Here is a 72,089-nt window from a genome sequence, read left to right on the forward strand (position 1 = left end):
CGCTTGAGCTTAGCCTTCTACTTTGTTAATGTTTACAGCTGTGGTGCAGTTGTAGTAGTGAGGAGCAGTAGGGAGCATTCGAAAATCATGTTCCGCATTCTGTCTTTGCAGCACCCAGTTCTAAACATATAAAAAATCAATAATAAAGGATAAGAATTTTTGAAATTCAATTTAGGCCGTTGCAAATATTTTTCAAAGTTATTTCGCTCCCCCCCCCCCCTTCGAAATTGGTCCGAAAAATCAGAAGCAAAATTTTTCGAAATCTTCGAAATTTTAATGAAAATAGAAGTCAAATCAACTTGAAGCAATCAAAAACGCATTTTACTGCATTTATAATCATATATAGCATGTTTGGGCTGGATTAAAAGTATTTTGATTTTTTAATGAAATACCAATCTAAGCACCGCCCTCCCCCCCTTCGACTTTGGTCAGAGTCGAGGGACATAAACTTCAAAAAATATTTGCAACGGCCTTATGTGAAAAAAGTTAATTTAAAAATCGGCTGATTTTTTTTCCGTGTACCTATTTTTTCTGACTACTACAACTTTGCCGAAGACACCAAATCGATCAGAACATTCCATCAAAAGGTACAAATTTTCAAATATTTACGCACCATTTTTTTTGTATGGACAGCTGACAAAATGGTAAAGCGTTACCACGTCAAACCAGCAGGATCAAGATCAAAAGTGCTCCGATTTGGATCAAATTTGTCATGGAAGTACTTTGGCCAATCCAAATTTTTGTGAGAGCGCTTTTTCTCCAAGACCTTTAAAACAGCAAAAAAAGTTTTCATTTGATCTGTATACTCAGCTTTGTTTTTAAAATGTCTTAGTAATTGTCATTATAAGCCCAACTAGTCTAATCTCTTTTGAAACGTGGCGAGTTAAAGTTGGTCCGATTGTTCCGAAGACATGATTTTCATTCATTGGAAGTGCGGGTTTTGCGAAAAAAAACTGGATTAGCTTACAGGATTTGTATCTTATGTGTGAAAGTTTCTGTTCGTTTCAATTAAAAAATAATGTCGCAATTTTGAATTAAATCTAGCCATGAGTATCGTGCAAGCAGTGGTGATGGGAAGGTGGATTTTTGTGGTGTTCTCTTTGTGCTATGTTCGTGTTCATGTTCAAGTCATGCATGCAGTGGGGGGTCATTGTGGTAATTAATATTATTGCGCGTCAGTATCGCGTGGGCAGCAGGGCCAGGAAGATGGTTTTATTGTTGTGTTCGTTTTGTAATGTATTTGTATTAAAATCTAGCATGGCTTTTTGTGGTGATGGTATGGTTTTGGTGGTGGTGGTGGTGGTGTTAAAAAAACAAACGTTCAATTTACTAACATTGAGTCCAAAACCTCCCTACAAACATCTATACCACTAGGTGACGTAGAGATCTCTGCACATTCTAGATAGATGTTTACTAACATACCTTCCAATCCCCGAGGTTAGCAAGGTACCGGCCAGGAGCCCCTTATCTTACTGGATAGTATTACACGCTCATCTAAAGAGGAAAACATGGTATCTCCCGTGTTGGAATATTGTAACCGGATGAGAGTCTAGTGCTATCATACGTTTAATTACAGTTAAACAGCAAGATAAGCGTTGTGCAGCCATCCGGAATTGAGCGACCTTTATTGCTAATGCTAATGCTAAAAATTTTGAATTAAATCTAGCCATTTTTGGGCATGGGAAGTAAGCTTTGGCCTTGAAATTAACATAAATTTGTATTGCCCAATCTCACCTCCAGACACAACGTTATCACAATTTGTGTATCTTCGATTTTTTTAAAATCCTTAAATTCTAAAAAAAATACCTGAGCACCTCTACTGCCGATGATCGAACGATCATCAACACTGATGATCGTCATTGTCGTTCAAACTACTCACCGAACACACCGTCATCGCGATCGTTCGATCCTCAACACACAAAACATCGGCCATCATCGGTCGACAAAACATGCATGCAAACATAAGCCCATAAATACATAAAAAGAAAACCAATTCAACATGGTTGGGTATTGTAGATGATGCCAACCCAAGTCGCGCTGGAGGATCCCGCTCCCGGAACCGGCGATCGCGCGAGGACAAAATCTGAGAAGTCGCAAAAAGAAGAGCGGGAGAGCGATCAAAACTTGGAGAGAGCAATGTTAAAGAAAGAGAGAATCAAACATAAGTTAACAGAAAAAACGTCGATAACGGAAAAGAAGAGAAGAGAAGTGAACAACGAAAGAAAAACAACATTGACTAAGTAAAGAGTTCGAAACCGGTTCTGCCCTCGTGTGCCGTTCGTCGTTTGAGCCGGCTTCTTGCTGGTGGAGTTGGAGTTACTTCTCTTCTCACCATGGAGAGCCTCCACCCGAGTGTGTAGGTTTGGCGCAAAACTCCGCACGATTTAAAGAGCCCTCTCCAAGCTGGTGGAGATTCGCGAGAATGTATCGACAGTGTATTGGCAACTGCGAACGAGAAGAAGAAACTTGACAGAAAAAAAAATTTGGAGACCGCGTGTAGGAAGACTTGAATGTCTCAACTTCAACTTCTTAAAAGAATTGAGCGAAGAGTGGGCTGCAAGCTACATTTAGAAGTAAATGAGACAAAACAAGTCTTAACTCGAAGGTAAAGTTGTCTTGGGAGTGTTTAGGGGATAATGTTTTTTTTCACTGTGCTGGGACTGGGAATGGACTTGGTGTAGGAAACGACGAACGCATGGAGGCAGTTCCAGCAGCTGTCCTAAAGGTCGAAAAGCGAAGAGTGAAGGTCGGTCAGCGGGACTGCGAATGGCGCAATTACCGGAAGGAGGGAAAAAATCAATCATATGTTGCCGGAATTTAATGGTTATTGCGATTTATGAACGATCTATAAATTAAATAATTCCTTACATAATATAGAATTTAAAAATCTAGAAAAAGTACCCTAGACTAACAAGGTACTCGACAAACCGTCTTCGATTATCCGGAGTCCTCGTCAAAATTTCACATCGGGTAATAGAAGCACGAAATATTTCAAATTTATTAGTTTCAGTTAGTATTAGTCTCTGATCCTAATTTCGACTCCAAAATGCTCTAAAGTGTCCTGATTGTGTGTAATTTATGAGAGAGGATTTTTTATATTGTGGATTTAGCTCTTAGCTGGATTTTCTGGCATCTTCTCACGGCCATTGGAAACGGTCATGGAAGACCTAAGGGTTCCCAGTTGGAGTGAAAAAAATCAATTTGTAGAAAAATTATGGATTAAAATTTTGATTTTTTCATCACTTCTCCGACATCAGGAATAATTGTTTGAACATGCTCGAATTTTTTTTAATCGGTCGGAAAAATATTATTTTTTTTTGAAAAAAACTTTCATTTTTAATCACATGATCACCCCTAATTCTGGCTCGAATAATTAGATTTTTGATTTTTTGAAATATGGCAATAAACGTGTGTTCTGATTGAATGTGATTGACCGCCATCTTGGTTGAAAAAATAAAGATCTGAGAAATTTGATTTAAATTTGACGAAAACACAAATTTATGCTGAATTTCAGATATAAATAATTTGAACATTTTTTTTTCAGAGAATCGGAATAACATATTTGTTAACATCAAAAACTATGGTTAAAAATAATGATTTTTTATGAAGCGAGTCGATTTTTCGGCTTATCTTCCCTACATTTAACAATTTCAACCGCAGCTGAATTTGAGCCACCAATTGCGAGAAATAAGCTTTCAAATTATTTTGAATACCTCCAATATCTATTACTAATCATCGCCACTTTCGCAAACCATCTCCATTTATAGAGTATGGCAAGACAAAGACTTATTTTTTGCCAAAATAAAACCTATTGAGCATAAGACGTTTGAAGACGTCTGAAATGTCATTTTTCCTTAACTCCTGACTAGGTTTTAACAAAGTTTTTATCAAGGCTTTAAGGATGTTGTTAGGATTCAGTTGCAAAGCCTTGAACTCCTATGTAGGTTTTATAAATAGGCCGTGACAACCTTTCGCGGAAGTCCCTTTGGGTTTTAACAGAGGTTTATCGGGGTTCTGGGGAGGCTGTTACGACTAAGTGGTTTCAATATTGGTTTTGGCTGATAGGTTTTAAAGCGGTTATGACAGCTTTGGTTAAGCCTTAAATGTTACTTGGGTATTTCTATTATCTTCCTATCAGCACTTTAATAATGAATTACAGCTTTTATAAAGTATTTTTGACTGTTCCAAAGCAATAAATAGCTCACTTAAAAATGAGAAAGCATCTCTCCATTGTTGATACATTTAAAAATATTGATTTAATAGCGGAAAAAAGGAAAAGTGATGAGAATTGGTCAAACGGCTTAGAGTTAGTAAAATGGGTATATTTCCCCTAGTTAAAAAAAAAAAACAGTTTCTGGCTATATCAAGTTAGCACACCAAGATTGAAACTTGTTTCATATGAAGAGCGATTACAATACACGGGTTTTTTCGGTTTTTGTTCAATATCTCAGGATTGAAATAGAATTTTGAGGATCTATGAAGGGTGCAACAAATGGCGTTGATAACTCAATTTGGCCCAAAATGCACGTGCGACGAGTTAGCACGACAGCGACGAAATGCTCTTGTCTTTCTTTCTTTCAATCTTGTGTTATTTATCCATACTATTTGATGACTTTCATCAATCAAAGTAGCCTATTTCATCGTAAAATTCCAGGAAAAGGGCACGCGAGAAATTGTTTATTTATTCTAAGTTTCAGTCTGTTGTCTTCCACGCCATACATAGCCACAGACATAATAATTGATGTGCTTAGTAGTGTCTTAGGCCTACACAGGATGAAGAAACCAAATTATATTTCACTTCTTGAGCCTGTAAACACTTCTTTTAACACTAATATTTCAACCGAAATCACTTTTTTATCAGCATTTCGATGCATTAATTAGGCTTCCGTCTTTCAAAGTGACCAAAATCGAGTGCAAGCCACGACCCAAGTCCGCCTTAGTCACGTTCCGTTGGGTCGTCCAATAGTGTCCACTCTAATAGCCATCAGAAGGTGTCGAGAGGCGCATTAGACTGGAAGAAACACCTTTATCCATTATCTCGTGGCGTCGTCTTTGGACTCTAGTCGTCTGGCAGTTGGATTGGAATGCACTTTTTTTTCGTAGAGCTAGAGGTAGCGCTTCTATTTTGGGAGTACTTCAGCTGAGGCTTGAGTGATTAATTGATGATTTGGAATTGTGAAGAAAAACTAAAAAAGTCTCATCAAATTGAAACAGATTAGAAATAGATCAAGCATATTTTTATAAACCCATAATAGTAACAATTACCACCCCAAAAAAATCCAAGATAAAACCTGCACAAAAAACATCAACCTGGCGACTTTTCAAAGACCTTCGGAGACCGTCACGGATCTTCACAGCTCTCCTCACAGCACAGCACTGGCTGCAGTTCCTGGGCTCGACCTGTCTGTTGGGTGGTATTAAGTTGTCGTACACGATTTGTCTGTTATCGTTTGTTTGTGGTCTCTTTTGTTGATTCAGCGAGATTTTCCTGGTGGTGTTGTTTTATATTTTACTGTTGTTGTTGTTTCTTTCTTTGATGCAAAGCATTGAATGCACTTGCTGCAGTATGTTCGAACCCGGTTGTGGCTGGTGGATGTTGTTGATGGTTCAGGCGTCGACTGGTGTGGTGTCACAGTCAATTATGGAAAACAAAAACTGTCTGGCGGGAACGGGTTTTTTGTTCGCTTTCGATGCTTTTCGATGTTGATTTTTTATTTGTTGAGTGTCAGATTGAACGAAACTTTTTTTGTGTGTTTTACTGATATTTGAACCAATGAATTAACATTTTTAGTGGAAGCCCAGTTGTTAACAAGTTGTTTGATTTTGAATACGAGAAATTCTCCGCCAACTCACAGCAGTTGCCCTGACTCCTCTTCAATTTGTGTGAAACTTTGTACAAAGGAGTAATTTTTGCCCGTTATCATAAATCAAACAATTAACAATAAACAATTAACAATTAACAATTAACAATTAACAATTAACAATTAACAATTAACAATTAACAATTAACAATTAACAATTAACAATTAACAATTAACAATTAACAATTAACAATTAACAATTAACAATTAACAATTAACAATTAACAATTAACAATTAACAATTAACAATTAACAATTAACAATTAACAATTAACAATTAACAATTAACAATTAACAATTAACAATTAACAATTAACAATTAACAATTAACAATTAACAATTAACAATTAACAATTAACAATTAACAATTAACAATTAACAATTAACAATTAACAATTAACAATTAACAATTAACAATTAACAATTAACAATTAACAATTAACAATTAACAATTAACAATTAACAATTAACAATTAACAATTAACAATTAACAATTAACAATTAACAATTAACAATTAACAATTAACAATTAACAATTAACAATTAACAATTAACAATTAACAATTAACAATTAACAATTAACAATTAACAATTAACAATTAACAATTAACAATTAACAATTAACAATTAACAATTAACAATTAACAATTAACAATTAACAATTAACAATTAACAATTAACAATTAACAATTAACAATTAACAATTAACAATTAACAATTAACAATTTTGGTTTTTTTATCGCATTTCACTCAACCTTGTCTCCATTAGTAAGTACCCTCAACTCAGTCATCGATCTTCCTTTGTTCGAAGTGGAGATATGGTCGCCTGAACAGAGGGTAATTCCCTGGTGCTAAACGTCCATCCGCCAATAACCAAAGCGTCATGTGCCAAGCGGACCGCGACTAAGCTGAAGGTTGAATGCAAGCAAAAAATCGCTAATTCACGCTTCATAATAAGAACGAGAGCAATTTAAAGGGTTCTTGCACAGTGGCAAAATTTTGTGAAAAAACGGTTCTACTTTTCTGTTTCATTCAATTATAATTTTTGCAATTTTTTTGTGAGTTCTCGCACTTACAAGTAGATCTACCCTCAATTGCAGCTGATCTTCTCCTCGTACAAACTGATGCAGCAGCTGCTGATGCTACTCTCCATCATGCAATTTCTGAAGAGATGGAACAAATCTGGCCCAGCATTCAAGACCGTGTCCGCGTGTCCAAGTAGGTGTCCGCCCTAGCCAGCGCAGCCCTCTTCACCCTTAAGAACAGTTCATTGCCGGCTTCCTGTCAATAATGCGTTCAAGTTTTTTTTTTTTTTCGAGTGGTCAGTCTCGTCTTCTTCTTCCCGAGATTCACCGCACCGTACGTACTCATATCTGTCAATGTCATCTCACGTTGCAGTTTTTTTTTTTGCTTCTTCGCCCCAACAACAACCCCAGTCTGCTTAATACTCGCTTTTTTCCTGCAATTCACGCCTCGAGCTTCGTCCTTCCGTCCACCGTTTCAGGTGCCCGAGCCCGAGTTCCAGCGTTGTATGAGCACAGCCGATTAAGATTACTGATAACGATAATGACGGGCTGCAGCCAAGCAACTACCAGCCGTTTTGACGACGACGACGCTGGACTGGAATTCGATCAGGGCAGGATCAAAAAATTCCTTTTTAATCCGCAATAAAATGTAATCGGAAACTGTTACAAGTCAATACGCGTGGTGACCTTAGCGGTTATCAGCATTAAGTAGCTACACGTTTTGTAATCGGTGAAGTTTTTCAAATTAGGGACATAGCTTGTGTTTCTAACTGTCAACAAAAAATAAGCTCATCATTGTTTTGTCTTTTTTGTCTTTTTTGTCTTTTTTGTCTTTTTTGTCTTTTTTTGTCTTTTTTGTCTTTTTTGTCTTTTTTGTCTTTTTTGTCTTTTTTGTCTTTTTTGTCTTTTTTGTCTTTTTTGTCTTTTTTGTCTTTTTTGTCTTTTTTGTCTTTTTTGTCTTTTTTGTCTTTTTTGTCTTTTTTGTCTTTTTTGTCTTTTTTGTCTTTTTTGTCTTTTTTGTCTTTTTTGTCTTTTTTGTCTTTTTTGTCTTTTTTGTCTTTTTTGTCTTTTTTGTCTTTTTTGTCTTTTTTGTCTTTTTTGTCTTTTTTGTTTTTTTTTTTGTCTTTTTTGTCTTTTTTGTCTTTTTTGTATTTTTTGTCTTTTTTGTTTTTTTTTTTGTCTTTTTTGTCTTTTTTGTATTTTTTGTCTTTTTTGTCTTTTTTGTCTTTTTTGTCTTTTTTGTCTTTTTTGTCTTTTTTGTCTTTTTTGTCTTTTTTGTCTTTTTTGTCTTTTTTGTCTTTTTTGTCTTTTTTGTCTTTTTTGTCTTTTTTGTCTTTTTTGTCTTTTTTGTCTTTTTTGTCTTTTTTGTCTTTTTTGTCTTTTTTGTCTTTTTTGTCTTTTTTGTCTTTTTTGTCTTTTTTGTCTTTTTTGTCTTTTTTGTCTTTTTTGTCTTTTTTGTCTTTTTTGTCTTTTTGTCTTTTTTGTTTTTTTTTGTCTTTTTTGTCTTTTTTGTCTTTTTTGTCTTTTTTGTCTTTTTTGTCTTTTTTGTCTTTTTTGTCTTTTTTGTCTTTTTTGTCTTTTTTGTCTTTTTTGTCTTTTTTGTCTTTTTTGTCTTTTTTGTCTTTTTGTCTTTTTTGTTTTTTTTGTCTTTTTTGTCTTTTTTGTCTTTTTTGTCTTTTTTGTCTTTTTTGTCTTTTTTGTCTTTTTTGTCTTTTTTATCTTTTTTGTCTTTTTTGTCTTTTTTGTCTTTTTTGTCTTTTTTGTCTTTTTTGTCTTTTTTGTCTTTTTTGTCTTTTTTGTCTTTTTTGTCTTTTTTGTCTTTTTTGTCTTTTTTGTCTTTTTTGTCTTTTTTGTCTTTTTTGTCTTTTTTGTCTTTTTTGTCTTTTTTGTCTTTTTTGTCTTTTTTGTCTTTTTTGTCTTTTTTGTCTTTTTTGTCTTTTTTTGTCTTTTTTGTCTTTTTTGTCTTTTTTGTCTTTTTTGTCTTTTTTGTCTTTTTTGTCTTTTTTGTCTTTTTTGTCTTTTTTGTCTTTTTTGTCTTTTTTGTCTTTTTTGTCTTTTTTGTCTTTTTTGTCTTTTTTGTCTTTTTTGTCTTTTTTGTCTTTTTTGTCTTTTTTGTCTTTTTTGTCTTTTTTGTCTTTTTTGTCTTTTTTGTCTTTTTTGTCTTTTTTGTCTTTTTTGTCTTTTTTGTCTTTTTTGTCTTTTTTGTCTTTTTTGTCTTTTTTGTTTTTTTTTTGTCTTTTTTGTCTTTTTTGTCTTTTTTGTATTTTTTGTCTTTTTTGTTTTTTTTTTTGTCTTTTTTGTCTTTTTTGTATTTTTTGTCTTTTTTGTCTTTTTTGTCTTTTTTGTCTTTTTTGTCTTTTTTGTCTTTTTTGTCTTTTTTGTCTTTTTTGTCTTTTTTGTCTTTTTTGTCTTTTTTGTCTTTTTTGTCTTTTTTGTCTTTTTTGTCTTTTTTGTCTTTTTTGTCTTTTTTGTCTTTTTTGTCTTTTTTGTCTTTTTTGTCTTTTTTGTCTTTTTTGTCTTTTTTGTCTTTTTTGTCTTTTTTGTCTTTTTTGTCTTTTTTGTCTTTTTTGTCTTTTTTGTCTTTTTTGTCTTTTTTGTCTTTTTGTCTTTTTTGTTTTTTTTTTGTCTTTTTTGTCTTTTTTGTCTTTTTTGTCTTTTTTGTCTTTTTTGTCTTTTTTGTCTTTTTTGTCTTTTTTGTCTTTTTTGTCTTTTTTGTCTTTTTTGTCTTTTTTGTCTTTTTTGTCTTTTTTGTCTTTTTTGTCTTTTTTGTCTTTTTTGTCTTTTTTGTCTTTTTTGTCTTTTTTGTCTTTTTTGTCTTTTTTGTCTTTTTTGTCTTTTTTGTCTTTTTTGTCTTTTTTGTCTTTTTTGTCTTTTTTGTCTTTTTTGTCTTTTTTGTCTTTTTTGTCTTTTTTGTCTTTTTTGTCTTTTTTGTCTTTTTTGTCTTTTTTTGTCTTTTTTGTCTTTTTTGTCTTTTTTGTCTTTTTTTGTCTTTTTTGTCTTTTTGTCTTTTTTGTTTTTTTTGTCTTTTTTGTCTTTTTTGTCTTTTTTGTCTTTTTTGTCTTTTTTGTCTTTTTTGTCTTTTTTGTCTTTTTTATCTTTTTTGTCTTTTTTGTCTTTTTTGTCTTTTTTGTCTTTTTTGTCTTTTTTGTCTTTTTTGTCTTTTTTGTCTTTTTTGTCTTTTTTGTCTTTTTTGTCTTTTTTGTCTTTTTTGTCTTTTTTGTCTTTTTTGTCTTTTTTGTCTTTTTTGTCTTTTTTGTCTTTTTTGTCTTTTTTGTCTTTTTTGTCTTTTTTGTCTTTTTTATCTTTTTTGTCTTTTTTGTCTTTTTTGTCTTTTTTGTCTTTTTTGTCTTTTTTGTCTTTTTTGTCTTTTTTGTCTTTTTTGTCTTTTTTGTCTTTTTTGTCTTTTTTGTCTTTTTTGTCTTTTTTGTCTTTTTTGTCTTTTTTGTCTTTTTTGTCTTTTTTGTCTTTTTTGTCTTTTTTGTCTTTTTTGTCTTTTTTGTCTTTTTTGTCTTTTTTGTCTTTTTTGTCTTTTTTGTCTTTTTTGTCTTTTTTGTCTTTTTTGTCTTTTTTGTCTTTTTTGTCTTTTTTGTCTTTTTTGTCTTTTTTGTCTTTTTTGTCTTTTTTGTCTTTTTTGTCTTTTTTGTCTTTTTTGTCTTTTTTGTCTTTTTTGTTTTGTTTTCTGTTGTCTGCTGTAAAATTTTGGGGATTTTTGCGAATGATATCTAAATTTTTTAATTAAAATCATTATTTAATGCTATTTTAAACAGACTTCGATCAGACTGTACAATTTACACACAATTGTATCGCCAATTTCCTTTACGCGCCTTCAAGTTAACGCAAATAAAGCCAATTTTCGATATCCTTGAAGCGGGTCGTTAAAAATTCTTTCAGCAAACAAACCTTACATCACCTCACAGACCTGTAGCGGTATCAGTAAGTGAAAGCAAAACCCCCAATCACCAACAACTGCACAGAAAATAAAAGAAAAACCCACTTTAAAACACTTAGCCCGAGCTCGGTATCTGAAATGATGGCATAATTGTCAAAGTTTCGTATAATTTATGGTGGCATTAAACGTATATTTTTTATTAATTTAAGCACATTTCCACGCCATCTGGGCGCTCACAGCTGACAATTCTGGCACTAACTTTCTCTGGACCTTCAGTCTCGGCACACAGGAATGCGTCTCAAGTTACTTCGAAAGCACGCAAGGTCGATACGTTTGGTACTCAAAAAGCTAATAAAAGTTCAATTTACTCCACGTTGCGTGACACTTTGATAAAAAGAAGTAGACATTTTTAAAATAACATTTTCTTGCGTTGACTTATTTTGAATCAAAAGACTTGATTTCATCAAAATTTAACCAGTTCCATACCATCCCCGTAACTCGCATCTTCTTCCTGAGGTCTCAATAACTCATCAATATTGCAGCTGAAAATTTACGACCTTGCCTGGAGGGCCTTCCGTTTTTTACCGTACAACGAAAAAAGCGAACAATTTCCGCGTAAATCCAATTCCGCACTGCAAAATCTCAATTATCGAACTTCTTCACGATGCGCGGTCAAACTGGTTAGAAGGTTGCCAATATGAATGTCCAATGGCCTCCAGAAAGAATGAATAATTCAGCGGACTGTACGAAAACTGATCCGGGAGGAAAAAAGAGATACAAAAAAGCGAAAGCCACATAAATTGTCCAACTTGCCAAAAGTAATGTATGTGGATGCGTTGCGAGGGAAAAGCATGACCGAAAAATTGTGCAGCGACGGCCTGATGAGCATGCATTGTCGCAGTTGCAATGGAGATGTAGCATAATGCGAGTGGAACGAGTTCGAACGAATATTGGCTCATTTTGGGCTACAAAGAAAATAAATGGATTTTTGATGAAGTTGTGATAAAGTTTAAAAACCGTTATGCTTCATATGAGAAACTTCTGCGCATTCTCAACTTGAAGCGATGCAATTTTCTGTTTCTTTTTATTTTATACGCTGTATCTCAGCAACCATAGGTCCAATCTTCAAAGTTTCTTAGACAATTATAATAGGAAAATTTCTGGACCCTTGAAGAAATAATTAAAAGTGAAAAATCAAAATATTTTTGATCGATCCCAGACATGCTAAATAGAATTTTAAAAGCAGGAAAACGCATTCAAAATTGTTTTCAGTTGATTAGACTTCTATTCTCATAAAAAGTATTTTGTAATACTTTACGATTCGAAATTTCTAAAACTAATTTAAATTTTTAATTTACAAATTTAAAATTCACTTTATTTTTATTCTTCCTTCTCCTCAACAACAACCAGAGCCAACAAAAACTTTAAATTAAATTTGTACCAGCCTTTTCCAAAAAAAAAAAAAAAAAACAAAACAATTCACAAAAGCTTCATTTTTCAACATTGAAATTTAAACTAAGGCGTCATCGATAAAGTATGTCACGCAAAAATCGGCCAAAATGAACCCCCCCCCCCTCCCCTTTATGTCATACTTTGTCACACAAGGTTGAACCCCCCCTCAAAAAGTACGTCACATTTTGCCAGACTCCCCCCTTGTTTTAGATGGGATTTTTATAGTTTTTTTTATCTTGAATATGAAAAAAAAAAACAAATTGTCCAATTATTCATTTTTTTAAGAATAAACATTACGAAACAAAAAACAGTTTTGTATCTTTTAAAAATAAGAAGACCTGGTATAACATTCAAGTATTAAAAAATCTTGAAAACTGTTTTTCACAGCTTTGTATCTAATAAGTTTAAACCATTTATAGCAGTTTTCTTATGAACACCCTGCTTTCAAAGCATTTATTTTTATCAAGCAAGAATTTGCAAAATATTGAAGTTCCAGCTGAAAAAAATTTGACTATATAATAAATTATAATGTGATACCAGCATCAGGGGTGACATTGGGTCTGGGGGTGAGTTTGGGTCATACAAAAATGCAGAAATTTGTATAACCCAATCTCACCCCCAGACCCAATGTCACCCCTGATGAAGGTACTTCTAAATAACAGTAAGCAAACAATTTTACAAACGAGGATTTAATTTAATTTTGTACATTTCGAATTAATATTATGCGATCATTAAAAAAACAACCCAACGTGACGTCACAGTCTTGCAAACCCCCCCCCCTCCCCCCTTAGTCACATCTTGTCACACCTACGGTAACCTCCCCTCCCCCCCCCCCCCTAGGAGCGTACGTACTTTATGGATGACGCCTAATAGTTCTCGAGTTATCGCGAACTTGAAAAATGTGGGCTTTTAGATGACATTGAGAAAAACTCATTTTTCACAAAATTTGAACATTAACATTCCAACGCCCAAGGCTCCAAAAAAGTTGGAACGGTAACTTCAACTCAATTGTTCTCGGGCATAACTCAACCAATCAAGATGATTCTTCTTTCCAGTGATTTGTTAGGATGTCTAGATGATTCTAGAACTTTGCAGAACTTAATTTGATAAAATCTGTAATTTTTGAGACCAAAAACATCGTTCCAACTTTTTTTTTCGCGTGTAAAAAAAAATTCGCCAAAAATTCCGCGAAGGCAGTCGTTTTAAAAAAGGTGGAACGATGTTTTCGGTCGCAGAAATTACAGATTTTATCAAATTAAGTTCTGCAAAGTTCTAGAATCATCTAGACATCCTAACAAATCACTGGAAAGAATAATCATCTTGATTGGTTGAGTAATGCCCGAGAACCAGCGAGTTGAAGTTACCGTTCCACCTTTTTTGGAGGCTTGGGCGTCCGTGTAAGTTGGACATGCGTTGGGCGTTCCAGTGTTAAGAGGCTGTATCTTTGCAACCAGCATTCAAAACAGTACAGTAGAAATACCAACATTGTAGGAAAGCTTTTCAAAAATATTTGTTGCAGCGGTTCTTCTACTGCGAAGAACTCAACATTTGTCGAAAAATTTAAATGACTTCAACAACAGTGCACTTTATCAGAAAATCAAGTAATTTGCGATTGTAAATTCGATTTTCCATTAAATTTTTGTTTTATTTCTGTTTGACAATATTTTAGATGATTTTTTTCCATTTAAAATTTTATTTTTCGCTTCAAAAGTTTATTCCCAAAAAATTAAGAGGGCACAAAATTTTTAAAAGGGATTTTTTTATTAAACTTGTTGCAATTGGTTGTAAACCGAAAAAGTTATACAATGTATTTTGTTTATTTTTCAATTTTTTCACTCAAATTGGGCACTTTTGGACTTTTTGTAAATTTGGAAATCTGGGACTACATATTGGAAAAAAGACAAACATTTTCTAATTTCGTTTGAATTTATTAGGTTGGTACAAATATTTTTAAATTATTTGTCTCCCCCTTCAAAATCAGCCCTAAAAATCAGGGGGCCTAAGTAAAAGCTTCAAAATTTCAATTGAAATTTAAGTGCCATCATTCGATTTTTTCGAGTGTACAGTATCGCAAAAAGCTTTTTTAAGATAAAAATGTTGTTTTCGTAAAATCTTATGTTATTTGAAAAATAATGTTTGCAAAATAACGGAACTAGTGTCAAATGCATTTAAAAATGTTTTTCATTCGAATAATGAAAATATGGCTTGTTATTCCAATTTTTATATTTTTAAAATCACTTTCTGCAAGATAATTTCAGCTCAATTTTGTGTAAGGTAACTTTCTGCAAGATAATTCAGCTGGTTTTATAGAATCAGGATGCCAGATAATTTTGGTTGTAGATAAAATGATTGTTCGAAAGTATTCGTGAATCAATCGACCAAAATACATTCCGTTCTAAAAATCATTACTTGCAAGATTACTTCAGTCATTTTCTTAGAACTTGGCTGCATTATAATTTATATTCTATTTAAAAAATAAATGAAGCAAAATAAATTCCGTTCTAAAATTTTAAATCGCGAGAAAACTTCAGTTGGTTTCATAGAACCAGACTGCAAGATAACTTCGATTCTGGGAAAAAATAATTGACACAACTGAAGTTAACTTCTGTAACTTCTGTACTGAAAAGTTATCTTACAGTGACATTTTTTTTTATTTTTAGTACTTGATAGTTTGCTGAAAGTGTCCTCTTTCGTATCGTATAAAATCACATTTGTTCAATTTCACCCCAAGGACGAAAGTCATTCCTGTTGGAGCGGCCATGGCTGACTGGTTACGGTGTTCGCTTTGTAAACGAATGGTCCTGGGTTCGATTCTCATCTGCTCCCAACGAGAAAGTATAGGAAATATAAACCTTGAAACTCTGAACATGAACGAAAAATCAAAGTCGCTCGAGTCGGGGTTCGATCCCCCGTCCTTTGGATTGGTAGGCCAAAATGCTAACCACTAGGCCATCGCGACGTGATGAGCTATAACTGGAATTAGGAATACTGTTGTTACCTACTATATACGCGCTGGGTCCTTGTCCATTTGAAGAGGGTTTGGAAGTTCTAAATAACGTTTGAACCCGATTGGTGCAAACGTTCTTCAGGGCGGGGATTGTCGATAAAGCTGAAGTACTTCGCGCTCGGCTAGCCAGCGTAGAAATGGGTCACCGAAGCTCGGCAGAGCTAACACCTTCCAAATGCCTATGCGAGTTATTTGCATGTATAGCATGTAGATCTAAAAATACATGGAAACAACTCAATTTGTAAGAAGCGGCCGCGTGGTCCCGTTTGGTTGGTTGCACACACACACCCAAGGACGAAAGTCATTCCTGTTGTACGGAATGATACTGCAAATGATATTAAATGGCATTGAATTTCTTTAAGGTGAAAAAGATCCTACTTGTTTAAACATTTGTCCCACATAAATTTTGATCAAGTTTGCAAAAAGCGATCCCAGTTCTTTCTTTTCTAAATCTAACAATATAGGGGGAGAGGGGGTAATATGCACCCCCTGCTTTTCTCGGTATTTGGAAGAATTTTCCGGGGAAAAAATCATAGAAATTGGAAGCTTAACATTGCTAAACCATGCTGGAAAAATTTGAGCATCGCAGTATAGAAACAGCTCAAGTTATTTGCAAAACTTTAAAATGTTGTGTTTTCATCTAGTTTTCAGTGAACCTTCATTATTATTTTTGGACAATATAAAAAGCATTTATTGCTATTGTAAGTGTTGAGGTATATAGTTTTGGCCATAATCTTCATTATTCTGTAGATATATGAGTCCAAAAACATCAAAAAATGCATTTTTAATTAAATTTTCTGCAAAAAAAAGCGTGGTCGGGGCAAAATGCACCGCTGTGAAGCTCCTTAGTAAAAACAGCGGTGTCATCTAGTGGTGACTAGTGAAAACTGATTTTACCCGGTGCATTTTGCCCCATGTTGTGGTGCATTTTGCCCCGTTGTTGTAGTGCATTTTGCCCCAATGTTGCGGTGCATATTGCCCCGCATGGTTGTTTGAAATGAATCAAACATGTTTTTAGAAATTTGATATTTTCGAACAAATTTTGAGGATTTTTAACACTTTTTTCACATGGATGACGAAGAATAATAGTTGTTTTAGTACATCGAACAAAATTCTTCCAAAGTAATGCTGTAATGGTTGAGAAATCACAGTTTTCCCTTAGGGGGTGCATATTACCCCCTCTCCCCCTAATGAATTATAAGAGGAAGAGCTAAGAAAATACTACTCGAAAAACTAGGTGGGAAAGATATGCTTTTCTCTGCATTACATTTAACATCGGATATTCGTCAGTGCGTGCAATAGCTCATGTTTGAAACAAATTGCATTATCATGTACTGCAAAGCTATGAACAACCTACCCCCTTTTTCTTTCATCCACGCAAAACAACAATTTTACAAACCATATTAACCCGATCCCACGGAACAAAAAAAAACAGTTTGCACGCAAATGGTTAATTTTCCTCACAATTTCCTCCTATCACTGGAGCTGTCTTTGCAAAAACGCATTGTACCGAAGGGGGTGTGAAACGCGCTTAACAGCCAGCTGAACGTAGGGATGTTTGTTTTGGTTGGGAAAATCCCGCCAGCGAAAGACACGCATTCACCATGGAATATTCATGTCAGGTGACGATGACACAAATGCAATTTTCCAATCAGCTGTCGTCGGGTGCTGGCTGGTTGGCAGGTAGTTAGTGCCAAGTGCATGCACGAAATGAAGATGTTTTGATTGAGACCTTGCTGACAGAAAGATTGGTTTGGCCTCTGCGAAGGGAAATTTTAGCTAGAGGGTTATTAAGCTGATGGTGATGTAAACTATTTTAATATTTTCTTGTTTTTGATTTTTGAAACTTTTTTAACTATTGCCTAAATTATCAAAAAATTAAACGTTTTCATCTTGATAAAGGAAATATTTCCACATTAAATACAGCCAAATGACATCTGCATCTAATTGACGCTCAGCGTTTAACCTTTGCAATGCTTTGGTCACGACCCCGTGCACAAGGGTTTCCAGCAAGGCCACAGACTGGCAAGTAATTAATAATTACTTTGATTTTTAGCTGGTAATTAGGTAATTCTTTAATTACTTAGTAATTCACGGTAATTAGCGTAATTTAAAGTAATTAATTGGTAATTAAAGTAATTTTTGAGTAATTACAGTAATTGATTTTTTTAAATTGTACTTTTTCAACAAAACTATTTACTTTTTACATATAATCTATTATAACAGAATCTTATTGATTTCAAATAAGAGTGAAACACAAAGATTACAAAAAACTGATTCTGTATGAGAAGGCCTTATTCACCACACAGAAAAAAAGTGTGAATTTACTCGACACGGAAAAGATGAATCACATTTAAACACAGTTGATGTAAACTTGAGATTTGATGTAAACAGTTGAATCACACGTGAAATCATGTTTTTACGTATAATTTGTTGCAAATTTACATCAAATTCCATTTAAATTTAAATGTTTAATGACGTGCAAAAGTGTTACATCATAAATGATGTAACATTCGGAAATATTTTTTTTGTGTGCATAGTTCTCTCCTAAAACTTTCCTAAAATTTATTTTTATCATGTTGTTTATCAAACTGATTAACAACGAAAGGCCATGATATATTACCCAGTGAAAAATGTTTTGTGAATCTAAAATCTATTTATTTTTATTAAGTTATTATAAAAATATGTTTTTTTTTTTTGCAAGAACTACATTAGAATCGATTATTTTTTTATGCTTTTTCTTCTAATAGGCAGTCAAAATAATTTGAAGTTTTTGTGGATCAAATATTTAAAACCAAAATGTACTTAATTATCATTGAAACAAACAAAGTTTTCAAGTGATGGCCATTTAAAAATCAATAATAATAAAAATATGTTTTTTTTATATTTTTTCATCATCTGCAGAAATTGACAGTCCTGTAATATCTCTCTATTAAGAGATCAGTAATTTTCCCTAAAAATTTCCAAATATTTCTGAGACAAATGTTTCAATGGTAAAAATCAAACTCAGTGAAATTAAAATCAACTAATATTCAGATGCAATTGAATCCAATGTTAATGTCACGTTCCACATAATCTGTATTTTCAGTAACAGATTTTTTAAATTTGCTTGAGAAAAAAAATGCAAAGTAATGTCAAACCAATGTTTGAAAAGCGTTTTGAAACTTAACGTTATTTTGATAAATTTCACAATTCTCAAGAAAAGCCGCTGCAAATATTTGTCAAAGTTTTTGTTTAGCTCAAATAATCAGGGGGCCTTTTTTACATCAAATTCTATATATTAATGGCATTCGACTTTGGAAGCTGAAAATATTATTAATTTCATATATTGAAGTAAAATAGTACAATTTTTTTTTGCTTTTATGACAAACATGACTTCAAAAAACGTAAGTCAACTTAAATAATCTTCATTTGCAATTGATTGATAAGGGTTCGGTTGATTGAAACGTGAAACATAATGAAATTTCGAATCAGATAATGAACAGGTTAAATTGGCCATGAAACAATTATTATTGGTCATTTCCAGATATTTTTTTTAAAGGTCCTTTAAGCTATTGTGTTTTATATGTTTATAAGACTTTTAAAAAAATTCTAGATATCAATTGAGCTACTTATTTTTTACCGAAAAGTTGTGTAATTAAATACGAATGTCAATTTTATAATAAAATAAAAAATTCCAAATTTCAAACCAACTCGCTGTAGGATATCATGTAAACATCACTCAAAGTTTCAGCGCCCTCTAGTTGGGGGCATTTTTGACGTTTAATCGCCTATATCTATTATCAATAAAAATTATACGTGAAAAAACAAAGTAAACAGAATAATTTTTGAAAGAGTTATCGAATGATCTATTTATCTATAATTTAGTTAAGAACCGTAGAAATGAATACTTAAATATAAATAAAATGTTTTTATCGTAGTGAAAAGTAATTAAGTAATTTGTGTAATTAATCATTTTGGACCAGTAATTCGAGTAATTAATTGGCAGACTGGCATGTAATGAACGCTTCTGGAAACCCTTGCCCGTGCAAGTGTTTAATAGTCATCAACCAGCCACCAAGAGAGTTCCATTTGGTGAACAACCCATCAACCACCGAAGGACAGGGGGACAATTTACACGCCAGTTTTTTATTCCAGCCATCGTTCCAAAACTTGAGGGGACAAACCTTATCCCTTAACCGTGTCAATAATATGATTTGAGGTTAGGATTTTGGAAACTTAATCTTTTTATTTATATTGTTTGAAGTTTATTAAAAGAAATTCGGATTTTAGTAGATCTAGTCTGCACGTTTTTCTAATTGAAAAAGTCAGCTTAAAAAATTCTTAATTAAAAAAAACATTCAAGGCATTTGAGGGTTAAGTTTTTCTTGCATAAATTATGAATCAATCATCGAATTAACGACACATGTTTAGGTAATACGTACCTGCACTAATGTGAAGATAAAAGTAAAGAAAAATTGAGAAAAGAAAAAAAAAACAAACGAACATCAAATCCACCTCATCCGTCACGGTTCGAAAAGTAGGGGAGAGTGGGGAGACTTGATCCCCGGGGAGACTTGATCCCAAGCCTGTATCTCGTCAGCATGTGGGTAAAACAATTAGCTTTGTTCTAGAAAGTTGTGCGAAATTGACTAAAACTCATTGTAGAAAACAAAGAAAAAAATTAAAAAATGTTTGGATTGAGTTACACACATTTTTCTAAGAAGTGCTGCAAAAAACTTCCAAGAGATCTTTTTTCTTTGTTTTGATAAGTATAGAAAACACTCAAAAATTATTCAAAAAAATATTTTTTATACATGAATTGTTTGATAAACATATCAACTCCAAAACCCTTACGCATTTGACGTTAAATTTATCGTCATACTATTTTTACAATCAATTGTTTAAAAAAGTGCGTTAAGGGAGACTTGATCCCTGCATTTTTACAGTCACTGGAATCAGCCCCAAGATTAAAAAAATTGGCTGGGTTTTCGTACATAGTTTCCTTTAGTATAGTTATACATAACTTAGTGCAGTTTGAACCATTTTTCAAAAGTTTTGTAAACAAAAACTACCAGCTTTTGTAAACATGCTCAATTTAGGTCTAAAAAAGAAAATTTTAAGTTTTTAAATATTTTACATGCTAAACTTGTTATATTTTGAACACAAACGTACAGGTTTAATGTGAAATTGCTGTATCTTATAGAAAATTAAAAGTTTGGATGAATAAAAAACATTTTGCTTAAGATTTCTTCAAAATGTTGAAAGGGGGATCAAATTACCCCCAACATTTAGAAAATGCCGGTTTAAAATATTTTTAAAAAAAGCTTGGCATTATTCGAATAGTTTATCTGATGAAATACCCTTATCAGCCAAACATAGTTGAATGTTTAAGCTTTCAATTCATGCAAAAAGATCATAGTTTTGTGAGAAATTGACAGAGTTATGTGCGATACAAAAAAAGGGGATCAAGTCTCCCCACTCTCCCCTACTGTTCGTTAAAGGCAGCCCCGAGTCGAGCCAGATCTTAAGCGAGGAGTGTTGTACAACATCGAGATGTCAACCTTGCATGCGAGGCTTGAACCATAAGCCTACGACAAGTCACGTGCGCGCGGTAGCCTAAACAAACCTCCTCCTACCCTTCCCTTTTGGAGATTGAATGTTTGAGCAAAGGGAATCAACCTTAAGTTGGTTGTCATCATACTTAAAGGTGAAATTACTATCAAAATTCTTTAAAAATAAGAAAAATCCTAGATTTTAACTAAATTCAAATTTAGAAAAAAATTATAAAATTTATATTACTAAAAAGTTAACCCAAAATTTTACCCCTTTACCCTAGCATAACCCAACATAACCAAAATGTAGGGTGCATCGAACGGGGTCCATCGCGCGTCAGGCCTGGTTTAGGATTAGGCTTTGCGGTCGGTGAAATCTCAACCATATTTGACTACTCTATTGGAGTTTGTGCGCGAACGGCTACTGGTTTTTAGCCTAAGATTTCCAAATAATAGCAACAGCTGATTATAAGCCAACACAAATTTGCGTCGAGAGTTGTTTGGTAAATCATTCAAAACTGTTTATTCTGAGTCGGATTTGTTTGCGCTTGACATGGTGTGCAGGGGTTAAGATTTAAAGTTATGGCTTTCGGATATTTTAAAAAAACAACAACATAAATCATTAAGTACACATTAACCACCTGTATTCTGATGTTTAGGGTCATATTAGGAAACATTTAGCGATATTTTTTCTAATAATGGCGTTTGTAGTATCACATCGTAGCTAAGCTCTAGTTGTTCCTGGGAAACGGAACGATTTTGCAACGTAAAAAAGTGTAACACTGGTGCTGTTTGTGACAACGAAGATGTTTTATACAACTTGCATAACACCCTCGTTGCTACGCTTGTACTACTGCAGATATCTTATTGGTGATTTAAAGTGTGTTGAACATGACGACAGTTTATTTATCAAATCATGTTTTGGTTATGGTTGAGATTGAATAACGATTTGTAATGTATGTCTGGGTTCTTCAATCATGATTAATGATTATAATTCGATCACAAAAAAAAATTAAATATAAATTTCTCAAACTCTGTTGGTTCCAATTTTATGAATCATTTTTTAAAAACACAAATGATCGCTTGTAACGAAGAAAAAAAATCCCTCAAATTATTTTGGAATGATTTGTAAATAGCAATGAATAAGAAATGCCCTTAAAAAAGTTTTTGCCATCTGTGCTTCATCTCTCCATTATGTAATTATTACAGATTTTACCTGTGGGTAATGCAATTACTCAAGTTATAATTAAACAAAATTGTACGATCAAAAATGTTAAAGAACGTTGCAAAACATTTAAAAAGTTGGTTGGTACTTGTATTGCTGCAAAAAGTTACATGATATTTTACATTTTGTTGCTAAACACTTCCAATACGTTATAATATTTTAAATGGTTTGATTTCAAGTGCTCCACCAATATAAAAAATAATAGTAATAAGCAAAAATATAATTCTACATCTGCGATGCTTATAAAAAAAATGTTATTGTGAGCATAAAGGTAGCCCGACTTTGAAGGTTACATTATTTTACATCGTCATACGCAAAAATCGGCCAAAATTCGGGTTCGGAATCTGATACAACAAAGTTTTATGAAATTATGAATTGAAAAATTCATAGATTTTTTTAGATTTATCAGTTCACACGGTGATGAAATTTGAATTCAAGATGGTGATAAATTCTTTTAAAATCATAAAATTCTTCAAGATTTTTATTTATTTTTTACAAGTCGTGCAAGTCGTGAGCACTCTGTAAAATTTGTAAACTTTTGTAAAATACGACACAGTTTTGTAATTGATCGAAACAATTCCTTAACAATTTATGCTATTCCATGGGTCATATCAGCAAAGTGTACTGATTTTTGCTCACCAAGATTTGGTAGCCTTAGCTTAGAAAAAAAATGCAACACGGAAAAATAATTTCATGTTTTTTTTCTATTTCACTTCTTATTGCTACAAGTTAAATTTCCAACGTAAAAAAATATGTTTAAAGGGAGAACAATCTCATGCGCCAGAGTTTAGGATGGTGCAACATTTGGTACTAAAATATGATTCTTATAAGTAAAAAAATAATGTAAATTACAATTTTAAGTTAAAAGATTTTTTAGCTTTATTTTTCGAATATATTTGCAATTAAAAAAAATTCATCATGGAAAAGAACCCCTCCAAATAATACGATCATAGAGCTGAGAAAATTTCATACAATTTTCTTTTATTAACTTATTTTTTCTACTTGTTTCGATATTTGTCTTTAAGCCTTGTATTTCAGAACAGTCAAAACAATATATACACCATTTTTAAATGTTAGGGTGATCATAAAATAAAATTTCATAATATTTTCAATTCATTTCTCGGATTTGTTTTCAAAAGGACGTAAGAGCCATTGGTAAACGAAGCCCTTTTTGCATAGGTGTTCGACCTTCTAACGATAAACCAATTTCAAAAATATTTGAGATTGTTCATCTACACGTCCTTCAAGTGCCCTTAATTAAAAATAAATGAAATTTTGTTTCAATTTTGCGAAAAACGAAAATCAGTGTTGGAGGTCACGGTGGCTCTTACAGCTTTTTGAAAACTCACCCAAGATTTGAAACATAACCAATAGTGGAAGAGCATTTATTTTCATCGAGGACCTAATGTTGGCATATCAGCACTTTTGCGTTCAATTATTCTGCAATTGTCTTCTACAATCGTTTTGATTTGAAATCAAATCATGTGTTATGTAATGATAAGTTAGCAAGAAGGATTATCTCTCAAGTTTTGCCGAACAAGTTTTTCCAACAGTGGAAATCCGTGAATTGGATTGAATAAACCTTTCCGAGATATCGTCGTCGAAAAAATGAAGGCTAATTACGTGACTCTGAGAAAAGCTCATTTATCACAAATTCAAACTTTAAGAGGCTGTATTTCAGCAAACAATATGTTTAATAATAGAAAATTGCAGAAAAAATAGGGAGCGGCTATAGCTGACTGGTTACGGTGTTCGCTTTGTAAGCGAATGGTTCTGGGTTCGATGCCCATCTACTCCCAACGAGAAAGTTAAGAACACAGAAATTTGAAATGATGAATATGAACGAAAAATCAAAGTCGCTCGAGGCGGGGTTCGATCCTCCGTCCTTTGGATTGGTAAGCAAAAATGCTAACCACTAGGCCATGGCGACTTGATGAGCGTGGACTGGAATTAGGAATACTGTTACAGAGAGCGAGTTGTGGCGCTATAACCACGGCAAATAGTGTCCAGGGCATTCGTGGAAATACAATGTCCCATCCCAGAGGGTCCGGGAGTACCAAACCTTCTTAGCATGGTGCTCCCAACGAATACAACCAAATCTTGGAGTGTATGGTGGTGTGTCCCCACGCTTCTTCCTCCCCTGTCGATTCAGAATTGTGTTGTTGTTCGAACACTCAGTGCTCAAACTCAACCCAATTACGAATCATCTCTGCGATACGGCTTTACGCAGTAGGCCTGGCCGCTTTAACGCTTGTGATGTTTCAATGCATTCTAATGCAATGGCGCACTACAAATGTTAATAAATGACAAGAAGAGTGCTAGGCGTCATCTAACCTAAGGCACTCTCCAGGATCCCTTCGAAAGATTGGCTGCGCTAGGGTCTGATTAGATTAAATTAGATTAGAAAATTGCAAAAAAAAATCACAGCTCTTTGAATATTTTTATTACAGAGGTTCTCTTCGTTCATGACTCATTTTCTGATTGCAAAAACTGAAAATGACGTAAAAAAATAAATAAATCAGGGATGCCTTTAGATTCACAACGGTAAAACTTATCAAAAGGGATATTAAGTAATTTAAGATTCGAACTTTTATTTTACATATAAATTAGTATGAGCATATGCACGATATTTTTCAAAAATCCTATTTTTAATAGAAGATCATAACTTTCGTATCAGATTTCACATCAACCATAATTGAAAGACAAAAGATGCCTTATTAAGTTCCCTAACCTTCAACTTTGCCGAAGACACCAAAGTGATCAGAAAATTCGTTCTAAAGATTCAGATTTTCAAATATTCTCATGCCAATTTTCTATGACCATCCCACAAAAGTGTATAGAAAACTTAAGGCTCATAGAGATATCCACACGCGAGAGTGTGTTAGTTTGTAACAAAATTTACACGCAGACATAGGCAAATCGAGTAGAATGATTCGTCTGTCAAAATCAGCTGTGTCCTTTGTTATACCACGAGCACGTGGTAAACAACTGGTTTTTACAGACGATTGATCTACTCGATTTGCTATGTCTGCGTAAAAAATTGTAAACAAAATCAGCTGCTTGGAATTCAGCCAATCACAATCGTTCAAAACCAAAACAATACTTCAAATACAAATACTAACACAGAATGATGGAGTGCGTGAGAGAAACCTTGGAGATCTCTATTCTGGCAAAGGGAATTCATAGAAAAGAAAAGCTGAATTACGAAAAATATACTTGTGTAATTAAAGATTGCATATTGATTTTGAGAATCCCTCAAACCAAACACTGATTTGATGTGACGCGTGTTGGATTGAAGCGTTTGCAATGCTTGAATTCAATAGTATTTATATATTTTACCGAAACTGATTACCAAAAAAAAAAAACGTTTTTGTACTGGATCTGGATCTGGACACACGCTCGATCAAATTTTTGTACGGCGAGTGGCATGCTATCCCAAACATGAGAGTAAAGTTGTTCTTTTGACCAAACTTCAAATTTGAAACAAATATAACTATAACCAATCCAATCACCCTTCTCATTCTAATGAAAACCTAAATTGAGTGTGATCAGGGTGACCTTCTTGTTCACATCTTAAGTTTAAACATATTAAACTGGTAAAACTAATTCGGTCATCCTCCAACCTTTCCGATCAGATCTATCGTTTCAATTGACTAAACATCTTTCGGAACTGCTCAGCTCCCTCATCCCTTAAAAGTTCAACGACGCCGGCAGCGGCCCGTGATAAGTCAACTTAGCCTCCATCCACTTGGTATGAATCAACCGCTCCAGCGGAGTCGACACCATGTCACTCTGCTTACGCTCTCCGTCCCCATCCCCATCATCAGCCCCGTCCTCCTGCTGGCGGTTATCGACGGTCATCGAGATGTAACATCCGGCACAGGTGTAGTAGTGCAGCTCGAAGCGCTTCTCGGCATGGTAGTTCCGCAGCAACTCCCGGTTGGAATTAAACAGCACTCCGTAGTGGCCGCAGCAACAGCTCACCCAAACGGGCGTGGCTGGAGTTTTGAGCCGACTTCCGGGCTGTCGCGAGGCCGATCGCATCGCTTCGTTTTCCCCTTCCCAAACCAGAAGGCCGATCGATCCGCGGCCAAGAATTCCAAACTGGGGCAAGGCCTACAGAACACACGAGAGCAAAGTTACGGCACAGAACAGTGTAATCGAGTTGTACTAGGTTGAACGCAAGTTTGCGCTTTGCATGCAAGTTACTGCTTTGCATGCGATGTTGAATGCAAATAATTTGAACGGAATCCCCAGCGAATCATCAACCGAACAGATGCAATGCGGCTCCATGGAATTCTATACCCTGACTTACGGCCAGCGGCACTTCGTTGGAGGTTCACAAATCGTAGTTATTCCGAAAGAAGCCGTATCGCTCGTGTTTACGGTCGTAGATTCTGCAATACTCACGTAGTGGTCCTCGTCGCCGACGTAAACGACGCCGTTGTGCAGGTACGGCGTGGCACGGCCAGTTAGCATCAAAGTGACTATATTCAATGAGCCTTCCTCGTACGGACCCATCAAATGTGCTCCCTTTGGTGCGTCCAGATCGTTTCGCAGATTCTCCATGCCACGCGTGACCACGGCGCTGTACAGCAACAGCAGTGCACCCGGACCGGGGTTCTCCGTGAACTAGGAAAGATGAAGCAGGGTTAGAACAGATCTCTTCAGCAAATCGAACGAATCACTCACGTAGGGCAGGTACCGCTTCATGAAGATCTGCATCTCGTCCAGCTTGGTAAACTCGAAGAAGAACAGCTTCTCGGTGACGTTGTCCTGGAAATAGGCGTGGCTGTGCGGAATCAGCGAATTCTCCCCGGGCAGAACAATCAGTGCCTTGGTCTTCTCACCAATGTTCCACAGAATGTCCGAGATTGCCAGATACAGAGCCTGTGCCTGTTCCGCCTCGGTGGGCTTTAGCAACTCCTCCATCACGACAGACTTATCTCTAGGCTTACAATCGAATATAAAATACTTGATGATGAAGGCCTGCAGCACCGATTGCATGCCGCGGGTCGCGTTTCGAGGTGTCCGCAGCCCGTACGGGTACTCCTGAAAGAAAACGGCGTTACATTGGGGAATGGGGGTAAATGGGGAAACCGATTCAGCTCAGAAGTGCGCCGATTACGGTTGCGTACTCCACTAGCGGCACCATAGTTTATCCCGGTGCGGGTCCATTCGCCCCGGGGTGGACTGGCTGCCGAGCCGAATACTGTTTGGCGAAGTTCCTGTTGGGTGGAAAAGGGATTTAACATTATTTAGAAATGTCAACTTTCATTACCAGCATCAAAAACCGTGATACCCATATTGGATCGGCATGAAAATTTACATTTAATATATATTGGCATCACCCTGAAGTGGCCGGTGTCCTCAGGGATGTTATGGGAGCCTTCTTTTATTACGTAACGCTGATGAGAGGGAAGGGGGCGGAGGCCGTGTTACGCTCCATACATTTTTTTTTTTGCATGGACATTTTGTTACGAAGGGGGCGGAGGGGGTCCAAAAATCCATATTTTTGCGTTACGTAATAAAAACACGCATCCTATGGGAGCGTTCTTTTATTACGTAACGCAGTAGGGGGGGGAGGGGTGGTCGGAGGCCGTGTTACGCTCCATACAAAAATTTTAAAATTTGTATGGAAATTTTGTTACGAGGGGGGGGGTCTAAAAGTCCGATTTTTCGCGTTACGTAATAAAAGAACGCTTCCTATGTCGGGAGACAATTATCGATTCAATATGGGATTCAATATGGGTTTTTATACTGGTCATGACAATTGACATTTCAACATATTGCCTCTGGCATAACCTGGTATCTCTGGAACCAGTTTCCGTTGGTTGGTCACTTTTTCGTTTGACACTTTTTTATTTGGTTGGTCTAAGTCAAACTAAAAAGTGACGAACTGTCACTTTTTACACGGCGCTTACGCACACTATAAAAACAAACGTTTGGTAGTGTGTGTGTGTGTGTGTGTGTGTGTGTGTGTGTGTGTGTGTGTGTGTGTGTGTGTGTGTGTGTGTGTGTGTGTGTGTGTGTGTGTGTGTGTGTGTGTGTGTGTGTGTGTGTGTGTGTGTGTGTGTGTGTGTGTGTGTGTGTGTGTGTGTGTGTGTGTGTGTTTTTTTTTTTTTTTTTGGTTTTTTTTTTTTTTTTTTTTTTTTTTATTTTTTTTTTTTTTTTTTTTTTTTTTTTTTTTACAAGGTCGGAATCTGCTACCAGACACCTGAGAATTCATTCCTCAGGTAGTGTGGGGTTGGGAAAACAAAAAAAGAGTTTTCCCGACCCACTAAACCAGTCCTTGAACGCCGTGCCCTTGTCCCCCCGGGACCACCTTTCGGTATAACTTCGGGGGGAGGCGTTGCATTTTCTGCACTAGTCTACTTACAGGATCCATGCCGGGTGCTAGAACCATTTCCTGTCCTACATACATATGAGTCCATGCGAGGGTTTAACCGCGCCCAAGAATCGCGTTGCTTTTGATCGGCTAGTCATATGCAGCCCTCTCCTTGGACCATCGAGACGTGTACCGATTTGGTAGAGCCAACCGTCATAACGTGCTCTCCTTCACAGCCACACTCGTGGGTTCTCGACTCCTGTGACCATCGAGACGTGTACCGATTTGGTAGAGCCGACCATCATAACGTGCTCTCCTTCACAGCCACACTCGTGGGTTTTCGACTAGGCTCCTAGTCGTTCCTCCTCTGATCGTCTCTCCATTTCCGCTGGAGAGCCGAAGTGATCTGCGTCACCGCTCCGACGACCGCATTCCACTTGGCGATGTCGCTGCACATTCTTCGCACCACATTATCCGGGCTGGTGTCCGCTCCGATAATGGCCAGCATTTCGCTTCGCGCTGCCTCGAAGCGAGGGCAGGCGAACACCACGTGCTCCGGTGTTTCCTCGCAATCGACGCAGTCCGGACAGAGAGGAGACTCTGCATGTCCAAACCTGTGCAGGTACTTCCTGAAGCAGCCATGGCCCGACAGGAACTGTGTGAGGTGGAAGGTGACCTCTCCATGCCTTCTGCTCACCCACGTGGATACGGACGGGATAAGCCGATGCGTCCATCTGCCTTTCTCCGTGGTGTCCCACTCACGTTGCCACCTTGCCAGCGATTCGGCTCTCGCAGCTTCCCGGATACCTCTCGTGCCTCTCCGGGTGTAGCGCACGGTGTCCTCCTCCAGTGTGATGCCGATGGGGATCATTCCGGCTATGACGCCAACTGCTTCCGACGAAATGGTCCTGTACGCGCTTGCAACCCGCATGGCCATCAGTCTCTGCGTTCTGTCGAGCAGCGCTCGATTTCGCTTCGTCCCCAGCGCCGTCCACCATACCGGTCCGCCGTACCTAAGTATGGACGTCGCGACACTTGCCAAGAGGCGGCGCCTACTGCTCCTGGGTCCAGCGTTGTTCGGCATCATCCTCGACAGTGCCATGATCGCCTTAGCCGCCTTCTCGCAGGCGTAATCGACGTGGCTGTTGAAGTTCAGCCGGTCATCCACCATCACCCCGAGGTACTTGAGCGCTCTCTTCGAGTGCACGACGTGTTCTCCAACGTGAATTTGGGCCTGCTGCACCTTCTTGTGGTTACTAACCAGCACCATCTCCGTCTTGTGGTGAGCGATCCGCAGCTTCACCTCGAGCATCCAGTTCTCGATCATTGCGATTGCCTCCATAGCCAGCACTTCGACCTCCTCGACATTTTCGCCGGTTACCGTCAGCACTATGTCGTCTGCAAAGCCCACAATCTCTACGCCGTTGGGTAGTCCCAGTGTCAACACTCCGTCATACATTCCATTCCACAGTGCTGAACCCAGAATGGATCCCTGTGGAACTCCCGCGGTAACAACAACGGTTTTTTGTCCATCGGCAGTGTCGTAGACCAGCACGCGGTTCTCGAAGTAGCTCTTCAAGATCATGCACAAATAGTCAGGCACCTTCATTTTGTGCAGCGCTGCTGCTATGGCCGCCCAGCTCGCACTGTTGAACGCGTTCTTGACGTCAATCGTGACTATTGCGCAGCAACGGTTCCCCCTGCGTTTTTTCCTCCGCGCTTCGTCGGCTTTCTCGACCACTTTCCGGATGGCGTCCACCGTGGATCTCCCTTTACGGAAGCCGAACTGCCTCGCTGCTAAGCCATGCTCGCTCTCCGTGTACTTGGTCAGCCGGTTAAGGATGATCCGTTCCAGAAGCTTTCCGAGGGTGTCCAGCAAACATATAGGCCTATACGATGATGGGTCCCCCGGTGGTTTGCCTGGCTTCGGCAGCAACACGAGCTTTTGAATCTTCCACGGGTCGGGGAAGTGTCCTTCGTCCAGGCATTCCTGCAGGACTGTTCGAAACCTGTCCGGGAATGCTAGAACCGCCGATTTCAGGGCGAAATTCGGGATTCCATCCGGACCGGGAGCTTTCTTCACCTTCAATCTCTTCGCTACTGCCACAAGTTCCTCGTTGGTGATCAGATGACCTTCGGCGTTGCTACCCCCTTCGTCGTTGTACGGTGTAGGAGGCCATGTCGTTGGGTCATGTCTTGGGAAGAGCCCTTCCACAATGACCTTCAGCTTGTCGGGACACGTTTCAGCCACCATCGATGGGCCTCTGATCTTCGCCATCGCTACACGATATGCGCTCCCCCAAGGGTTTGCATCAGCGTCTTGGCATAACTCCTTGAAGCAGTTTGTCTTGCTGCATTTGATCGCTTTCTTGAGCGCGGCCTTTGCAGACCGGTACTCCTCTCTGCACTCCTCTCTAGTTGCTTCGGATCTTGCTCTCTGGACTCGTCTTCTGGCGCTGAGGCAACTTGCCCGAAGGGTACCGAGTTCTTCATTCCACCAGTAGGCTGGACGACGACAGTTCCTTGGCTCCAGTCTCCGCGGCATGGTTGTGTCGCATGCTGTCACCAGTTGTGCTGTTAGCACGTCGGCACTCAAGTCTTGGGGACCATCACACCAATGGAGCGCTTCCACGAAGAGACCCTCGTCGAAGTACTGCAGCTTCCATTTCCTTCCGTAGGACCGGCTGCTCCTATCTGGTACAGGGGCTCGTCTCCCGATGCTGTACCGGATCGCTTGGTGATCGCTATGGGTATAGTCCTCACTCACCCTCCAGTTCATGTCGGCCGCCAGTCGCGGGCTACAGAACGTAACGTCGATAATGGACTCACGACCGTCTTTGCGGAAGGTACTGCTGGTTCCGCGATTCGCCAGCCTAACGTCTAGCTTTGCCAGAGCTTCCATTAGGCTATGCCCCCTAGCATTGGTGCATCTGCTACCCCACTCGACCGCCCACGCGTTGAAGTCACCTCCGATAACGATCGGGCTTCGTCCGATCAGTTCATCGGTCAGACTATCCAGCATCTGCTGAAACTGCTCCAAGGTCCATCTTGGGGGAGCATAGCAGCTACAGAAGAAGGTTCCGTTTACTTTGGCGATCACGAATCCTTCAAACGCCCTCGAGACCACTTCCTGTATGGGGTACCGCCCCATCACGTGTATCGCCGCCATTCTTGCTGTATCCGCGGCCCAGTTTCCGTTGTCGTGTGGAACTCGGTACGGTTCTGCAATAATTGCCACGTCACACCCCGTCTCCGCGGTCGACTGCCACAGCAGTTGCTGTGCAGTGTCGCAGTGATTGAGGTTCACCTGGGACACCTCCATTACTTTTTGCCCGAGGCCAGCTTCTTGTACACCGGGCAATTAAAGCCACCCGTCGCATGGCTATTGCCGTCGCCTTCTTTACAGAGCACGCACTTCGGCTGATTTTTGCAGTCTCTTGCCATGTGGCCTTCTCTACCACACCTTCTGCAACTGTTGGTTCGATCGGGACCGTCGCAATTTCTCGCCTGGTGGCCGAAGCCCATACAGCGGAAACACCTCGTCATCTGCTGGGTCACTCGAGGAACAGGCCTCAGTGGGCACACCGACCACCCTACTTTGACCTTGCCGGTTTCCAGCAGCTTAGACGCCGAAGGCGTCGATAGTCGGATCGACGCAATTTGCGTGCCGCCGTAGGCTTTCCTCAACCGGATTGCCATCGGTGTCGTACGGTCATCCAGAAGAACGATCAGCGCATCTTCTAGCTCTTCCTCCGTCGTGATCTCGTCCAAGTTCCTGCACTCGATCGTTGTCTCCGGTGATAGCGCTCTTACCTTCGACTCGTAGCCTACGGCTTTCTCGACGAGGGACTTAAAAGCTGAGCTCTTGACCGCGGGATCCTTCTTCAGCTCAAAAAGCATCGCTCCGGTTTGGGTGCGCCTGGTTTTAACCACGTTCTCGCCAAGCTCCTTGAGTTCCGGATCGGTTCGTACTTTCCGGAGGAGGTCTGCGTACGAAACACCTTCCTTCACCTCGACCACCAAAGCCTCGCCTTTGTTACGCTCCCTGCGAAACTTGGGTTTTTGGGTGTCCTCGTTCTGCTTCCCTTTTTTCTTCCGCTTCTTCTTCTTGACCTTCTCCCATTCCTTCTCCTTCCCTGGGGTTGGTTCTGGTTCCTTCGCCGGGTCCGGACTGTCTCCATTCCCCTGCTTCTGCTTCTTTGCGTCCTCCTCCTCTCCAGGCGTTTCCCTGTCCCTTTTAGAGCTTGGGCCGGGCGGCGTTTTCGGTTCTTTCTCCCGTAGCGCTTCCTCCTCCAGTTTTGCATTCAGCGTTTCTTCGGCTCTTTCAGCTCTGAGCTTCAGTGAATTCCGCGTCACCACCAGCGAGTTGTTTTCGCGCTCTGCGGCATTCATGGCTGCCTTGACTCCATTCACCATCTGCTTGATTCTGGTGTGGACGTTGTTTTTGTCCTTGATGAAATCAAAGAGTTCGTTGACCCTCCTCCTGACCTCCTGTAACGCGGTCCTTCCAAGCAGGACTCCGTCCTGAGGGGTACTGCCGGCGAAGTTCAACAAGGATGACTTGGGAGTCTCCTCTCCAATTACTCCTATCTGCTGACTCGAAGCAGCCGCCTGGTTCAACACTGGGGATCTCAACACCTTCCCGCTTCCACGGAACGCGCTCGCCACTCCGCCTGCTGTGTCGCCGCCGTTTGACTCGCCTCCTGCCATTTCGACGTTTGCGTCCTCTTCTACCTCCGTGTTTTCCGATGCTTGGGGCGCATCGGGACCCTTTTGTTGGTTTGTTTCACTTGTCTTCATTTTGAATCCCACGAGTCGCTAGGGAAATACGGTCCGCTGCGCCAGTGCCCTGCCGTGACGCAGTAAGGGCAAATTACGTGTGGGGTTCGCCCCTGTGCCCCACAGGCTCCGTTATCGACTGGGAATTTGTTGAACCCCCCCAGCCATGCATCCCTCGACACGGGTCGCATCACATCTTGGATTCGGGGTTTGGTGAGGTTTTGGGCTAAAACACTTATAGCGGCGTTCGATCGCTTGACAGAGGTGTTTACGGACCCATGTGGTTTTTTCGAAGAAATTAAACAGTGCCCTTGTTCAATTCCGCCACGTCCTAGACATCCTCCCGCTGCTGGTCCGGGGGCGATGCAATGAATGTATGCAATCGCCGACAGCTATCCGCCTACTGCAACCCGCCCGGTAGCTGGCAGCTAAGCTCCGCAGGGACCCTCACCTGTCCCCACGGTTCACGGGTGTGTGTGTGTGTGTGTGTGTGTGTGTGTGTGTGTGTGTGTGTGTGTATGTGTGTGTGTGTGTGTGTGAACTCCGTGTAAAAGGGGTGTCAAAATAAAACGTGACCCCGTTCGTTTGACAAAATTAATGTCAAACCATCGGGGTTTGAGTGTATACATTGAACCCTTTCGTGCACCATATCAAACATCATGTTATGACTATCCAAGATCATACCAACTTTATCTGACCTTTAAAAGCCATAATTCAGAGCAATTCCAGCCCAAAACAGTAATTTTTTTAATCACTTTTTCCCCGACCCTCTCCGAATCCAATGAAACTTTATAGACATGCTATCCTACGCTTATATAAGCCATTTTTGTGTATATAGAGCAAGTTATACTCGATAATGACATTTGAGAAAGCCGTAAGTGTTTTAAATATTTTTGTATTTCCTAATTTAAATATTGCTGTACCTCGAAGCCGTTGCATAGTATCAAAAAGTGGTCATAGGCAAACTTGTAGGAAATTTGACGAGCTTTCCGAAAAAAATACACTTAAAAAAATCTCTCCACTTTTATGAGATTTTGTGATTTTTAAGTTTAAAGGTCATCAAGGTGAGCCCACAATTTTTCCTCTTTCAATTTTTTTGTGAAAATATCCTAAGATATTACAAAAAGACTTACGAAAAATGCAGGATGGAGCAACTCACCTAAAAAAATAAAAATCATATACTGAAACCGTTTTTTTTTTTCAAAAACCGAACACGAGAGTCGATTTTCCAGACAATTTTACATAAAAGTCTCCATATTGACCATTGTCCTAAGTTCAATCCTTGGTAAGTTACAGCGGTTTTAAAAATTAAAAATGTTTAAAAAACTGTTTTTTTAATGGTTTTTGGCAATTTCTATATGACAGACTTGATTTTTGAGTCTCGAAAATATTTTTTTTAACGTCAATTTTCCACACTTTTCGTGAGTCTTTTTGTAACATCTAAGGCTATTTTCACAAAAATTTTGAGCGAAAAAAAAACCGTGGGCTCCCCTTCAAATTTGACTTTCGCATTCGCATTCGCATTCGCATGGAGATGGTGATCTTAGCGGGTTGCAGACTGGATTTCTTCATGTACATGTGATGATTGTCCAGCCCAGGTTGCTTAGAAAATGATTAAAGGGAATTAAAACCAATTCTACCCGAACAGGACAGGCAGCACCATGAAAGCCATCCATTGCCGGCCGCTCCCATCTCCACCATTCACCGGGAGAGGAAAAAGAATTCGGAGAACGGGAAATGTTGATGCTTGACTTACTTAGAAAAAGGTAGCGAAACCGCAGGCTCTTTTTCCCAACCCTATTGTGGAACTTGACCAAATTGACCGTTGGACCAATTTTGATGCTCCCCTTCAAATTTGACTTTCATGCTTAAAAATAAAAAAATCTCATAAAAGTCTCATTATCGAGTGAATCTGGCGCCATATACACAAAAATGGCTTATATAAGCGTAGGATAACAGTAGTTGTTTCATTGAAATCGTAGAGGGTCCGGTACAACCGATTCCCTATTTGACATGGAATTTCTCTCTCATTACTTTTCAAACGATATATAAAAGTACTAATACAATATTTCAAATAGCTTAGCTAAGTTAAAACTAAACAATGCGCTTTGAAAATTTGGATTTTCTTAGTTAGAATGTTAACTTTCGAGAAAAAAATATCCAAAAATATTAGGAGATGGTCACTTATTTGAAACTTGGCCACCCAATGTATCATAGTGCGTTGTAGAGAAGTGCTCGAAGTACTACACCCAAAATTCAGAGTCGAGATAATCGTTCTCTCAAAATTTATTGAGGGCTCAGTGCCAAAATCGATAGAATAATGGTACCAACTCACATCATCATAACAAATGAGTTCATTCGTTAGTTAAATCAATAAATCTCCAACAAGTGTCATACATCGACTTCTGACTTCTCCTTGGTCACCAAGCTGTGGTGGCCGAGGCAGCTAAGTCATTGGATTGGTTTGTCAAAGGTCTCTGGTTCGATTCCCGTTGTCGACACTTTTGGTTTTTTGTTTGACGGATGAACTTTTTTTGCAAATGAACCTCGAGAGAATAGTTCTATCGCCCATCTCGAGCTGTGTTCTCTGCGTCCGTGAATGGTACCACTATTCTCTCGACTCGAGACCATCATTCTCTCGGACTAGCGCTGCCAGTTTTGGGTGTACTAGAAAAAGTTTTGTTTTTTTTTTTAAATAAAATTTTGACATGTTTAAAAAGAAAAAAAACTGTTATTAAGGAAATTTTGATGAACAGTATTATTCTAATGTTCTCAAAGTGTTATTAATAAATCAATTAATATGAATCGAAAAACGGAATCCGTTCAACGATTCTTTGGACCATTTTCCATCAGGAGATGGTTAAAAAAGTTGGTAAATAATAAAAATTATGTATCTGTGAATAATAATTAAAAAAAAAGAATCTCCAAATTTCCATTTTCAGTAGTACAAATATCATATAAAATCTAAGAACAGTTTAATTAAGTTTCAAATGTCAAATTTATCGATAATTTTTATAAACAAAACAAATTTCAGGCAAATTTCGAACCTCTTCGAGGATTTTAAAATAAGCCGGAAGTTTTGTACGGAATTTTTCGCATAATACGGACTTGTACGAAATTTTACAAAATTTTAAAAAAAATTGAATTGCTTTTTTGATTTGGCCAAAGTTTTTACTAATTATTCATTTTTATTTAAGGAGTTACATACATGTAAATTGGCACAAATGGCAGAGATTTGTTTGAGTCAAAAAAACACAAAATTTTGTTTGAATCTGTTTTCAGGGCATAAACATATACATTTTCATCTATTAACAGAACAAATTTGAAGACATTTGGTTGTATCATTGCCGAGATATAGGTACCGTCACCAGGGGTGACACTACTTGTGTTTCATGTTTTTCATATCAAAAAACCGTCAGTTTTTTATTTCTGTAATTAAAAAAAAAAACAAAATTTCAAAATCGGGCTTTGTCATGGACAAGAAATATGTCTCGCGAAACTTCATCTAAAATTTTTATCCATCCCATCTAGAGATATCGAGACACCCATAAATCAACTTGATGTTCAAAGAAAAAAATGCTCACACAGTTTGACAGTTCGGCATGGCAAATTTTTAAATTTCAACCGGCTCTTTACTCAGTTTAACCATAAAATATTTTCATGAAACTTCCAGGAGTGATTGAATATCATCATTAAAGCGAATTAAAGCGAAACTGCAAGTTTTATATTAAGTGCGTGCGAGTCCACGAGCGAAGCATACCCATCCCGCATCGACCTCACCAATCTGCCTGAAATTTTAATGGGTTGTTTGTACATAAAACTAGCATCTGACCAAAACATTAGCACTCTAGGTAAACTGAAAGTGGGGCAAATCAGGATACAACGTTTTAAGGTTGAAAAACATCAAACATCCTAAAAAGGCTGTAACTCAGGCAAAATTCAATTGAACTTCATAATTCAAATTGAAAGGGCTTAAAAATGCAATTGGTTAAATTTAAAGGGAATTATTGGCGTTTTAGTGAAAAATAGACACTTTTTTAGATGCATTTTGAATTTTGAAATTTAATTGAATTTTGCCTAAGTTACAGTCTTTTTAAGATTTTAGTAGTTTTATATGTACAAAAATCCCCTGAAAATTTCAGGCAGATTGGTGAGGTCCTAACGACGTCCAATACTAAGGGGTATGCCCAGTTCGTGGACTCGCTCTTAAAGGGATAACTTAGTTATAGCCAATACAGAGAACATTGTCCGAACTCTGGTATGAATTCAAGGGTGGGATTGTAACATTTTTCTTTGTAACGAAAATAGTTTTCCGGGTTTTCCTCAGTTCAAAGTTGAATATCATAAATTGTTGTTTTCAAATTTCTTACAAAGCATATTTACCCAATAAAAGCTCTCAAACTCGAAACTCGAGGTGAACCTGTAAACATTTGAATTTACGAATCGCAGAAGAGCATTTCTCTACGAAATCGGTCATTTTATTTAGAATTTAATTTTTGTACATAAGAAAACATCAATTTTCCTGTTTTTAAACTTTTGCACGGCCAAATCTCAGCAACTAAGGGTCGTATAAACAAAGTTCAAAAAAGGCAAAATATAGAGAATTTTCTCAGCTTTTCAAAAATATATTTTTTCAAAAGTGGACAAACATGTGCACTAATTTTAAAGAATGAAAAACTGCGGCTATTTTCAAAAAAGTTACCTAAAATTGGTTATAACTTGAAAACGGTGCTTTTCATCAAAATTTCACTATAGTACTTTTTGATTGCAAATTCATCGAAAAATGAAATTGAAAATTTTTTAGACCAATATTTTGAATTTTAGAAAAATTCAGTATTGGAACAATTTTCTACGAAATAAGTCATTTTTTTTAGAATTTTATTTTTTGTATTTTTTTAATCCGACTGAAACTTTTTTGGTACCTCCGGTTTGCCCAAAGAAGCCATTTTGCATCATTGGTTTGTCCATATAATTTTCCATACAAATTTGGCAGCTGTTCATACAAAAACGATGTATGAAAATTCAAAAATCTGTATCTTTTGAAGGAAATTTTTGATCGATTTGGTGTCTTCGGCAAAGTTGTAGGTATGGATATGGACTACACTGAAAAAATGATACACGGTAAAATTTTTTTGGTGATTTTTAATTCAACTTTTTGACACTAAATCTTGATTTGCAAAAAAACACTGTTTTATTATTTTTATTTTTTGATATGGTTTAGAGGACATAAAATGCCAACTTTTCAGAAATTTCCAGGTTGTGCAAAAAAATTTTGACACGGTTATGAATTTTTTAATCAATACTGATTTAAAAAAAAAATCAAAATATTGGTCGCAAAATTTTTTCAACTTCATTTTTCAATGTAAAATCAAATTTGCAATCAAAAAGTACTTAAGTGAAATTTTCATAAAGTGCACCGTTTTCAAGTTAAATCCATTTTTAGGTGACATTTTCGAAAATAGTCGAAGTTTTTCATTTTTTTAAATTAGTGCACAGTTTGCCCAAAGTCTGTGGTTTGCCCACCTCTGAAAAGCTGAAAAAATTCTCTATATTTGAGTGCATAATTGACAAAGGGAGCGCGTGGTCGTAAAAAATATTCGGAGTGAAAAGTGATTTTTTTTGCGTGTGAGCAATTCTCTACGAAATCGGTCTTTTTTCTTCAATTTTAATTTTTGTATTTTTTAATCCGGCTGAAACTTTTTTGGTGCCTTCGGTATGCCCAAAGAAGCCATTTTGCATCATTAGTTTGTCCATATAATTTTCCATACAAATTCGGCAGCTGTCCATACAAAAATGATGTATGAAAATTCAAAAATCTGTATCTTTTGAAGGAATTTTTTGATCGATTTGGTGTCTTCGGCAAAGTTGTAGGTATGGATACGGACTACACTGGAAAAAATAATACACGGTAAAAAAAAATTTGGTGATTTTTTTATTTAACTTTTTATCACTAAAACTTGATTTACAAAAAAACACTATTTTTAATTTTTTTTATTTTTTTATATGTTTTAGAAGACATAAAATGCCAACTTTTCAGAAATTTCCAGGTTGTGCAAAAAATCACTGACCGAGTTATGAATTTTTTAATCAATACTGATTTTTTCAAAAAATCGAAATTTTGGTCGTAAAAATTTTTCAACTTCATTTTTCGATGTAAAATCAAATTTGCAATCAAAAAGTACTTTACTAAAATTTTGATAAAGTGCACCGTTTTCAAGTTATAGCCATATTTAAGTGACTTTTTTGAAAATAGTCGCAGTTTTTCATTTTTTTAAATTAGTGCACATGTTTGCCCAGTTTTGAAAAAAATATTTTTGAAAAGCTGAGAAAATTCTCTATATTTTGCTTATTCGGACTATGTTGATACGACCTTTAGTTGCTGAGATATTGCAATGCAAAGGTTTAAAAACAGGAAAATTGATGTTTTCTAAGTTTCACCCAAACAACCCACCATTTTCTATCGTCAATATCTCAGCAACTAATGGTCCGATTTTCAATGTTAATATATGAAACAATTGTGAAATTTTCCGATCTTTTCGAAAAAAATATTTTTGGAATTTTCAAATCAAGACAAACATTTTAAAAGGGCGTAATATTGAATGTTTGGCCTTTGTGAAATGTTAGTCTTGATTTGAAAATTCCAAAAATATTTTTTTCGAAGAGATCGGAAAATTTCACAAATGTTTCATATATTAAAATTGAAAATCGGACCATTAGTTGCTGAGATATTGACGATAGAAAATGGTGGGTTGTTTGGGTGAAACTTAGAAAACATCAATTTTCCTGTTTTTAAACCTTTGCATTGCAATATCTCAGCAACTAAAGGTCGTATCAACAAAGTCCAAATAAGCAAAATATAGAGAATTTTCTCAGCTTTTCAAAAATATTTTTTTCAAAACTGGGCAAACATGTGCACTAATTTAAAAAAATGAAAAACTGCGACTATTTTCAAAAAAGTCACTTAAATATGGCTATAACTTGAAAACGGTGCACTTTATCAAAATTTCAGTAAAGTACTTTTTGATTGCAAATTTGATTTTACATCGAAAAATGAAGTTGAAAAATTTTTACGACCAAAATTTCGATTTTTTGAAAAAATCAGTATTGATTAAAAAATTCATAACTCGGTCAGTGATTTTTTGCACAACCTGGAAATTTCTGAAAAGTTGGCATTTTATGCCTTCTAAAACATGTCAAAAAATAAAAAAAATTAAAAATAGTGTTTTTTTGTAAATCAAGTTTTAGTGATAAAAAGTTAAATAAAAAAATCACCAAAGTTTTTTTACCGTGTATTATTTTTTTCCAGTGTAGTCCGTATCCATACCTACAACTTTGCCGAAGACACCAAATCGATCAAAAAATTCCTTCAAAAGATACAGATTTTTGAATTTTCATACATCATTTTTGTATGGACAGCTGCCGAATTTGTATGGAAAATTATATGGACAAACTAATGATGCAAAATGGCTTCTTTGGGCATACCGAAGGCACCAAAAAAGTTTCAGTCGGATTAAAAAATACAAAAAAAATCGAATGACCGAAATCCTAGAGAACTGCTCGTGTGCCTTTTGTTTCGCATTTTTGTCGTGTATTGTGTGCTGCGAGGAGATTTGAAATTTGCTCGCGTTATCTAAATTGTAGAAACAGTAAAAATATACTGATAAGTCCAGCCCATAGCACTAATGCTCGGTTGGCACGCGTTCGATTAAAAAAACTTTCTAAATCATCACTAGTTTATCTTTCCGCAGCCGGCTGCCTAAGATTTAAAAATTTCAACCGATAAACAAAATGCTCATGGTCACATCACTGCCACTCGTGAATCCTGACCTCATACCCATCTACTAACCCCCTCAAAACTCATGTGATACTTTGTCGGAGAAGCAGTCGATTGGGCGGTCTCTATCACTCAAGTATCGGACTAACATTCCCATCCACTTCCCCGTGACCCTACCACTGGTCGTGGCCGGCGCCGGTATTGATCAGCATGATAGGGGCCTTTGAGAAGTTGCGAAGCGAGGAAAGATAGCACCCACTTATCTTCCACGGCTCGTGGATGTAACTTCTGGAGGTCCTGGTCAATAACGGAGTAGCAACTGCGGGTGGGCACCTATGCTTATGCTTATGCTTAAAGGTGAAAAAATTCTCTATATTTTGCTTTATTGAACTTTGTTGATACGACCCTTAGTTGTTGTGATATTACCATGCAAATGTTTAAAAACAGGAAAATTGATGTTTTCTAAGCGTCACCCAAACAACCCACTATTTTCTAACGTCGATATCAAAGCAAATAATTGCAAAAATTCGTGAAACTTTCCGTTCCCTTAAAAAAATATGTTCAAAATTTTTAAATCAAGACTAACATTTCAAAAGGGCTAAACATTCAATATTTTACACTGAAAAACTGCGACTTTCAAAGAAGTTACCTAAAATTGGTTAAAACTTGAAAACGGTGCGCTTTTTCGAAATTTCACTAAGTACTTTTTGATTGCAAATTTGATTTAAAATAGAAAAATGAAGTTGAAAAAATTTGGCGAATAGCAATTCGATTTTTTGAAAAATTCAGTATTGATTAAAAAATTCATATGTCGGTCAAAGATTTTTTGCCCATTCTGGAAATTTCTGAAATGTTTGCATTTGATGTCCCCATATCAAAAAATAAAAAAAAATAAAAAAAAGTATTTTTTGCAAATCAAGTTTTAGTGATCACCAAAAAAAATTTATCCGTGTATCATTTTTTGCAGTGTAGTCCTTATCCATACCTACAACTTTGCTGAAGACACCAAATCGATCAAAAAATTCCTTCAAAAGATACAGATTTTTGAATTTTCATACATAATTTTTGTATAGACAGCTGCCAAATTTGTATGGAAAATTATATGGACAAACTAATGATGCAAAATGGTACCAAACAAGTTTCAGTCGGATTAAAAAATACAAAACAAATCGAATGGCCGAAATCTGAGACAACTGCTCAGAGTTTTTTCAAGTTCCTATAAGCTGTTGTGTTTCACATGTTTATAGGACCTTTTCCATTAAAAACGATAGAAATGTTTTCGTGAAAACACTGAGAACTGTATTTGTCATTTCGAAAACTTTTAAACGATTTACAAAAAAAATTGAACAACATAAAGATTTGCTTGATTTGTTGAAAAAACTTGGAAATCATAAGCACTCTGAGGTGTCATATCTTCTAAGTGTATGGATTTTTGCTTAGAAAGAGTTGGTTGCTTAAGTCAAAAAAAAAATCCTAGAAAAATATTAAATATCTAAGGACCCATCGAAACCGGTTCCGACGATCTCTGGTGGCCAAATCTGGAACCGTATTAGGAAACAGCGTTATACATTTGTATTTAAAAACATGAAGTTTGATATGTCGCAAGAGTGGTTTCAGGAATTTTGCAAATTTGATCTTCGGATGTGTCCACCGGAGAACCTAGGAACCGGTCAAGGAGGCAAAAATACATCTTCAGGATACTTTCCATCTAAAATCAGGAAGTTTGATACGTCGTACGACTATTTTACGCTGTTTCTTGATGCAGTTCCGGATGAGGCCACCGGAGACCAACTCGCGAGTCTATAACAAATCACGTTAAAAGATGCTCAGCTCTAAAAAAAAATTGCGATGAATCACCACCCACTAATTCATTCGCACCGTTCCCTTACACCTTAAAAATAGCAATATCTCCCACTAAACTTCGCAACTCACAACCTGAAGGACATTCCCGTCCTGCGGCACTTACAATGGCCTCATCGATGGTGATTGGCCTTCCGCCGACGAGTTTCAGCTTCGACATTTTTGTGTTTTATTTGTTGTTTGTCCCCTGGACACACTCCTGAAGCTCCACTCCAAACCCGTCTATCCTTCCCTCCACTCTACCAGGAATTCTCGAACTCACACACAATAACCGACTGGGCGCTGAAAGGACACCCCTCCCTTAACAAATTCCAAAGCTTGGCACTTTTTCGACTAGACACCTTTTCGGGAACTTGGTGCACATGTTGGTGTGATTTTGAAAAACGAAACCTCCTCTTTTCCAGCACGCATTTCAACGTTTTTCTTTCGATTTCGATAGAGGTGATGTTGTCCGGGTTGCCGCCCTTGCAGGCGCAAAAGCCCAATTAGGCGCCAAATGGCGTGCAAACTTTCTTTCTTTTTGCCTTCACGGAGCCATAAATTTCGCACCAAACCACACACACGTTTTCGCTTTTCCTTTCTGATTTAAACTAGGAAAAAACTTTCACCGTTAAAAAGTGGGCTTCCCTTCTAACGATATCACTGACACGATCTGTTTTTCAACCCCCCTCCTCACACCAAAGAAACAGTTTGCCTAACTTTAGGCGCGCACTACTTCCAAAACAGGTTTTCGCACAAAGAGGGCGCCACCACCAGCCGTGCTAGGTGGAGGTTTCCGTGGTGGTCCTGGGACCGGAGTGTTCCACCAAGGACTGCTGTTCCGACCGGTTTGGACTCTTCCGACTGAATGGTGTGAAGATAGGCGTGAAACGAGCATTTTATGAGTGTGTCTGGCGGCCGACGCCCGACGACGATAAAATCGTTTATTGAGGGAGCGCGAGTGCACCTGCAAGGTATGCAAGCCGCGGTACAAAGCAGGTCTATATAGAGGTTTCGTGTGACGAATTGGGCGCGAACTTTGAGTGCCCGGCCTGGAGGCACTTTGGGTTAGGATTGTGCGCGGCAAGTGGTGCCAAACATTGAAATGCAGATAATATTACCTCTTCATATTATACATTTTTTTGAAAGGTACTAACAATTCAACTAATTAATGATATCAAAAATCTGGTGCAGCTGTCAAATTTATGAGCAAATAGATGCTTTTTAAATACCGTAAAATGGGGTGACTTTGATAGCCCGGGGTGACATTGATAGAAATTTGATTTGGCCACTAATTTTGATACATTCAATGTAACAGTCACATTTTTGCATATATGTTCGATAATAAGCTATCCCTTAATGCTTACATACTCAAAATTCTCAAAAATGATTAAATATCAATTTGACGGGCATTTGGAAAACCTATCAAAGTCACCCCGGGCTATCAAAGTCACCCCAGTTTACGGTACTTTTTAAACAGAACGCAGAAATTTGGATATAAATGATATCTGATTCCACCAATAACTTTTGGATAAGTCATTTTGGACACTTTCCGTCATGTCTTAAAGTTTGAAGATCTTACAATGTTATTTAAAGTTATAAGAAATTCAATTAAATTTCGGTTGCAAAACATAAACTTTTACCTTTGAAAAAAAAAATCTTTTAAATCTAAATTGATTTTCAAACCGTTATTGTTATTTTTTTATTTTTGAATTTGATACCGCCATTGTGTCTGAGAGGTAAGATTTTTCTTTTCCAGAGCAAACTACAAATTATAAAACTGAAAGGCACCTTGTAAAAAGAGGTTTTACTGTATAACAACTATAAATATTTTAAATTATTATGGATTCTGAAAAATATTGTTGATGCCCGTGGGAGTCGCTCAACCTGCATTCCTGTCACACATGAGGTCTGCACAGCTGATTCCACGTAGATTTTTCCCGCCAGTAATGACAGGAAACGTTGACAAACGGAATATGTGCCAAAATCATAAGTGGTTTTTAACATATGAAGGGAAATCATCGTGAACTGGAACTGCCGGTCGTTAGCCCGGGTAAAGTGGAAACGTTGAGATGATTGTTGTCCTCTGCTCTCATCTCGCAAAAAGCCATACAGAGAACCACGTCCCATTCAACCGGCTCCGTGGCTTAATGGTTACGGCTTCTGTCTCCCAAGCAGAAGGTTCAGGGATCAAATCCCGGTCGGTACCTTTGAAATTTGGAATCAGGAATTTGAATATGAATCAAAACTAAAATGAATCAGGTGGGATTCGAACTCACACCTTTGGATTGGTGGTGGTCTGGGACGCTAAGCAGTCGGCTATCAGAAGGTTTACAATCTAGCAGTGAATTGATCCGTAGTGTTGAAACATGTTATTTCTTCTTCTTATATCATTAAATACGCGCTGATCCCTGATTTGCCTGAGGGGATTGGAAGTCTAAATATAGATCGAGTTTCCTTCAGATGCTTGCTTCTATGTTTAGGCGGGGCCGAACAATGCCCAGCGACCTCGGAATTGGACCGCAAGGAGCTCTGTCATTCTGAAACGGGTCGTTGGAAGCAGCGCGAGGGCTATCACCACCTAATACCCGGGACTGAGATAAGCTGTATCAGCATTCGGCATGTACACAGTCTGATACAAATTATACTTTCCACTAATTTCGCTACCGGTTAGCGGGTATTGGATTGGACCACACACACACACACACATTCTGAAAAATATTGTTGATGTTTTTGAGCGTTTAAAATTTTCATCAATAAAGAAAGATGGATGTAATGCATAATTGATACATCTTGTAACTAAGGGACCATCCACAAACCATGTGGACACTTTTTTTGTAAATCCCCCCCCCCCCCCGTGGACAATTGTCCATAAAAAAATATTTTTTGTATGGAGCGTGGACAATCGCCATACCCCCCCCCCCCTAAAGCGTCCACGTGGTTTATGGATGGTCCCTAAACGAAACAAATCAAATTAAAAAAATCGTTTTTCTTACCAATTTTCATTTAACAATTAATAAAAAACTGCACAAATATTGGTAAAACATGGCGTTTGAACATCAAATCAAAATTTCATTTTTTTTAAAACAAAGTCCAAAAATCATTATTTTATTTAAATTTTTTGAACATTTTGAGTAATTTAAAAGTTTTTATTATGATGAATGATTGAATTATGATGTATTAGGATGATGCCTTGAAGTTTTGCATCATTTCCTGCATTGTTCTGTGAAATAGTTTTGATTATATTGACTACAATCCCATATAAGAGAGCCAAGGTACCCCAACGGAATCCGGAAAGTGTCCAGTAAAAATAGACCATATTTGTCCCCCATCTGACAGTAAAAAATATAGACAAATCTGGATCTTGCAACCGGGAGCATCAAAATTGGTCAATTCTACCAAAAGTTATGAAATTTTTAAGAAAAAATAAATGCCCCTAGCGTTTGAGTGTTAAAAGCAGAAGTTTTCAACCCTTGTATCGATAAGCCTTAGTTTTAAAATATGTTATTTTGGTTGAAAAAAAAAATAGACCGTTTCGTCATTCTGGAAAAACAGGAAAAGTAGCTTCACAAACAGTTGTTTACGCAACAAGTTGCAAAAAGAGGATTTTTTTCAGCACGAGTCGAACATTTATCCAACGAGGTTTACCGAGTTGGATAAATACAACGAGTGCTGAAAAAATAAACATTGCAACGAGTTGCTTACAACATTTTTTGCAATTCCGAAAAACGCTTTTTGAATGGAATTTTATGTCAAACATTCATGTGTTAAGTAAATTCACCGTTCAAAACAAAACAATATTGAAAAATGTTACTTTTTGCCTTTCTTACTAAAGAAAGGTATAGGTTTTACTTTAAGCCAGGACGTCATTTTCATCTTCGTAAATTTGTCGATTCAGCATGAATTTTCTTCGGAAAAATCGTCAAAAAATCACACTGCATCGATTTTAGACGCTCTATCGATTCACCTTGACAGAACTCGCCTATCTCCAACCCTCGAATTTTGAGAAAATAAATTCCGTGGAGTTCGAGTGATGTCCGTGTGTGGTAAATTTTTTGCCAAATTTTGTGTCGCGTAATCCTCGGCTCCCCTATTTTAGATTTTGATTGTTCCAAGTGCATTTGAAAGCTGGTGTGCTGAACAAGGGTCATTTTGAGACCGAATTTCGAAATATCCATCTGTTTTTGGATGCGGCCAGACTTTTCAACAAAATACACAGTTTTCAAATGAAAATATGGTCAAAATTTTTCATTTTCATTTCTTTTATTTATCTCAAAAATTGCATTTTTCGAGCTCTACAACCTCCCAAATTTTCATCCAGATCCATAATCTGGTTCTGGAGTTAGAGCCGTTTGATTAACCTACCAAAAGAAAAAAATCCCTAAAAAAAGGTAAAAGCCCACCTGGTGACCTTTGCCAACACTTTTCATTTCCGATTTTATCCGAAATTTCTTTCTACACTCATAGTACAGACCATGAGTGAGCATCTGAAACAAATTTGACGTCTATCGGCAATCCGGATCAATTTTTAGAGCGATTTACTTTTTGCCTTTCTTACTAAAGAAAGGTATAGGTTTTACTTTAAGCCAGGACGTCATTTTCATCTTCGTAAATATGTCGATTCAGCATGAATTTTCTTCGGAAAAATCGTCAAAAAATCACACTGCATCGATTTTAGACGCTCTATCGATTCACCTTGACAGAACTCGCCTATCTCCAACCCTCGAATTTTGAGAAAATAAATTCCGTGGAGTTCGAGTGATGTCCGTGTGTGGTAAATTTTCTGCCAAATTTTGTGTCGCGTAATCCTCGGCTCCCCTATTTTAGATTTTGATTGTTCCAAGTGCATTTGAAAGCTGGTGTGCTGAACAAGGGTCATTTTGAGACCGAATTTCGAAATATCCATCTGTTTTTGGATGCGGCCAGACTTTTCAACAAAATACACAGTTTTCAAATGAAAATATGGTCAAAATTTTTCATTTTCATTTCTTTTATTTATCTCAAAAATTGCATTTTTCGAGCTCTACAACCTCCCAAATTTTCATCCAGATCCATAATCTGGTTCTGGAGTTAGAGCCGTTTGATTAACCTACCAAAAGAAAAAAAATCCCTAAAAAAAGGTAAAAGCCCACCTGGTGACCTTTGCCAACACTTTTCATTTCCGATTTTATCCGAAATTTCTTTCTACACTCATAGTACAGACCATGAGTGAGCATCTGAAACAAATTTGACGTCTATCGGCAATCCGGATCAATTTTTAGAGCGATTTACTTTTTGCCTTTCTTACTAAAGAAAGGTATAGGTTTTACTTTAAGCCAGGACGTCATTTTCATCTTCGTAAATATGTCGATTCAGCATGAATTTTCTTCGGAAAAATCGTCAAAAAATCACACTGCATCGATTTTAGACGCTCTATCGATTCACCTTGACAGAACTCGCCTATCTCCAACCCTCGAATTTTGAGAAAATAAATTCCGTGGAGTTCGAGTGATGTCCGTGTGTGGTAAATTTTTTGCCAAATTTTGTGTCGCGTAATCCTCGGCTCCCCTATTTTAGATTTTGATTGTTCCAAGTGCATTTGAAAGCTGGTGTGCTGAACAAGGGTCATTTTGAGACCGAATTTCGAAATATCCATCTGTTTTTGGATGCGGCCAGACTTTTCAACAAAATACACAGTTTTCAAATGAAAATATGGTCAAAATTTTTCATTTTCATTTCTTTTATTTATCTCAAAAATTGCATTTTCGAGCTCTACAACCTCCCAAATTTTCATCCAGATCCATAATCTGGTTCTGGAGTTAGAGCCGTTTGATTAACCTACCAAAAGAAAAAAAATCCCTAAAAAAAGGTAAAAGCCCACCTGGTGACCTTTGCCAACACTTTTCATTTCCGATTTTATCCGAAATTTCTTTCTACACTCATAGTACAGACCATGAGTGAGCATCTGAAACAAATTTGACGTCTATCGGCAATCCCGATCAATTTTTAGAGCGATTTTTGCCTTTCTTACTAAAGAAAGGTATAGGTTTTACTTTAAGCCAGGACGTCATTTTCATCTTCGTAAATTTGTCGATTCAGCATGAATTTTCTTCGGAAAAATCGTCAAAAAATCACACTGCATCGATTTTAGACGCTCTATCGATTCACCTTGACAGAACTCGCCTATCTCCAACCCTCGAATTTTGAGAAAATAAATTCCGTGGAGTTCGAGTGATGTCCGTGTGTGGTAAATTTTTTGCCAAATTTTGTGTCGCGTAATCCTCGGCTTCCCTATTTTAGATTTTGATTGTTCCAAGTGCATTTGAAAGCTGGTGTGCTGAACAAGGGTCATTTTGAGACCGAATTTCGAAATATCCATCTGTTTTTGGATGCGGCCAGACTTTTCAACAAAATACACAGTTTTCAAATGAAAATATGGTCAAAATTTTTCATTTTCATTTCTTTTATTTATCTCAAAAATTGAATTTTTCGAGTTCTACAACCTCCCAAATTTTCATCCAGATCCATAATCTGGTTCTGGAGTTAGAGCCGTTTGATTAACCTACCAAAAGCAAAAAAATCCCTAAAAAAAGGTAAAAGCCCACCTGGTGACCTTTGCCAACACTTTTCATTTCCGATTTTATCCGAAATTTCTTTCTACACTCATAGTACAGACCATGAGTGAGCATCTGAAACAAATTTGACGTCTATCGGCAATCCGGATCAATTTTTAGAGCGATTTACTTTTTGCCTTTCTTACTAAAGAAAGGTATAGGTTTTACTTTAAGCCAGGACGTCATTTTCATCTTCGTAAATTTGTCGATTCAGCATGAATTTTCTTCGGAAAAATCGTCAAAAAATCCCACTGCATCGATTTTAGACGCTCTATCGATTCACCTTGACAGAACTCGCCTATCTCCAACCCTCGAATTTTGAGAAAATAAATTCCGTGGTGTTCGAGTGATGTCCGTGTGTGGTAAATTTTTTGCCAAATTTTGTGTCGCGTAATCCTCGGCTCCCCTATTTTAGATTTTGATTGTTCCAAGTGCATTTGAAAGCTGGTGTGCTGAACAAGGGTCATTTTGAGACCGAATTTCGAAATATCCATCTGTTTTTGGATGCGGCCAGACTTTTCAACAAAATACACAGTTTTCAAATGAAAATATGGTCAAAAATTTTCATTTTCATTTCTTTTATTTATCTCAAAAATTGCATTTTTCGAGCTCTACAACCTCCCAAATTTTCATCCAGATCCATAATCTGGTTCTGGAGTTAGAGCCGTTTGATTAACCTACCAAAAGCAAAAAAATCCCTAAAAAAAGGTAAAAGCCCACCTGGTGACCTTTGCCAACACTTTTCATTTCCGATTTTATCCGAAATTTCTTTCTACACTCATAGTACAGACCATGAGTGAGCATCTGAAACAAATTTGACGTCTATCGGCAATCCGGATCAATTTTTAGAGCGATTTACTTTTTGCCTTTCTTACTAAAGAAAGGTATAGGTTTTACTTTAAGCCAGGACGTCATTTTCATCTTCGTAAATATGTCGATTCAGCATGAATTTTCTTCGGAAAAATCGTCAAAAAATCACACTGCATCGATTTTAGACGCTCTATCGATTCACCTTGACAGAACTCGCCTATCTCCAACCCTCGAATTTTGAGAAAATAAATTCCGTGGAGTTCGAGTGATGTCCGTGTGTGGTAAATTTTCTGCCAAATTTTGTGACGCGTAATCCTCGGCTCCCCTATTTTAGATTTTGATTGTTCCAAGTGCATTTGAAAGCTGGTGTGCTGAACAAGGGTCATTTTGAGACCGAATTTCGAAATATCCATCTGTTTTTGGATGCGGCCAGACTTTTCAACAAAATACACAGTTTTCAAATGAAAATATGGTCAAAATTTTTCATTTTCATTTCTTTTATTTATCTCAAAAATTGCATTTTTCGAGCTCTACAACCTCCCAAATTTTCATCCAGATCCATAATCTGGTTCTGGAGTTAGAGCCGTTTGATTAACCTACCAAAAGAAAAAAAATCCCTAAAAAAAGGTAAAAGCCCACCTGGTGACCTTTGCCAACACTTTTCATTTCCGATTTTATCCGAAATTTCTTTCTACACTCATAGTACAGACCATGAGTGAGCATCTGAAACAAATTTGACGTCTATCGGCAATCCGGATCAATTTTTAGAGCGATTTACTTTTTGCCTTTCTTACTAAAGAAAGGTATAGGTTTTACTTTAAGCCAGGACGTCATTTTCATCTTCGTAAATATGTCGATTCAGCATGAATTTTCTTCGGAAAAATCGTCAAAAAATCACACTGCATCGATTTTAGACGCTCTATCGATTCACCTTGACAGAACTCGCCTATCTCCAACCCTCGAATTTTGAGAAAATAAATTCCGTGGAGTTCGAGTGATGTCCGTGTGTGGTAAATTTTTTGCCAAATTTTGTGTCGCGTAATCCTCGGCTCCCCTATTTTAGATTTTGATTGTTCCAAGTGCATTTGAAAGCTGGTGTGCTGAACAAGGGTCATTTTGAGACCGAATTTCGAAATATCCATCTGTTTTTGGATGCGGCCAGACTTTTCAACAAAATACACAGTTTTCAAATGAAAATATGGTCAAAATTTTTCATTTTCATTTCTTTTATTTATCTCAAAAATTGCATTTTCGAGCTCTACAACCTCCCAAATTTTCATCCAGATCCATAATCTGGTTCTGGAGTTAGAGCCGTTTGATTAACCTACCAAAAGAAAAAAAATCCCTAAAAAAAGGTAAAAGCCCACCTGGTGACCTTTGCCAACACTTTTCATTTCCGATTTTATCCGAAATTTCTTTCTACACTCATAGTACAGACCATGAGTGAGCATCTGAAACAAATTTGACGTCTATCGGCAATCCCGATCAATTTTTAGAGCGATTTTTGCCTTTCTTACTAAAGAAAGGTATAGGTTTTACTTTAAGCCAGGACGTCATTTTCATCTTCGTAAATTTGTCGATTCAGCATGAATTTTCTTCGGAAAAATCGTCAAAAAATCACACTGCATCGATTTTAGACGCTCTATCGATTCACCTTGACAGAACTCGCCTATCTCCAACCCTCGAATTTTGAGAAAATAAATTCCGTGGAGTTCGAGTGATGTCCGTGTGTGGTAAATTTTTTGCCAAATTTTGTGTCGCGTAATCCTCGGCTTCCCTATTTTAGATTTTGATTGTTCCAAGTGCATTTGAAAGCTGGTGTGCTGAACAAGGGTCATTTTGAGACCGAATTTCGAAATATCCATCTGTTTTTGGATGCGGCCAGACTTTTCAACAAAATACACAGTTTTCAAATGAAAATATGGTCAAAATTTTTCATTTTCATTTCTTTTATTTATCTCAAAAATTGAATTTTTCGAGTTCTACAACCTCCCAAATTTTCATCCAGATCCATAATCTGGTTCTGGAGTTAGAGCCGTTTGATTAACCTACCAAAAGCAAAAAAATCCCTAAAAAAAGGTAAAAGCCCACCTGGTGACCTTTGCCAACACTTTTCATTTCCGATTTTATCCGAAATTTCTTTCTACACTCATAGTACAGACCATGAGTGAGCATCTGAAACAAATTTGACGTCTATCGGCAATCCGGATCAATTTTTAGAGCGATTTACTTTTTGCCTTTCTTACTAAAGAAAGGTATAGGTTTTACTTTAAGCCAGGACGTCATTTTCATCTTCGTAAATTTGTCGATTCAGCATGAATTTTCTTCGGAAAAATCGTCAAAAAATCCCACTGCATCGATTTTAGACGCTCTATCGATTCACCTTGACAGAACTCGCCTATCTCCAACCCTCGAATTTTGAGAAAATAAATTCCGTGGTGTTCGAGTGATGTCCGTGTGTGGTAAATTTTTTGCCAAATTTTGTGTCGCGTAATCCTCGGCTCCCCTATTTTAGATTTTGATTGTTCCAAGTGCATTTGAAAGCTGGTGTGCTGAACAAGGGTCATTTTGAGACCGAATTTCGAAATATCCATCTGTTTTTGGATGCGGCCAGACTTTTCAACAAAATACACAGTTTTCAAATGAAAATATGGTCAAAAATTTTCATTTTCATTTCTTTTATTTATCTCAAAAATTGCATTTTTCGAGCTCTACAACCTCCCAAATTTTCATCCAGATCCATAATCTGGTTCTGGAGTTAGAGCCGTTTGATTAACCTACCAAAAGCAAAAAAATCCCTAAAAAAAGGTAAAAGCCCACCTGGTGACCTTTGCCAACACTTTTCATTTCCGATTTTATCCGAAATTTCTTTCTACACTCATAGTACAGACCATGAGTGAGCATCTGAAACAAATTTGACGTCTATCGGCAATCCGGATCAATTTTTAGAGCGATTTACTTTTTGCCTTTCTTACTAAAGAAAGGTATAGGTTTTACTTTAAGCCAGGACGTCATTTTCATCTTCGTAAATATGTCGATTCAGCATGAATTTTCTTCGGAAAAATCGTCAAAAAATCACACTGCATTGATTTTAGACGCATCGTCGCCAAGTCGACAAGTTGTCAAGTTGAGCTTCTAATGCTGGCGCGTACTGCTGGCGCGTCTTGTTATTGGGATCCAATATACTCTAATATGTGTTGGGTGCCCTATCGATTTTCATTTGCTACTATAGATATCGTATATTTTTCGGCTCTTTAGTATTATCATTATATGCATAACTGTCCAGTATTTGTTTTGAAACCTGCGACATGAGACCATTATGCGATTTAAATTCTGTCATTTATTTTTGTTGTGTGGTGGTCTAGAGGTTTGTGTCCTAACTAATATTTTATCTAGATCAGAGGCAAAAGATTTAAATCTTGAGAAACATTGAGGTGAATTTGAAAGAGCTTTTAGAGAGTGGGGATCTTTTTAGAAAGTGGGGATCTTCTTCGAAAGTTCTTGGCTTGCTTCTTGATGTTGGGTGATAAAGGAAAGCAAGCGAGCGAGGGAGAGAACTTATATTCCTTTCCTCTCCACACTCGCGCTCACCGCACACGGCGCCTTGTTCTAAAGAGGCGATGGTGTAGAGGTATAAATTCAAACGTTGCGTTGTTTTTTTTTTTCGTTGCCAACTGGTGCTTCTTCTCGCTCGCGGGCAAAAAATCGCTGGCAACAGTGTCTGCGGCACATTCTGAAATACCGCGCGGCGTGTACCTTTGAAAAAAACGGACAATACCAACACACAAAAGGGCTCGTACCGAAGCTAAAAAACCAAAACCGCGGTGTGCGTTGTCACTGGCGCATGGGAAGCTTGCTATGATCGCGTTTGCCATAAACGCTTGTTTGATTACAAACTCACAAACATATTGTACGATTGAAAATATTCTTTTGGTGAAAATTGCGTTTTTTATTTCCTTTGGAAATCATATCATTTATAATACATTGCTTTCATCATAAGACTTTCTTTTGTGCTGACGTTATAAATAAACAAAGTCGATGTTATGAATTGAAAAAAGATCTACCATTGTTATATTCTTTAGTAAGATAGGCTCTATCTCACCCCAGGTGGGATTAAATCGGGTTTTGATACAAGTAATGAAAAATTCAACTTTTCGCACCCTTTTCAGTGCTGAAAAGTAGGACTTTTCATCACTGGTATTAATTGGTATTGATTTTCAAATCTGTTTTTTTTTTTGTAGTTAAAAGTAGGCCGTTTCGTTTCTCCTGCAGGACAGGAAAAGTTGACAGTTTCACAGCGTGATTGCGAAATAGTAGTTTATGCAACAAGTTGCAAAAAGAGGATTTTTTCAGCACGAGTCGTACATTTATCCAACGAGGTTCACCGAGTTGGATAAATACGAAGAGTGCTGAAAAAATCAAGTTTTGCAACGAGTTCCATACAACATTTTTTGCTATTCCAAAAAACACACACTGAGTGAAATTTTAGAATTTTAGAACTTTTCAGCATTTGTTTTGAAAAGGGTTACTATTCGATTCTGTTATTTTTGGTACAGAAAAGTAGGCTGTTTCGTCGTTCAAGAATGACAGGAAAAGTAAGTAGTTTCACGACGGAATTGCAAAAGATATGTTCAACACTAGTCGTAGATTTATCCAACGAAGTTAACGCGTTGGAGAAAAAGGATGAGTGCTGATAAAATCAAGTTTTGCACAAATATTTCTTCTTCTTTTCAGCACTCAAGTGGATGCTATAAAGAAGGACTTTTAAGCACTTGTATTGACATTTTTTCTTTACCTTTAAAAAAAAACTAGTCCACATATGGACGTTTGACTTTGAATTCCATTCAAATTCTGTTTTATGTGGACTTGTTTATTTTTAAAAAGGTAAAAAAAATGTCAATACAAGTGCTTAAAAGTCCTTCTTTATAGCATCCACTTGAGTGCTGAAAAGAAGAACTTTTCAGCACTTGTACCAAAAAGTGTTTTTTTTTCGGTTTTGTAATTATTGATGAAGAATAGTAGGCCGTTTCGTCATTTGTAGTTTCACTATGGAATTGCAAAACGTACTTTTTGATTGCAAATTTGATTTAACATCTAAAAATTAAATTGACTAAATGTTGTCGACTTTTTTTTTCAACAATTTTGGTTTTTTCAAGAAATTGGCAGCACTGCAAATAAATATCGACCAACTTTTGCTTTTGCTCAAAAGATGGCATTTTAATCTTCTAAAACATATCCAAAAAAAAAGAAATTTTCCACCAATGTGCTTGATGCCTTCCTCGTTTTACCTTTACCAACAATGGGTATTATGACGATGCCTCTGTGCTCTCTTATGCTAACTAGATAGAAAAAAACCAGCAAGCTTACTACAAGAGAGCACAGAGGCATCGATGAGTGGTTTGGATACAAATTTCGTTTATTTTTTTAGATTTTGAATAAATAAATGAATAAATAGAACTTAAGTGATCATAACTCGAGACAGAGCTGCCAGATCTTCAATGTATTGGACTCGTTGGAAAGGTCTTACAATTGCTTTTGACCCAAAAATCCAGAAATGTCTTAAAACAGACCTATGCTCGTAGCCTAGTGGTAACGCTTCCGCTTCGTAAGTCGTAGATCGGGGTTCAAATCCCGGCTCGGACCAATACAACTGGTGATCTTTTCCCTTCCGGATTCGATTGCATAGTAAAGGGGAGGTAGTGTACCTATCATGTATCACAAGCTGGATCTTATCACGACACCTTACACTGAAATAAAAAAAAAGTATTGAATTATTTAGTAATTGGGTTTTTTGGATTACTTAATCATAAAAGGAGGCAAAATTCCGAGAATTTAGGAAGTTTAGAAATAGCCACTGAATCCGCTCTGTAAATGCGGCCCCGATACTCTTCATGGGTCATGGGAAAACAATACTTGTAGAACATTCCTAAATTTTCGATGCCATTTCTTAATAGTTGATAATTTGTTGTTTTTTTAAAGCAACAATAAGATTGGCCTCACTGCCAGGATCCGGAATTCCAACACAGAGTGCGCGCTCTTTGAATCGTTTTCCATCGGCTACGACCACTTCGTGCTGCTATTTAATTTAGCCCGGAAACACCTGCAAAGGACAACTCTCCACGGCAAGGGCCTAGACTAGTAGACACCGTAGATCCGTGTCGGCCTTTCGAACGCTAATTTGTCGGTTGCCAAGTTGCGCACCAGTTAGTTCATTATTGTTCGGTTATTGCTTGTTAATTATTATATGCTTGATGTTTTTTAGCCTTCTTTTGTTTTGGGGGGTTTTTAAAACCGTCCCAGCCAAGTGCAATAAACTGTTGCTATTGACAAATCGAATTGGGTGAAGTTTTTTTGTTTCGTTTAGAAGGTGTGATTTGTGTACTTTTTTATTTGGTTCGATTTGTTTATGGCTTTGTATTTGTAGACTGCATTACGTGTCGATTGGCGTTTGATGTTTCAAGTCTTTTTTTTTTTCTTGTTTTAATTTTTTTCCTACTGCACTTGTTCTTAGGGCTCTTGCATGACTTGCCCACGATCGATTTGCACTAATGAACATATGTGAGAAAAACGAGGTTGTCGAATTTCGTGAACTTTGACTTGCTTTTTTCGCTGGTTGGCCCCATTTTCGGCACTTGGCGTTAGGTAATCGATTTTTGGCGCACTTTTCACATTTCCGTCGTGTCGAAATGAAAAAAAAAAAAACAGACTGTTGGAAATACAAACAAGCGCACACACTTTGGCAAGCTGTCTGATAACAAGACAGAGCTCTCAAGGGAGTGTGTGTGAATTTAATGCTGTCTAACTAGAAGGGTGGAGGAATTTAAAGGACGTTGGCACAGTTTTTATTGTTTGGTGTACTAAGAACAAACAGAACAAATAGAACGTGATCTCACGCTGGCATCTTATTGATCTGATCTCGAAGACAGAGCTCTTGCGCGGCCAAAAAGAACAAACAGAACAAACAGAACAAACAGAACAAACAGAACAAACAGAACAAACAAAACAAACAGAACAAACAGAACAAACAGAACAAACAGAACAAACAGAACAAACAGAACAAACAGAACAAACAGAACAAACAGAACAAATGGAACGAACATATCAAACAGATAAAACAGAACAAACAGAACAAACAGAACAAAAAGAACAAACAGAACAAACAGAACAAACAGAACAAATAGAACAAACAGATAAAACAGAACAAACAGAACAAACAGAACAAACAGAACAAACAGAACAAACAGAACAAACAGAACAAACAGAACAAACAGATAAAACAGAACAAATGGAACGAACATATCAAACAGATAAAACAGAACAAACAGAACAAACAGAACAAACGGAACGAACAGAACAAACAGAACAAACAGAACAAACAGAACAAACAGAACAAACAGAACAAACAGAACAAACAAAACAAACAGAACAAACAGAACAAACAGAACAAACAGAACAAACAGAACAAACAGAACAAACAGAACAAACAGAACAAATGGAACGAACATATCAAACAGATAAAACAGAACAAACAGAACAAACAGAACAAAAAGAACAAACAGAACAAACAGAACAAATAGAACAAACAGATAAAACAGAACAAACAGAACAAACAGAACAAACAGAACAAACAGAACAAACAGAACAAACAGAACAAACAGAACAAACAGAACAAACAGATAAAACAGAACAAATGGAACGAACATATCAAACAGATAAAACAGAACAAACAGAACAAACAGAACAAACGGAACGAACAGAACAAACAGAACAAACAGAACAAACAGAACAAACAGAACAAACAGAACAAACAGAACAAACAGAACAAGTGGAACGAACAGAACAAACAGAACAAACATATCAAACAGATAAAACAGAACAAACAGAACAAACAGAACAAACGGAACGAACAGAACAAACAGAACAAACAGAACAAACAGAACAAACAGAACAAACAGAACAAACAGAACAAACAGAACAAACAGAACAAACAGAACAAACAGAACAAACAGAACAAACAGAACAAACAGAACAAACAGAACAAACAGAACAAACAGAACAAACAGAACAAACAGAACAAACAGAACAAACAGAACAAACAGAACAAACAGAACAAACAGAACAAACAGAACAAACAGAACAAACAGAACAAACAGATAAAACAGAACAAACAGATAAAACAGAACAAATAGAACAAATGGAACGAACATATCAAACAGATAAAACAGAACAAACAGAACAAACAGAACAAACGGAACGAACAGAACAAACAGAACAAACAGAACAAACAGAACAAACAGAACAAACAGAACAAACAGAACAAACAGAACAAGTGGAACGAACAGAACAAACAGAACAAACATATCAAACAGATAAAACAGAACAAACAGAACAAACAGAACAAACGGAACGAACAGAACAAACAGAACAAACAGAACAAACAGAACAAACAGAACAAACAGAACAAACAGAACAAACAGAACAAACAGAACAAACAGAACAAACAGAACAAACAGAACAAACAGAACAAACAGAACAAACAGAACAAACAGAACAAACAGAACAAACAGAACAAACAGAACAAACAGAACAAACAGAACAAACAGAATAAAAAGAATAAACAGAATATACAGAACAAACAGAATAATCAGAATAAACAGATTCAGAATCAGAATAAACAGAATAAACAGAACAAACAGAAAAAACAGAACAAACAGAACTAACAGAACAAACAGAACAAACAGAACAAACAGAACAAACAGAACAAACGGAACGAACAGAACAAACAGAACAAGCAGAACAAACAGAACAAACAGAACAAACAGCACAAAATAACTTCAAAAAGAACAAAGTAAAAGACAGAGAGTTGTTCACATCGTAAGAGTAAGATTTATTACTGAATTACGATTTATTTTGAAGTCTTGTAATTTACATTTTTTTTTGTTTAATCTTCCCCATTTTCCATTCGGTCGATTTTCTATCCAAAAATTCCCTTCCTCTCAACTCGACAGCTGTTGAGCTGTAAATTACACACCAAACAACAAGCTTCCTGATAAACTTGTTTGGCACCTGTTTTAATTTGATTTCCCATCAAAGTCGTAACACTTTGTGTAACTTTTTCTCCAGCAAATGGAATTTTCTCAGGTTAACCCTTTTCAACATGCAATAGCGCTCACTCCAAGTGATTTTTGATACCCGCGGCTTCGAGTGGTACTTTTCACGGGGTCATGGCACCTGTCAACTGGTCCATTTCGCGGTGTGATGCCGAAGGTTACCTCTAGCAAAGGCCCAAGTAACATTGTAGTCCTTTGCGTGCATCGCGTTTTACCATGTAAGCAAAACTTTTCAAATTATTGAAATGCCAGCCGGGTTGGGGGGCTTTGAGAAACTGTTGAAAAAATTTCTACAAATGAAAATAAGCAGTTTTTAACAAAATTAAGAGTATTGTAGTAATATTCAACTTTGAACAAAAATGACGAAAAAAAAAATGATTGATTTTTCACAGTCAAAACGATTTACTAGTCACAGTGCTTGGATGAGCAGGAACGGGAGATGTTCTGACAACCGTTCCGAAGGCATGCTATGGAGTTATTATTTTTTCACTCTGGCAGACAAGAAGATTGCACTTTGCACGTCAAAAGTTACCCGCAACTGTAGCAAACATGGTTTTGCTTATGGTTGTTTATTCTGAAGGAGCAAATAATTGCGCATTAGCTTACCTTGTGTTGGAATGTAAATTCGTAGGTTATAGTACACCCGGAAAACCAAACACATGTTGTTCAGTGTAATATTTTGATTTACGGTTTTAACGGTTCGGTAAATTATGAAAGTAGCATGCATTATTTTTTTAAATAACGCTGTACAAAATATTATTATGAGAAATTGTGCAAAATGCGCAATATACAAAAATTGCTTTGTTTTTTTTTTTAATTATTGTCGGAAAGAGTTGTGCGTTTTTTTGTAATTGTTCTGATAAAGCCGTTGCAAATATATTTAAAAGTTTGTGTGCCACCCTCCTCCACTTAAAATCGCCTCGAGAAGTCAGGGAGCAAAACAGTTTTTTTTCGAAAATCTCCAAAATTTTAAGGAAAATCGAAATCTAATCTACTGAATTCTTAAAACGGTCTACATTTCTCTACCAAAAATAACAGAATCGAAAAGTAATACTTTTCGATACAATGACTTAAAATTTATACTTTTCAGCTCAAAAATGGAAACTGAAAAGTTCAATTTTTCAATATTGTTTAGATTTGAATGATGAAATTGCACAAAATGTTCATACCAGTTCTGAAAAGTAGAAATGGGTGCTGAAAAGTTGAACTTTTTAGAACGGTTCTATCCCCTTTCTCAGAATCCCATTCCCGAGTATTCCATTCCTCAGAATGTCATCCCCCAGAATGGTCCATTTCCTAGAAACTTTTATTACGAATGAACTTTTTTTTCAAAAAGTGATCAGTTTTTTAGTGTGAAGTGTTCAGATTTCGCCTTTATTGTGATAACTGCTAACAAAAGTTTTATTTTTCCTTCCTTAAAGGCAGGAAAACTCTCTAGACTTGTGATAATGGCTGACAAAAGTTTAATTTTCCCTTTGAAGCTGAATTTTCCCTTCTTTACAGAAGAAAACTCTCTTCACTGTTGTAACTGCGGACACAAATTGAAATTTATCTTTAAAGTTGAATTTTGCCTTCTTTAAAGAAGGGACAACCTCCTTGATTTGTGATAACTGCAGCATGCTGACACAAGTTGAATTTTCCTTTAGCAGTTAGTAAGAGAGTTTTCCCTTCTTAAAGAATGGAAAAAATCAATTAGTGTCAGCAGTTATCACAAGTTACGATATCTTCTTTAATGCGATTCTAATATTGAATTAATGTTGAAAATATAATATCATTATGCCAATTGAGAAAGTTATGTTATGCCAAACGGCGTAAAAAGTTCATTTATAGAGCAGGATTATAGCCTTACCTCAGTGAGGAAGGCAAAAAGGGTCACACCACAATATTCCTCTAATCGGTCGCAGTGGTATCATGGCTCAATTAAAGAAAATAAAAACTTCTTCTTAGATGTTATATTACATCAATTTATATGGAATTAATATGACATGAAAAGATTTGAATTAACATATGGGTAATTCTCTACCAACTCACACGAAATCGGGAAAAGTTGCCCCGACCCCTCTTCGATTTGCGTGAAACTTTGTCCTAAGGGGTAACTTTTGTCCCTGATCACGAAACCGAGGTCCGTTTTTTGATATCTCGTGACGGAGGGGCGGTACGACCCCTTCCATTTTTGAACATGCGAAAAAATGAGGTGTTTTTCAATAATTTGCAGCCTGAAACGGTGATGAGATAGAAATTTGGTGTCAAAGGGACTTTTATGTAAAATTAGACGCCCGATTTGATGGCGTACTCAGAATTCCGAAAAAACGTATTTTTCATCGAAAAAAACACTAAAAAAGTTTTAAAAATTCTCCCATTTTCCGTTACTCGACTGTAAAAAATTTTGGAACACGTCATTTTATGGGAAATTTAATGTACTTTTCGAATCTACATTGTCCCAGAAGGGTCATTTTTTCATTTAGAACAAAATTTTTCATTTTAAAATTTCGTGTTTTTTCTAACTTTGCAGGGTTATTTTTTAGAGTGTAACAATGTTTTACAAAGTTGTAGAGCAGACAATTACAAAAATTTTGATATATAGACATAAGGGGTTTGCTAATAAACATCACGAGTTATCGCGATTTTACGAAAAAAAGTTTTGAAAAAGTTACTTTTTGCGTTTCTCTTTGTTTCGTCGTCCGTGTCTGTCGCGGGTGACCATGAACGGCCATGATCGATGACGACCAACTTTTTCAAAACTTTTTTTCGTAGAATCGCGATAACTCGTGATGTTTATTAGCAAACCCCTTATGTCTATATATCAAAATTTTTGTAATTGTCTGCTCTACAACTTTGTGGAACATTATTACACTCTAAAAAATAACCTTGCAAAGTTAGAAAAAACACGAAATTTTAAAATGAAAAATTTTGTTCTAGATGAAAAAATGACCCTTCTGGGACAATGTAGATTCGAAAAGTACATTAAATTTCCCATAAAATTACATGTTCCAAAATTTTTTACAGTCGAGTAACGGAAAATGGGAGAATTTTTAAAACTTTTTTAGTGTTTTTTTCGATGAAAAATACGTTTTTTCGGAATTCTGAGTACGCCATCAAATCGGGCGTCTAATTTTACATAAAAGTCCCTTTGACACCAAATTTCTATCTCATCACCGTTTCAGGCTGCAAATTATTGAAAAACACCTCTTTTTTCACATGTTCAAAAATGGAAGGGGTCGTACCGCCCCTCCGTCACGAGATATCAAAAAACGGACCTCGGATTCGTGATCAGGGACAAAAGTTACCCCTTAGGACAAAGTTTCACGCAAATCGAAGAGGGGTCGGGGCAACTGCTGTGTGAGTTGGCGGAGAATTACCCGTATGTAAAAAAATGCTCTTTTTAGTCGGATGCAAAATGGGTCTACATTCTCAGATTTTGATTTTTTATGCACTGTGCAAGTCCGTTCTAGATCAATGGAAATTAAAAATGTATAAATAAATGTTCAGCTTTTAATCAGCTATTTTCAATTTGTTGGTTTCCACGTCAAACCAACGGGATCCAAATGAAAAGTGCTTCGATTTTGGTCATAATTGACCTCCCGAGCATGGGTAAATAACAAGGGAAATGCGTAAAAATACCTTTCTCTGGTTTCAATACCAAATTTTGGTATTCCTGGACCCTTTAAAATTTGTCTTAAGAATTATGCAAGAGCAAAATGTGCTATCATACCAATTAAAGGTATTGTTTTGATATGGCAAAATTGCAGAATTTGTCAATGGTCGAACACCACATATTGGTATTCTTTTGGTATTGCAGTGTTTTATCAAATTCATCTGAAACTATGGGAAAATTTTGACCAATTTTGACAAAATAATTAATTTTGCGCTAAAATGATGTCTCAAAGCGAATGCTATCTTCATCATCCCGGTACGAGAATCGAACTCACGACCACTGAATTGGAAACCCAGCACGCCGTTAGTCGAAACTCATCCCCTACCGGTAAGTATTCCCAGTGAGCAGATTTGCTCTTTGAAGGGATCTGACTTTGCCGAGCCAGACAGGAATCGAACCCACCACCTTCCGCTTACAAGGCGCTTTCATTGAAAACCGGAAATTTCAAACTTGATTTTAAACATTTTTGATATACCCCCTGAAGAAATGACTTGAAATTGTGGAAAATTTTCTAAGTCAGGATGGCACATTTTGGTATTAAAGTGTTTTATCAAATTCCTCTGAATCTATGGGAAAATTTTGAATAATTTTGATGAGATAATTAATTTTGCGCTAAAATGACTTGAAGCCCAAAAATGTTAAAGCTGATTTTCATTTTTTTTTATATACCCACTTAGATTTTTTTTTAAACGTTGGAATTTCTCTAAGTTGGGATAACCAAAAACTTTGAAAAACGAGTTAATTGACAGATTATAGAATTTTGGTGAATTTCAATCCAGTTTCATTTTAATAACACTTATTTTTCAATCTTGTTAATTTTTAGAATCTTCAAGAACTTCAATGACAAATGCATTCGATGTGGTGAAGAATATCACTAAGAACAACATGGAATCATCAGGTGAGTAGATTTGGCTGTTGCCTACGGATCATTTCCTTTTTTTCTCTAACTGCAACTGTTGCACTAAAAATGGTATGAAAATAACAAATTTTGGTATTTCTTGTGCAAATACCAGCGACCAAAATGTGCTCTTGGTTGCCCAGTAATAGATGGTAAAATACCATGAAATCATACCAAAATCATGTATTTGGAAGACCACAGGAATACCAAAATCTGTTTTTCCAAGGGCGCGGGAATACCTAAAAATTAAACCATGGCAATACGAAGTTTTGGTATTCAAGCAATGTTCAAAAATCCAGAAGACCTCAACTTGGTATTGGAATGGTTTTAGTTTGAGGTATTTTTTTACCCTTGGAATAACACGGTTTGGTATTGTTGTGCCCTTCCACATACTAGACTTTGGTATGATTTCATGGTATTTTACCATCTATTACCGACACCGGACACCGTGGAGATTTTCCCATGTCCCCTTAAAAAAAGAGGAGCATCAACACTTTCCGTCAATCCCTTTTATGTCCCTGGTGCGCGGTAGGATAGGAGCGGCCGGCAATGGACGGCTTTCTTGGTGTGGAGAATCTGGTTCAGGTGGAGTTGGTTCTATTCCCAATTATCAATTCCTAGGCAACTTGGGCTTAGACAATCATCACATAACATGGCGAAATCCAGTCTGCAATCCGCTAAAATCACCGTCTCCTAAGGAAGCAAAGTGACTTAAAGAAATCATAGTCGAAAGAAGCTTAGGGGAAAGTGGGGCAAGACGACCATATGGGGCAAGAAGAACAATTGCTCGTACGGCAGTAATTTTTACAATTTTGATTATTTCCAGTATGAGGAATTGTTGCTAGCAATGCAATTAGCTGATTCTACTACCACATAACCGCCAAAACGACGTAAACGCCACGGGGCATAAGATTTAGTGAAGTTTTTTTCAAAACCTTTGTTTTCTTATAATATTTGGAAAGTGCAAAATAAGACTTAGGGTTCGTTTTAAGGCTCATTTTATCAAAACGCTATTTTTCCTAGATCAGTAGTGTCCCTACCAATGACATGCACCTATTACGAAGTATGATTTATTTTTTGGTTATTTTTGTTGAGAGCTTTTAAAAAATCTTGTTCAGGTGGGGCAAGTGTACCATATGGATTTTTAGTATGGAAAAAAAATACGAATTGCTGCAACAACATATTTTATTGGGAAATAAATACTTGATAGTACTTAAAAATTGATAAACAATTGTTAAAAAAAAATGTCCATACAAAATAAAGTGATATTATGAAAATTAACTATTTATCATCTAAGCAATATTTTTTCGTAAAAACGATAAAATTCTTAGTAAAATATTATTATTTAATCTAAAAACGGAAGAAACCTTTCAAATACATTCTAATCTGATGAATCTAAGTGATAACAGCTCAATTGTTAGCAAATTAACGTGTTTTTTCATGCAATGTTTATCTTGCCCCAACGGGTTGTTCGTCTTGCCCCACTAGTTGAGTAGAACGTACGGAAAATCAAAAATTTTAAAATCAATTTTTTACATTAAAAAACTGGATTTTTCAAAAACTTTTTCTTACAAAGTCTTAGTCAAGACCTAGAAAAAGATGATTATAATAAAATCCGACAGATTTTTTAACTTTTTAAAGGGTTATAACTAGGGTTAGTGAAATTTCACGATTTGGCGGACAGCGTGAAATCCGCGAAATTTGGCTTTTTCCGCGAAATCCCGTGAAATTTTATGTTTGAGTGAAACTGTAATGATTATTCTCAAAATATTTTATCAAATTTGAATAGGGATAAAAATAATCTTAAGAACTACTGTAGAATTAAGCGAGTGAACCCTATATTACTAATATAGGGTAAGTGAATTTTGACGATCTCGTGAAATTCTTGAAATTTAAAAATTTTCTCTTAACCTCTCATCCATAAAGACTTTTTAAGTAAATTTCATAAGTATTCAATTGAAAAGCTTGATATGAACCATTTGAAGAATTGTTCAGATTTTTCAGTTTTTAAGAAAGTAACTAAATTTAATAATATTTTCATTCGCTGTTATAAAACATTTATTACTTTTTTATTTGAAAGGCATAATTTCAAAAAAAAAATTAAAGAATCAAGCATTGTTTTATTCAAAATAAAATTAAGAATATTTATATCTTTCAAATAAATCACCTTTTAAAAACATTTCAGATTTTTTTCTGAGGCCTGTTTAATTTTTACGACTTTGGATTATTTAGGTTGATGATTCTCGTAAAAGTAAAAAACACCTTTTTTGTTTTCTGTTCTAATTTTGATTTAAAATTAAGATTTCTTTACAAATTTTATTATTTTTGTTTATTGATTTTAAATTTATTTTTTGAAAAGAGAGATGAAAACCATAAAAAATTTAAATGGGCTAAATATCGCAGAAAATTCAAACTATTTTACTCATTTTTGCTAGACAATATTTTAAAATTTAGCTTTGTTATGGAATTTAATATAATGTAAACTGATAAAACAGAAGCAAGTGATGGAAAACTTTCAAGCTTTATTAGTCGAATATTAAAAAAGCAATTCAATAAATGAGAATACGCATTCCCTACATTTTGTTTTAAAATATAAATAGTGCCCATCCATCAACCAGGTGGAAACTTTTTTGAAAACTGTGTTTGAACGTGACACAAAAAAATCTCTCAATTTTCAGAAAAGTTTCCTCCTGGTGAAGATTTTTTAGTTTATTTTTATGCTTCATTATGTATGAAACATAAAAAGCGTTTTCTGTGATTAAAATACAGATTTTCAGAATTATTTTAACATTTTTCACGTTCCGCGAAATTTGCGTGAAATTTTGTGTTTTGAAATTGAGGTTTCCGTGAAATTTGCTATTTTCGAGCGTGAAAAATCACTAAGCCTAGTTATAACGAGCATTTCCTTAGCTTGTTACACTTGCCCCACTTTCTCCTACTTGTTGCTTGTTGGATTCAAACAAGACAAGTCGGGAGCCAACGAAAACCAATAACTAAAAAAGACAAGAAGCATATCATTCACGTGATGCTGAGATGAGATGATGCTGTAGAATCAACGGTCTCTTGCAGTGTCGCCAAAAAATGAACGGATGATTGGCTCTCACTAATCATTTTTGATTCATTCTTTAGCTTCAGCTGTCAACTGTCAATTAGGGAGTAGCACCTCATTTGATCACCAACCATGCTCACGATCAATTAAGATTTTATCACATTTAACTTTATGTTCGGTATGAAATTCTTTAAGGGAATTGAAATTTTTATAATTGGTTTAAAATTTAACGTACTATTTTTCATTTTTTTAAATAAGTTTCGTTACTTAAAGTCAACATAAATTAATGCACATAACTACATATCACTCAATTTTTATCACAAATGCTCCAATTTTAGTGATTCCTTCTGCAAAATTCCACCACTTTTTACGCTCGTACGAGACTTGCTTATCAATTAGCAGCCCAAACCCCACTTGCACTTTCGCCACCGCCGCCGCTGCTGATTCATCAAGAATTCACTCTTCGTAAGATCGTTTCGTTTCGTGGGTGAATGAATTTCTCAACTTAATCAAGTTCACACTTGTACGCGTCTTCACTCAAGTTCGATCGTTACAAGCAAACGGGCAACCTTGAACTAGTTTTAATGAGTTGATTTATGTATTTATTTATTTTTTGTTTAAGGGGAACTCCACAGCTCATCAGTGAGTTCTAACAATCATTTGTATAATTTTGTCAAATTTTGTCCCCATTTTGCATGGCGGCGGTCCGCGGAAGGTCGGCCTGATATGGGCTATTTGCAAAACTGAAGCAAAGTCGGAGAACTTCGAAGTGGAGCAAAAGTTCGCGATAAGGCGACTCCATCTGAGCGGTGGTTCAGTTCGGAGTGATGCGTTGAGCGGTGAAGATCGTTTGGGGTGTGAATGGTGCCAAAATATTTAGTTTTTTTTTTCTGTTAGACAGGTGCTAATGATATCTAGCTAGTGAAAGTGACAGAATAGTTTGAAAAGTGGAATTGTGGTTCCAAGATGGTGATTGGCAGAAGGTTTGGTTGGTGGTTGATCGTAGGGTTTTGCCTGCTGGAAGCTGCAACCGGCTTGATTGAGGAAAGCAACGGAAGTGACGAGAAAAGTAAGTGTAGCAGTTTGATAAGAGCCGGCAAAAATATACTTGCTGAAAAATAAGTGCATATCGCGATAAATGGTGTAATTCAGAATGCTAAAAAATATAATAAAACCTTCAATATCTTCTGAGAGATCGCTCTTTTAATCATTTTTTATAAAAATAACAGAAAATAATATTTAAAAAGTTTTTGAAGAATAATTTTTGAGAGTGTGACAATTTATTACAAGGGTAATTCTTTGATAACTCACAAAGCAGTTACTCAAACCTATCTTCGATTTTCGTGGAAACCCAAGGTCCAAGTTTTTTCCTTTTTGCCTTCCTCGCCTTACTGAGGAAAGGCTATAAAATCACTCGAAAAATGAACTTATTAATTTGACCTCAACTACAACTTCTTTCTGCTTCCAGATTTCTCCGACCTCGACGGCAATCACCTCGACCAACAAAACTTCACCGCGGTAAAGTTCTTGAAACCCTCCTCCCCGCGAAGGCAACCCTTCCGCGTGGTCCAAGCCGAACGCGAAAAGAAACATCTGGACCTGAACCTGGTGCGCAAGAAGCGCTTCATCGGCAATCTGCTGAATCCAGTAAGTTAACAAAACTTTCATCAATTTTAGATAATTTCAAATTGAACTTGTTTCAGACGAAGAAAACCTTCCAAAACTGCACAACCCCGTCGGGAGTCAAGGGTCACTGCAAACGCTACCAGCACTGCCAGCAGCTCGACCCCAAGGAGCACATCTGGAAGATCCTCGGCCAACTCTGCGTCATTGAGAACATGTGAGTTCAAACAGTATGACCGAAAACACTTAAATATGTTGACGAATTCACTTCCAGTGCCATCGGCGTTTGCTGTCCGGATGCGTTGACGGAGGGAACCGGTCCGGAGTTTAGCGCCCGGTTGCCTGCGCTCGGGGACGACGGGTACGATCCGGTGGACGGATTGGATGGAACGAACAACATCGAGTCGCGTGACGGTATCGATCGGCCCGAGGAACGCGGCTGTGGCATTTCGACGAAGCAGTTGCCCAAGATATCCGGAGGTCGTCCGGCCGATCCGGGCGAGTGGCCCTGGATGGCAGCACTGATTGCGAACCTCGGCCAGCAGTCGTTCTGCGGTGGGGTGTTGATCACCGATCGTCACGTGCTGACGGCCGCCCACTGCGTGCTGAACCTGAAGATCAACCAGTTTCTGGTGAGGTTGGGAGAGTACGACTTCACGCGGTATAATGAGACCAGGTCGCGGGACTTTCGGGTGACGGAGATCCGCTCCCACGCGGACTTTGATCCGGTTAGCTACGAGAATGACATTGCGATCTTGAAGCTGTTCCGGCCGTCGTTCTTCAACTCGTACATCTGGCCAATCTGCATGCCCCCGTTGGACGACCTGTGGGACGGCTATCGGGCGGTGGTCGTCGGCTGGGGCACTCAGTTCTTCGGTGGGCCACACTCGCGCGTGCTCATGGAGGTTGCCATTCCAATTTGGTCCAACCGGGACTGCCAGGACGTGTACATCAACCGGATCTACGAGACGAGCATCTGCGCCGGGGACTACCAGGGCGGTAAGGACTCGTGCCAGGGCGACAGCGGAGGCCCGTTGATGGTGCAGCTGCCAAACAAGCGCTGGGTCACAGTCGGAATCGTGTCCTGGGGAATTCGCTGTGGTGAGGCGAACCATCCGGGAATCTACACCCGGGTCGGGTCGTACGTGCAGTGGATCATCGAAAATGCCGTGTTTTGAGCGTAATTAGAAAGCTTATCTTGCTACCAAAAGTGGTGCAAAAGTGAACTCATACCAATGACTATAAGAAATAAACAAATCGATTAGTAGTAACCCTAACCTTAATCGCAGTCAATCAATCTGGTGCAATTGTGAAATTACTTTTCGAATGGATGGATGGGTTTGCGTGTGGGACCTCCTCCAAATTGCTTTTTTCTACGATTGCAATAAAGATCAAATTATTCCGTTTTAAAACGACCTTCACCCTGTATGTGGCAAGAATGTGATGGGACAAATATCACCAACTATCTTTTTGCCTTCCTCACCTTACTGAGGAAAGGCTATAAAATCACTCGAAAAATAAAATTCTCAATTTGACCTCCTAAACCCACTTTCACATATACATATCGACTTAGAATCAAGTTCTGAGCAAATGTCTTTGTGGACGTTTGTAGGTATGTGTCACTCGATTATCTCCAGACCGGTAAAACGGATTTTGACCATTTTGGTCTCATTTGATCCGTCTTGGGTACCCATAAGTCTCTATTCAAAATTAGCAAGTTTAGTTAAGTACTTAAGAGCTGTGTTCTCTGTGTCCGTAATTTTTTTGTAAGAAAATCCATCTTGCAATACATTTTTAGTAAGATATTGAAAAAACCTTTCCAAAGCGTTCAAAATATTGAGAATCTGATATCCCTATCAAAAGTTATGACCACTACACTTTTTTGAGGCCGGTTCTCTGGTATTTTGATTAAAATTATGTCCAGATCAATCATGCAGGCCAAGGGTGCATGATACTGATGATTCTCGTCGGTTGACAACACCCAGGCGAGGAACATCCCGGAAGGAGCCCAACTACATCCGTAGTGCTGTTTGGACAAAACAGCATGGCTCTGGTTCCTTGCAAGTGTCCTATTTTCTTACCTCCACGTTGGCTTGGTTTAGTCATCATGATGACAAGGTGTAACCTAGCTGGTGGCCTGTGGAAACGACTCGTAAACCTTTGACCAGCGAGGGTCAGAGTAGAGACGGCTAGAAGAAAGGGGCGCGTCAATGTGGGAAAGGGAAATTATTTGTGATTGTAGACGGTATTGTTTTGATTCGCAGTATGTTGAGTCAACTGCTGTGGATGTACCTGAAACATCGCACAACGGGGGTTCTCTTCTCTTCAATCTCAGCTACCACCTAGGGGAATTTCTCGTATGTTTGGCAGGTTAAGCACTCGCTCCTAACTCCATCCAATTTGCTGATTTTCACTATTTAAACCAATTATTTTGCAACACTTTTGATAGAAACTGGCTTGCTCACTTCCAGTTGAGCTATTTGTCATTTGATTTCAATTGAAAACGCTTTTAATTAGCTTTAATTTAATGTCAAAGTTCTGACCTGCCAACATTAGAGCCACGCTGGAATTAGATGCTGTTCCCCTATCTTCTGTTTATTTTGTTTCACTGATTTGCTAACGCGGCTTCTGTTTACTACCCTCCATTTGATTTCGATTTTACTCATTTGATTCTCTTATTTCTCAATGCTTTTCCACTCTATTTTACCAATTGTTGCTGATGTAACAAACTGTCTGCATTCCCTTAATTTGGCAGCGATGTCAATTTTGTTTATCATGTGCCTTTTCTTTATTTATCTATTTGAATAACTTCTCATCTTCCCTGTAAATTGCCCTCAATACAATTTAAGCTTGTTCGTTACCTCAATTTAATAACTATTGTTAATTTCTTTATCTACTTCATAAATTACTATCTTTCTTTTACTATTGCTTCTTTACATAGTATATTTCCTTCACTGTCCATTGTTTTGAAACTTCGCCTTTTTCTTAAGCAAGTGAGGTTCGAGCCCTTACTCAATTTATGGAATGATTAAAGGATTAACACAAATATTACTATTGTACTTTTGAAAAACTTTTTAAAAATGATTAGGACCAAAATATTGTAACAAAACACCGCGACAAAAGAAATAGCAACAGATAAACACGACTCAACAATAGGGAAGATTTCAGGAGAAAATAATACACAATAAATAACAATTAGTTTTTGAACTTAAACTAAAAATATAACAGTTTTTGCTTTAATGAAATTTGATAGGCACACTATAGATGGTTAGGCGCTTATACTTCAACCGTCCCCTAACATGACAGTTTTCGTGAGTTGCGCGTATACACCGACAGATGGCAAGTGGGCCTCGTCGGAGTACGCCCATCAAATACGCAACTCAAAATTTGCATAGCAAACTTTTTTTTTCGTGACGGCTTTTGTGGCACGCTCACTTCAACAGTTCTAGACTAATATTTGAACGTGGCTTATCTCTAAACAAGTTTTTAAAGAAAATGATTCCATAATGCTTATTTTGTCGTTTTAAACCAAAACAAGGCAAAAACTATATTTAATTAAACTATTCGCCATTTTCAAAAATTTGGCTAGATAATATCGAAGGCCGCCATCTTAGGCCCACTGGGCCCACAAAACGGGG

At 37.0% G+C, this 72,089-nt stretch overlaps 2 protein-coding genes across 2 annotated transcripts; one reads left to right on the plus strand and one right to left on the minus strand.

The window, feature by feature from the left end:
• Positions 1–21,387: 21,387 nt before the first annotated feature.
• On the minus strand, positions 21,388–43,563 carry LOC120414408 (inactive ubiquitin carboxyl-terminal hydrolase MINDY-4B). The gene is made up of 5 exons (XM_039575589.2): positions 42,841–43,563; positions 27,132–27,221; positions 26,686–27,045; positions 26,404–26,625; positions 21,388–26,109 (listed from the first exon to the last, which is right to left on the minus strand). Exons 1-5 carry the CDS (start codon positions 42,892–42,894, stop codon positions 25,684–25,686), a joined length of 1,152 nt encoding a protein of 383 aa, XP_039431523.1. The 5' UTR covers positions 42,895–43,563; the 3' UTR covers positions 21,388–25,683.
• Positions 43,564–67,512: 23,949 nt separating this feature from the next.
• On the plus strand, positions 67,513–69,728 carry LOC120414425 (proclotting enzyme-like). Its single transcript, XM_039575605.2, has 4 exons — positions 67,513–67,897; positions 68,297–68,475; positions 68,532–68,668; positions 68,726–69,728. Exons 1-4 carry the CDS (start codon positions 67,795–67,797, stop codon positions 69,627–69,629), a joined length of 1,323 nt encoding a protein of 440 aa, XP_039431539.1. The 5' UTR covers positions 67,513–67,794; the 3' UTR covers positions 69,630–69,728.
• The last annotated feature ends 2,361 nt before the right edge of the window (positions 69,729–72,089 follow it).

Source organism: Culex pipiens, chromosome 3, assembly GCF_016801865.2.
Source record: "Culex pipiens pallens isolate TS chromosome 3, TS_CPP_V2, whole genome shotgun sequence".
In the NCBI taxonomy this organism is placed as follows: domain Eukaryota; kingdom Metazoa; phylum Arthropoda; class Insecta; order Diptera; family Culicidae; genus Culex; species Culex pipiens.

Bases quoted from the DNA above. Each gene is read 5' to 3' on its own strand.
- LOC120414408 (XM_039575589.2), bottom strand. From the start codon at position 42,894: ATGTCGAAGCTGAAACTCGTCGGCGGAAGGCCAATCACCATCGATGAG. The intron at 27,046-27,131 runs GTACGCAACCGT...GTTTTCTTTCAG, and splicing joins ACTATGGTGCCGCTAGTGGA to GAGTACCCGTACGGGCTGCG. The intron at 26,110-26,403 runs GTGAGTATTGCA...TGTGTTCTGTAG, and splicing joins TCGGCGACGAGGACCACTAC to GCCTTGCCCCAGTTTGGAAT.
- LOC120414425 (XM_039575605.2), top strand. From the start codon at position 67,795: ATGGTGATTGGCAGAAGGTTTGGTTGGTGGTTGATCGTAGGGTTTTGC. The intron at 68,476-68,531 runs GTAAGTTAACAA...AACTTGTTTCAG, and splicing joins TCGGCAATCTGCTGAATCCA to ACGAAGAAAACCTTCCAAAA. The intron at 68,669-68,725 runs GTGAGTTCAAAC...ATTCACTTCCAG, and splicing joins CTCTGCGTCATTGAGAACAT to TGCCATCGGCGTTTGCTGTC.